General features: G+C 45.1%; 3 protein-coding genes across 3 annotated transcripts in view; all 3 read left to right on the top strand.

Annotated features, from left to right (window-relative positions):
* Positions 1–11,500: 11,500 nt before the first annotated feature.
* LOC123491571 (histone H4 transcription factor-like) lies at positions 11,501–18,882 on the top strand. The gene is made up of 2 exons (XM_045222682.1): positions 11,501–11,996; positions 18,632–18,882. The coding sequence occupies exons 1-2, from the start codon at positions 11,831–11,833 to the stop codon at positions 18,868–18,870; spliced, it is 405 nt and encodes a 134-aa protein (XP_045078617.1). The 5' UTR covers positions 11,501–11,830; the 3' UTR covers positions 18,871–18,882.
* Positions 18,883–20,878: 1,996 nt separating this feature from the next.
* LOC121574127 (histone H4 transcription factor-like) lies at positions 20,879–29,130 on the top strand. The gene is made up of 10 exons (XM_045222698.1): positions 20,879–20,882; positions 24,016–24,045; positions 24,363–24,586; positions 26,082–26,193; positions 26,444–26,596; positions 26,724–26,801; positions 26,932–27,052; positions 27,289–27,427; positions 27,654–27,778; positions 28,022–29,130. The coding sequence occupies exons 1-10, from the start codon at positions 20,879–20,881 to the stop codon at positions 28,392–28,394; spliced, it is 1,359 nt and encodes a 452-aa protein (XP_045078633.1). The 3' UTR covers positions 28,395–29,130.
* A 30,251-nt stretch (positions 29,131–59,381) lies between these two features.
* Positions 59,382–61,480, top strand: part of LOC121574126 (ATP synthase subunit g, mitochondrial) — a 14,381-nt gene continuing 12,282 nt past the window's right edge. Inside the window, exon 1 of the mRNA XM_041886733.2 lies at positions 59,382–59,514. Coding sequence (XP_041742667.1) covers positions 59,463–59,514 — 52 coding nt within the window. The 5' untranslated portion in view covers positions 59,382–59,462. The remainder of the gene's footprint in view (positions 59,515–61,480) is intronic.

Here is a 61,480-nt window from a genome sequence, read left to right as displayed (position 1 = left end):
AACACATTTAGCATCTCCTGGCTTCCACACATAACCTACAAGCCACAGATGCAGACCTTCGGAACATCTACATTTAAAAAAGTTGAATAAATTTATGTAATATAGCCTACACCTTCGCAATAAATCCATTATTTATTTTAGACAGGTCTAAAGAATCATGATATGAAGAAAATGTAGTCTATTTCAGAAGAACAGAATAGCATGCTCTGAGTTGTCCTTATGTTAGGTCCTGATCTGGCCATGCCAAGTGGCAGTGGGCTACACTAGTTCATTTAGCAGACAAGATTTGCTTAGAATTCCATGGCATTATGTTATATTATTTGATAGTATAAAGAATACAATTGAACAAAGCTGAATAAAATAGAAAGTATATGTTCTCAATGATTTGAGGGAGTGCGCACTTTCTTTGAGCGGTTACCAAAGAAATAGGTACTCCTATTTAATATGCTTAATGTAGAGTTATTAATGTAACTTTAGTTGTTCTACAAACGTTGGGCTATATGTTTTGATTTTTAATACATTGTAAGGCTGCATGATGCGACTCTACTTGATGATTTGAAAAAAGTTGCTTGAAAGGCATGAGCTCTGCTTTGTTTTTTGTGCAGGCTGTACACGCTTCATTAGTCTCTCATTCACAATTTGACAAGCACTTGATAATGCCTTGAATTTCCCGGCGGCATCCCCTTTGTGTGGCCGTAATGCACCCTAAATAAAATCCATGCCTTTTGCGGCCAGTGGCCGTTGTGCCCTTGGTCAGGAGTGCTGCGTTGTGCCCTTCTCCCTGAGTACTCCGTGCTCCGAAGCACCTCTCACTCACATAGCTCTCCATCACGTGAAGACAGACACATCGGGGACGCAACTGCCCGCATCCTTATCCAATTCCGAGGTGCATGTTGAAGATATTGGAAGAACTGTCCACATTTACCTTTCGTCAGCCAAGAAGAGGAGTAGGCCTAACAAACAGCAAAAGCACTAGCCTAGGTCAATCTATTATCCCCCATAGTACAAAAATTGACTTATTTTATTCTGTGCCAGAAATAAATATTCCAAACATAGTCTGGGACAGTTGTTGGATGAGATAGATCCCAAATTAATACAACCACTAGCATAAAAAAAAATCAATGTTTAGTTTGAAATGTTGATAGGCTATTAGGCTATTTCTTCACATTATAAGCGCAGCAATGTGCATTTTTTTATTTTTATTTATTTCACCTTTATTTAACCAGGTAAGCCAGTTGAGAACAGGTTCTCATTTACAACTGCGACCTGGCCAAGATAAAGCAAAGTAGTGCAATAAAAACAACACAGAGTTACATATGGGGTAAAAAAAACATAAAGTCAGAAATACAACAGAAAATATATTTACATTTACATTTTAGTCATTTAGCAGACGCTCTTATCCAGAGCGACTTACAGGACTTATATATACAGTGTGTGCAAATGTAGCAAGTTATGGAGGTAAGGCAATAAATAGGCTATAGTGCAGAATAATTACAATAGTATTAACACTGGAATGCTAGATGTGCAAGAGATGATGTGCAAATAGAGATACTGGGGTGCAAAAGAGCAAAATAAATAACAATATAGGGATGAGGTAGTTGGGTGGGCTAATTTCAGATGGGCTGTGTACAGGTGCAGTGATCGGTAAGGTGCTCTGACAACTGATGCTTAAAGTTATTGAGGGAGATAAGAGTCTCCAGCTTCAGAGATTTTTGCAATTCGTTCCAGTCATTGGCAGCAGAGAACTGGAAGGAATGGCGGCCAAAGGAGGTGTTGGCTTTGGGAATGACCAGTGAGATATACCTGCTGGAGCGCAGACTACGGGTGGGTGCTGCTATGGTGACCAATGAGCTAAGATAAGGCGGGATTTGCCTAGCAGTGATTTATAGATGGCCTGGAGCCAGTGGGTTTGACGACGAACATGTAGTGAGGACCAGCCAACAAGAGCGTACAGGTCACAGTGGTGGGTAGTGTATGGGGCTTTGGAGACAAAACGGATGGCACTGTGATAGACTACATCCAATTTGCTGAGTAGAGTGTTGGAGGCTATTTTGTAAATGACATCGCCGAAGTCAAGAATCGGTAGGATAGTCAGTTTTACGAGGGCATGTTTGGCAGCATGAGTGAAGGAGGCTTTGTTGCGAAATAGGAAACCGATTCTAGATTTAACTTTGGATTGGAGATTCTTTATGTGAGTCTGGAAGGAGAGTTTACAGTCTAACCAGACACCTAGATATTTGTAGTTGTCCACATACTCTAGGTCAGACCCGTCGAGAGTGGTGATTCTAGTCGGGTGGGCGGGTGCTAGCAGCGTTCGATTGAAAAGCATGCATTTAGTTTTACTAGTGTTTAAGAGCAGTTGAAGGCTACTGAAGGATTGTTGTATGGCATTGAAGCTCGTTTGGAGGTTTGTTAACACAGTGTCCAATGAAGGGCCAGATGTATACAAAATGGTGTCGTCTGCGTAGAGGTGGATCTGAGAGTCACCAGCAGCAAGAGCGACATCATTGATATACACGGAGAAAAGTGTCGGCCCAAGAATTGAACCCTGTGGCACCCCCATAGAGACTGCCATAGGTCCAGACAACAGGCCCTCCGATTTGACACACTGAACTCTATCTGAGAAGTAGTTGGTGAACCAGGCGAGGCAGTCATTTGAGAAACCAAGGCTATTTAGTCTGCCAATAAGAATGTGTCACGATCGTCCAATGAGGGAGACCAAAGCGCAGCGCGTTGAGCGAACATGACTTTATTATATTAAAGTATAGAACACCAAAACAACAAACAATGACGATACGTGAAGTCCACAGTGACAAAGACTGATACGGAACAAAAACCCACAACCACAAGGTGAACACAGACAGTTTAAATATGGCTCCCAATCAGAGATAACGAGCCGACAGCTGACACTCGTTACCTCCGATTGGGAGTCACTGACCAAACATAGAACGAGAACACCTAGACACTAAACACAGTACAAACACACGGAAATCTACACACCCTGACTCAACATACAAAGTCCCAGAGCCAGAGTGTGACAGAATGCGGTGGTTGACAGAGTCGAAAGCCTTGGCCAGGTCGATGAAGACGGCTGCACAGTACTGTCTATTATCAATCGTGGTTATAATATCGTTTAGGACCTTGAGCGTGGCTGAAGTGCACCCGTGACCAGCTCGGAAACCGGATTGCATAGCGGAGAAGGTACGGTGGTATTCGAAATGGTCGGTGATCTGTTTGTTAACTTGGCTTTCGAATACTTTCGAAAGGCAGGGCAGGATGGATATAGGTCTGTAGCAGTTTGGATCTAGAGTGTCACCCCTTTGAAGAGGGGGATGACCGCGGCAGCTTTCCAATCTCTGGGGATCTCAGACGTTATGAAAGAGAGGTTGAACAGACTAGTAATAGGGGTTGCGACAATTTCGGCGGCTAGTTTTAGAAAGAAAGGGTCCAGATTGTCTAGCCCAGCTGATTTGTAGGGGTCCAGATTTTGCAGCGCTTTCAAAACATCAGCTGTCTGAATTTGTGTGAAGGAGAAACGGGGGGCATGGGCAAGTTGCAGCAGAGGGTGCAGAGTTGGTGGCCGGGTTAGTGGTAGCCAGATGGAAAGCATGGCCAGCTGTAGCAAAATGCTTGTTGAAATTCTCGATTATTGTAGATTTATCGGTGGTGATAGTGTTTCCTAGCCTCAGTGCAGTGGGCAGCTGGGAGGAAGTGCTCTTATTCTCCATGGACTTTACAGTGTCCCAAAACTTTTTGGAGTTAGTGCTACAGGATGCAAATTTCTGTTTGAAAAAGTTAGCCTTTGCTTTCCTGACTGCTTGTGTATATTGGTTCCTAACTTCCCTGAAAAGTTGCATATCGCGGGGGCTATTTGATGCTAATGCTGTACGCCACAGGATGTTTTTGTGCTGGTCAAGGGCAGTCAAGTCTGAGGAGAACCAGGGGCTATATCGGTTCTTAGTTCTGTATTTTTTGAATGGGGCATGTTTATTTAAGATTGAGAGGAAATTACTTTTAAGGAACAACCAGGCATCCTCTACTGACGGAATGAGATCTATATCCATCCAGGATACCTGGGCCAGGTCAATTAGGAAGGCCTCCTCGCTAAAGTGTTTTAGGGAGTGTTTGACATTGATGAGGGGTGGTCGTTTGACCGCAGACCCGTTACGGACGCAGGCAATAAGGCAGTGATCGCTGAGATCCTGGTTGAAGACAGCTGAGGTGTATTTAGAGGGTATGTTAGTCAGGATGATATCTATGAGGGTACCCATGTTTAAGGATTTAGGGTTGTACCTGGTAGGTTCGTTGATAATTTGCGTGAGGTTGAGGGCATCTAGCTTGGATTGTAGGATGGCTGGGGTATTAAGCATATCCCAATTTAGGTCACCAAGCAGTACAAACTCAGAGGATAAATGGGGGGCAATCAATTCACATATGGTGTCCAGGGCACAGCTGGGGGCTGAGGGGGGTCTGTAGCAAGCGGCAACAGTGAGAGACTTATTTCTGGAAAGGTGGATTTTTTAGAAGTAGAAGCTCAAACTGTTTGGGCACAGACCTGGATAGTATGATAGAGCTCTGCAGGCTATCTCTACAGTAGATTGCAACTCCACCCCCTTTGGCAGTTCTATCTAGACGGAAAATGTTATAGTTGGGGATGGAAATTTCTGAATTTTTGGTGGCCTTCCTGAGCCAGGATTCAGACACTGCTAGAACATCAGGGTTGGCAGAGTGTGCTAACGCAGTGAATAACTCAAACTTAGGAAGTAGACTTCTGATATTTATGTGCAAGAAACCAAGACTTTTGCGATTACAGAAGTCATCAAATGATAGCTCCTGGGGAGTAGGAGTGATACTGGAGGCTACAGGCCCTGGGTTAGCCTCTACATCACCAGAGGAACAGAGGAGGACTAGAATAAGGATACGGCTAAAGGCTTTAAGAACTGGTCTTCTAGTGCGTTGGGTACATAGAATAAAGGGGGCAGATTTCCGGGTGTTATAGAAAAGATTCAGGGCATTATGTACAGACAAGGATATGGAAGGATATGAGTAAAGTGGAGGTAAACCTAAGCGTTGGGTAACAATGAAAGAGATAGTATCTCTAGAGGCATCAATTGAGTCGGTCTCTGAGTGTATGGGCGGAGGGACAAAGGAGCTAACTAAGGCAGGTTTAGCTAGGCTGGGGGTCTACAGTGATATAGTACAATTAGAAATAACCGAAACAACAATAAACTAACCATGTTTGGGCTGAGGCTAAACATAAACAGGATGTAGTACCGTAAAAGGAACAGTCCAGCAGATATCAGCTGTATAGCTGAGTTATCATAAGGTCCGGTGGTGAAGCGCTAGTGAGTAAGAGACCACGGCTAGCGTGTGCTACGTCCGTTTTGTTGTAGCCAGCTGGTAGCGATGAATCCGGAGTTAAAGGTCCAGTGAATTCAGTGATTCCGGCGGAAAAACTGATATGTTCTGGGTCGATAACGCGCTGTGCAGACTGGCCGAAAATCCGGTGATCAATGTCCAGTGATTTAAAAATTAATCCCGCGGAAAAAAATCCAATATTCTGGGTGCAACACCGCTAGCTGTGGCTAATAGCAAGTAGCTAGTTCAGTAGCTAGTTCAGTTTAGTGAGTAAGAGGCCATGGATAACGTGTGCTAACGGGCCAGGGCTAGCAGATGGATGGAATCTTCGTGGTTAACGTCGTAACCACATCAGACGATTTCGTCGGCAGACCAGTCGTGTAGGATCGGCGGGGCTCCGTGTCAACACTAGGTGGTCCCGTCCGGTTGATAGAGAGGTAGATAGCCGGGAGATGGGCCTAGCTCGGGATGATTAGCCAGACCACAGCGTCCGTTTTGTTGTTGTTGTAGCCAGCTGGTAGCGATGAATCCGGAGTTAAAGGTCCAGAGAATCAGTGATTCCGGCAGAAAAACTGATATGTTCTGGGTCGATAACGCGCTGTGCAGACTGGCCGAATATCCGGTGATCAATGTCCAGTGATTAAGGCAGTAGGCTATAGGCGCGAATGTTCCATTATCAAAAGTGACGCAAATGCTACTATGCATGTAATGCTTTTATTAAAGAGGTGCATTTTTATGGTGAAAATGATCTTCCCCAAACTTGAAACTCACGTGCTGCTTATGTATACCAGTTAGGCTCTACACCCCTTGTAAATCGGATGAATGTGCTTAATTTTAAGAAGTTATTTGGCCACTTTAGTTGTGATCAAACCTTATGAAAACATATAGGCATATGGGCTAGGCTACATGAGGTGTGTGACTATGATTAGAAAAAGTCGCAAAGAAAAGGCATTGTTTCTTGCCTTATGCTGGGCATCATTCACAAGTGATAATATATCATTCACAAGTGATAGGCTAATATTGTCACCCATCAGACTATTCTTGATTTAATCTTGAATTTACATATACTAAATAATATGTGTGAAATTTGTTTTGATTTAGAATTAACTATTATCTTGCACCTGTCTCGAAACAGGGGGAAGAAATACATGTAATCTATGCACTTAAATTGTGAACGGAGGATGCTTTTCCCGTGTTTCATTTTCATGCCAGCCAGGTAGGCTACACTCCTGTTGTAAAGAGAAGCAATGTGTTTAATATTAGGAAAGTTGAGAAACAACTATAGTAGGCCTAGCCTATATAAAGCTGATGGGATCCTCCTCTTTTTAATAGAGGTCATCACTCTTTCTTGCGCAAATACATAGCCTATAGAAATGTTGCGCAACATGAGCTCATGGGCTCTCATGAAGTGCTTGATTAGATTTTCGATCACATTTGCATTGATGTCAGAGTGATTAGAGGGACAATAGAGTGCTGAGTACCAGGCAGCTAGCAAGTTTGGTAGGCTACCAATGACCATCAGCAGCATCAGAGCTTGGAGAAGCCTACAGTGCATTCGGAAAGTATTCAGTCCCCTTGGCTTTTTCCACATTTTGTTACGTTACAGGCTTATTCTAAAATTGATTAAATAAAAAAATGTCCTCATCAATCTACACACAATACCCCATAATGACAAAGTGAAGCGGTTTTTAGATTTCTTTGCAAATGTATTGAAAATATAATACAGAAATACCTAATTTACATACGTATTCAGACCCTTTGCTATGAGACTCGAAATTGAGCTCAGGTGCATCCTGTTTCCATTGATCATCCTTGATATGTTTCTACAACTTGATTGGAGTCCACCTGTGGTAAATTCAATTGATTGGACATGATTTGGAAAGGCACACACCTGTCTATATAAGGTCCCACAGTTGACAGTGCACGTCAGAGCAGAAACTGAGCCCTGAGGTCAAAGGAATTGTCCATAGAGCTCCGAGACAGGATTGTGTTGAGGCACAGATCTGGGGAAGGGTACCTGTCACGAACGTTGAGAGACGGGTCGGACCAAGGTGCAGCGTGAAAAGCATACATGTTTATTAACTCAAATAAACATACACGAAAACAACCAAAGGGTTATACACATACCAGCCTAACAGGAACAAGATCCCACAATACACAGTAGGCAATGGGCTACCTAAGTATGATCCCCAATCAGAGACAACGAGCGACAGCTGCCTCTGATTGGGAATCATACCCGGCCAGACATAGAAACAGAAAACTAGAACCTAAACATAGAATTTCTAGCATAGATTTCCACACCCTGACTCAACAAACTAGAGTTCTATAGGTCAGGGCGTGACAGTACCAAAAAATGTCTGCAGCATTGAAGGTCCCCAAGAACATAGAATGGAAGAAGTTTGGAACCACCAAGACTCTTCCTAGAGATGGCCACCGGCCAAACTCAGCAATCGGGGGAGAAGGGCCTTGGTCAGGGAGGTGACCAAGAACCTGAGCTCCAGAGTTCCTCTGTGGAGATGGGAGAATCTTCCAGAAGGACAACCATCTCTGCAGCACTCCACCAATCAAGCCTTTATGGTAGAGTGGCCAGACAGAAGCCACTCCTCAGTAACAGGCACATGACAGCCCGCTTGGAGTTTGCCAAAAGACACCTAAAGGACTCTCAGACCATGAGAAATAAGATTCTCTGGTCTGATGAAACAAAGACTGAACACTTTACAGAGATCCTTGATGAAAACCTGCTCCAGAGCACTCAGGACGTAAGACTGGGGCGAAGGTTCACCTTCCAACAGGACAATGACCCTAAGCACACAGCTAAGACAACGCAGGAGTGGCTTCGGGACAAATCTCTGAATGTCCTTAAGTGGCCCAGCCAGAGCCCGGACTTGAACCCTGTCGAACATCTCTGGAGAGACCTGAAAATAGCTGTTCTGCGACGCTCCCCATCCAACCTGACAAAGCTTTAGAGGATATGCAGAGAAGAATGAGAGAAACTCCCCAAATACAGGTGTGCCAAGCTTGTAGCGTAATACCCAAGAAGACTCAAGGCTGTAATCGCTGCCAAAGGTGCTTCAACAAAGTACTGAGTAAAGGGTCTCAATACTTATGTAAATGTGTGTTTTTTTTTTTAAATATGTTTTTATACATTTGCAACATTTTAATAAAAACAGTTTTTGCTTTGTCATTATTGAGATTTTTGTGTAGATTGATGAGGGGAAAAAAACTATTTAATCAATTTTAGAATAAGGCTGTAACGTAACAAAATGGGGAAAAAGTAAAGGGGTCTGAATACTTTCCGAATGCACTGTAATTACTGTGACTAAACGGTGACATGGAATTTGACTGCCTTCATGACTCGTGACCACCGTTGTGGCGGTAATACTGTCACTGCAACAGCCCTACGTGCGACAAACGCCTAGTCACAAATGAACATCCTGACGGTGTGAAGCAGGGTGCTCTGGAATCATCCTACTCCAACTATTGACATGGATAATGTGGCATTTCTTATTTGTTAGTATGAATGAAATTAGTGGGTTCTGCCTTGATGACTGTATTAGATTTACACTACTTGTCCTATAGATTTTTTTAGTCTGAAATTATTACTTGGAACAAACTGAAAGCTAAAACACTCCTTGTCCTGGAATGACATGCTAGCTAGTGATAAAGCTATCTGCTCCTGCTAGCTACTAACAACATATATACTTGTTGTAACTAGTAAGTTAGCTACATTACTAAGGTTACTGTGTTCTAAGTAGGGAGTAATTTTACCGTTTGCATTGATGGTATCACGTTTCTATACCTAAATAGTTAGATTGCAAATACATTTAAAAAGCCTTTACCTGATAGCAGGTTTGTCGGACGGAGATCTCTCTCGAGATGTCACCAGCTGTGTCTACTACCTTAGATACGGATAATGTGATTGGCAGATGTGATCAACAGAGATAGTACCATGGATAGTGTACACATTTTGATTGGTTTACAGTTTAGTACTTGGCGGAGTTTGCCTGTCAAACTAGTGAACATAAGTAAGTATTTTGGAAAAAATATCATGAATTGACATTTCCAACAAACTAAAATGTGTTCAGAAGAAATAAATATACACCATATGTAAAAACCAGCTCCTCCCTCGACAGAGATAAATCAATCTCGAAAGCTAAAGCAGATAGCTTGCTATGGCCCAACACCTAATAGTAAAACCTGCAAAAGGGCAAATGTAAACAAGGGAAAAAACGCACTACCCTCCCCTGTGCCCAATAAAAAACCACACAACCCTCTCCAAAGCAAAAAAAAAAGTTACACAACCCTCCCCTATTTTGGACCCCCCCTACCCCCCATTAAATGTCCCTTACTCCTCTCTAACTGGGCGAGGTGTCAGTGGGTCACAGGTCAGCAAACATGTAGAACCGGCTCGCTCTCAATCAGATTCCTTGATTATTGCTTCACCTCTCCCTTTTTGCTTTAAAATGGGTCTGTATACAAGTCTGACAGCTGAGGATGACTTCAGTTCTTCAAAGAAAAAGGGACGGTGAGAAATCATGCCCCTTTAAAGCATCGCAATTAATTCATAGAATCCAGATTCTCAACTTGGTCTCAGAGCATTTTGTATTATTCTGTATGTAAATCCGAGACACTCCATTTAGTATGATATGTTACGTTTGGTATGGTTACATACGATATATGCTTACTGCAGGGTGGTTGGTTGGGGTGGATGGGTGGGCGTGTACAAATCTCATCACACACAACTTTAGCATTTTAGCTAATTAGCAACTTTTCAAATGCTTACTACTTTTTAGCTACTTTTCACCTACTTAGCATGTTAGCTAACCCTTCCCCTAACCTTAACCCTTTTATCTAACGCTTCACCTAACCCCAACCTTAACCCTTTTTTTGCTAACTCCTAACCTTGTGCAGATTCGTAACACATTGAAGTTATTCTCTGAGGGGTTTAAAGCCTTACTTCAATTCTAGAGCAGTTGAGGGTGGAGAGAACTCAGAGTAATAGCGGTGTGATTACAAGAGCTCAGTGGTGGAAAAAGTACCCAATTGTCATACTACCTTAATAGACAGTTACTCAAGTAAAAAGAAAGTCACCCAGTAAAATACTACATGAGTAAAAGTCTACAAGTATTTGGTTTTAAATATACTTAAGTATCAAAAGTAAATGTATAAATCATTTCAAATTTCTTATATTAAGGAAAGCCAGGGGCACACTCCAGCACTCTATTTATTTACAAAAGATGCATTTGTGTTTAGTGAGTCTGCCAGACCGTAGGCAGTAGGGATGACCTCGTGTTCTCCCTACTGTTATTTTATTTTACTGCTGCTCTTTAATTATTTGCTTTTCTTTTTTATTAAACTGCATTGTTGGTTATGGGCTTGTAAGTAAGCATTTCACTGTAATGTCTACAGCTGTTGTATTTGGCGTATGTGGCAAATAAAATTTGATTTGATAAGTGTGTGAATTTCAGAATTTTCCTGTCCTGCTAAGCATTCAAAATGTAACAAGTACTTTGGGTTGTCAGGGAAAATGTATGGAGTAAAAAGTACAATATTTTCTTTAGGAATGTAGTGAAGTGAAAGTAAAAGTAGTCACAAATATTAATAGTAAAGTAAAAGTACAGATACCCCAAAAAACGACTTAAGTAGTACTTTAAAGTATATTTATTTAAGTACTTTACACCACTGCAAGAGCTAGATGAAGATACCAAGACTTTTCTTATTATCGGTTAGGAGGTGTATTTTTATGAACTTACTATAGAAGGACATGGAATGTGTGAACTGTTTTTTCTCAATCCATAATGTATTTGTATGTTTTGCCTTCCTAATGTTAGGCTCATTTGACACTGGGCAATTCTGCTGGTTGTACGAATGTAAATACAAGTGTACAATAATTTATGATGTGTTTTACACTCGTAATGGAATGCTCAAACCAGGAAATAAATAAGTGCTCAGAACAAATAATTTCCTTTATGAAATTGTTATTTCATTATTTTGAGTCTAATGCCGAATACAGGCACTACTAATATTTCTAAATGGAACGGTTTCTAATCGTTCCTGTTTTCTGAGGACAATATTCCAGTCGTACCCATCTCGCCCATGGAACCGCCTTACGTGATTGGCCAAGACGGACTTTAAGTGAAAGCCCATTGGACATTGACTATGAAGTGATTTCTGATTGGAGCTCATAAAGTCATCAGGAAACGTTTGGCTAACAACATTAAGGTAGCGAACTTGTGTATTTGTTTATTCTTACTCTAAATAACTGAGCAATTGTGTTTTGGACTTTTCAACATGATCACATTCGTTGTAACGATATCAGAACGTTGTTGTCAGACGTGGATATTAACGTTACTGCCGTTAGCTAATGGCAGCTGTCCAGTTTAGCTAGTTAGCAAGACAATTTTCGTTTACATATAACGACGTTAGCTTTTCCCCATTACACACGACCATGCATGTGAACGCATAGTGAGAGATGCCTCCTGGAAACAAACGGGCAAGAAAAGAGGACACACCGCTGGAGTTGGCGTGTGAGTGGGGGTCCTGCCAAGAGTCATTCGATCAGATGCAGGAGTTCTGCGAGCATGTGGAGGGTCACCTCAAGGCGCTGGACATAGAGGAAGGGGACAATTACTCATTTGGTGAGCGGGTAGGGAAGAATGTAGTCGTCTCTTTTCACAGCTTGTGCCTCCGACGTGGAGTGGCCCTCTGTGTGAGAGACATTACATGAGAGAGGAAAAGCCAGTGAATGCTCAACTTTAACTTTTCATCAAAACACAGGACAAAGAAACATTTAATTTGATTTGAGATAAAGTACCTAAGCCTATTGTCAATGGGATAATAATGAACCCTGTGAGTTTGTATTTTGAATTTCGTTGTCGCACGTTGATATTTGTGGCTGCAAGTACGATTTGCAAATGTGTAATTATATTTAGCAAGCTTGTATAATGTGTAACTTGACATTTGAATACATTGAATAAGATTTGCAAGCATAATTTCTTTTCAGAATTATTACAAGTCCATTTGCGAGTATGAATATTCTGCTGTGAATCAAAAATACACTTGTAAATTTTAATCTGCGTGCTCTTTTTGAACGTTTGTAGAAAGAGATTCAGAAGTAAAATGTTTAATTTGAGCGGCTGTGGGGCCAGTACCTTTTACTTCTGACCAATCCGCTGCCTATTGCGCAACCATCAATCAAATCTCAGAAAGTAGTAAAATAGAAATGGGGCGTCGAAGAAGATTGGTGTCAAGTGCAAACAGAGTGCCAGACCTAGTTCTGGAGGTGAAATGGAAGTGAATGAGGGCGAGTTAAGTTAGGTGGAAGGTGTGGTAAAGAGCTTGGGAGCCTGAGCCTGGCATTGATGGACATGATGAAGAAGAATATGGTCCAGGAGGAGAGACATTTTTGGAGAAAGTGGATTCTTGCCTTTTGGCGGATCCATTTGTGGGTCAGGGTGGTTGGGAAAGGAGTTGGGTGCAGTTGAATCAGTGAAAATAACCTGTAGTGGACTTGTGATATTTGTTTGTGTTTCTTTGGACCAGAGGGAGTGAGTGCTCCGTGTCACGCAACATGGGTCAAGATCTGTTTCTTGCTTTGTGATTAGGAATAGGGCACCATTGAAAGGAGTGATTTCTGGAGTAGCGTTAAGTGTGCAGGTGTGTGTACAGGTTGAGGATTCCTGGTGTTTGTGGCTCCTGCTGTTTGGTGTGACACAGACCCAATGGTGAGTGGTGAAACAGAGGAGTCACTGTCAGTCCTTTTTGAGTTTTGAGTCTGAGTTTTTACCGGAAAAGGTGATGTTAGCAAACAGTGCATTCGGAAAGTATTCCGACCCCTTGCCTTTTTCCACATTTTGTTATGTTACAGCCTTATTCTAAAATTGATTGAATAGTTTTTTCCCCTCATCAATCTACACACAATACCCCACAAAAACCAGGTTTTTTGACATTTTTGCAAATGTACAAACTTGGCACACCTGTATTTTGGGAGTTTCTCCCATTCTTCTCTGCAGATCCTCTCAAGCTCTGTCAGGTTGGAAGGGAAGCGTCGCTGCACAGCTATTTTCAGGTCTCTCCAGAGATGTTCGATCAGGTTCAAGAACGGGCTCTGGCTGGGCCACTCAAGGACATTCAGAGACTCTTCCCCGAAGCCACTCCTGTGTTGTCTTGGCTGTGTGCTTAGGGTCGTTGTGTTGTTGGAAGGTGAACCTTTCTCCCCAGTCTGAGGTCCTGAGCGCTCTGGAGCAGGTTTTCATCAAGTATCTCTCTGTACTTTGCTCTGTTCATCTTTCCCTCGATCCTGACAAGTCTCCCAGTCCCTGCCGCTAAAAAACATCCCCACAGCATGATGCTGCCACCATGCTACACCGTAGGGATGGTGCCATGTTTCCTCCAGACGTGACGCTTGGCATTCAGGCCAAAGTGTTCAATCTTGGTTTCATCAGACCAGAGAATCTAGTTGCTCATGGTCTGAGAGTACTTTAGGTGCCTTTTGGCAAACTCCAAGCGTGCTGTCGTGCTTTTTTAATGAGGAGGGGTTTCCATCTGGCCACACTACCATAAAGGCCTGATTGGTGGAGTGCTGCAGAGATGGATGTCCTTCTGGAAGGTTCTGCCATCTCCACAGAGGAACTCTAGAGCTCTGTCAGTGACCTGCAGGGTTCTTGGTCACCTCCCTGAACAAGGCCCTTCTCCCCCGCTTGCTCAGTTTTGCTGGGCGGCCACTTCTAGGAAGAGTCTTGGTGGTTCCAAACTTCTTCCATTTGCAAAAAATTTCTAAAAACCTGTTTTCACTTTGTCATTTTGGGCTATTGTGTGTAAATTGATGAGAAAAAACATTTATTTAATCCATTTTAGAATAAGTTTGTAACGTAACAAAATGTGGAAAAGGGACGGGGTCTGAATACTTTACGAATGCACTTTATATCAGTTATCCTGTTAGAGCTTTTGTGCAGAATCCACTGCATTGTTTCAGGTACAACATTTATGGTCATGTAGCTGCAGTGTGTAGGAGGGAGATTCCAAGATGTGGGAAGTGTGCTGGAGGGCATGGGACAGAGGAATGTGTACTTTCGGTAGATAAAGTTGTGTGTGTCAACTGTAGGGGTGTTCATGTTGCTGGGGATCGGAAGTGTCCGGTGCGAGAAAGGCAAGTGGAGGTGGCCAGTGTCAGAGTAGTGCAGAAGGTGTCGTATGCTGAGGTAGTGAAGAAAGTAGAGGAGGATGGGTCGAGGGTGAGGGATCCTGTGAGGATCCCTGTGAGTATTGGATCTGTGCCAGCACAGAGGGATTGGCCAACGAGTGATATATGCTCAGTGGTGTAAAGTACTTCAGTAATACTTTGAAGTATTACTTAAGTCGTTTTTGGGGGGGATCTGTACTATACTATTTGTATTTTTGAAAATGTTTACTTTTATGTTACTACATTCCTAAAGAAAAGAATGTAAATTTATTCCATACATTTTCCCTGACACCCAAAAGTACTTGTTCCATTTTGAATGCTTTGCAGAACTAGGGCTGTTACGGTGACCGTATTACTGCCACACCAGCGGTCACGAGTCATGACGGCGGTCAAATTCCATGTCACCGTTTAGTCACGATAATTAGGCTTCTCCATGCTCTGATGCTGCTGCTGGTCATTAGTAGCCTACTAAACTTGCTAACTGCCTGGTACTCAGCACTTTCGATTGTCGCTCTAATCACTCTGACATCAATGGAAATGTAATTGAAAATCTAATCAAACACTTCATGAGAGCCCATGAGCTCATGTTGCACAACATTTGTATAGGCTATGCGTGAGAAAACAGAGCCATGGCCTCTATTAAAAAGAAGAGGATCCCATTATCCCCTTATTGTTCTGTTTGCTTCCGTTTTAAGAAACGTTTTTCAAAATAATCGGCAGAATGAATACACCCCTGATCACGCGTAAACACAGTTCACTTTTATAGCAGCCACATGGTATTCCTTCTCATATCTATGCGCTCTCCTCCTCTCACCTCTTCCCTTCGCTTGTGGACTTCAATGCACAACACTGTATGTGACCAGGTGAAAAACATTTCCAAGCCAAACCGCTACACACAGCCTACATCGTTGTCACCATATTAGCTAAAGTAACGTCATAGTCAGCATAGGTAATATAACTAACACGTTAGTAAACCCGCTAAAATCATGCAGTAACATTACACTGTACAGTCAGTAAGCAGTTACACCGGCGGGCCCCGGTGGCATTAAATTAGTAATACCAAAAGCTTACCTTGACTTGGAAGAAATCCAGTGTTGTGTTGGAAAGTCATAGCCAGCTAGCTAACATAGCATCCCTCTGTTTGAGCAGAGTGTTTCAGTAGGCTAAACTAGCTAGCTGCATTTAATAACTAAGTAAGTGAAACTGAGAGTCCTCTCTTGCTTCTCCTTCATTTTTGAAGAAATGAATTTGTTCAAAACTGTTCAACTATTGTCTTTCGGTCTCTTTGAGTCAACTACTCACCACATTCTATACACTGCAGTAGTAGCTAGCTGTAGCTTATGCTTTCAGTACTAAATTCATTATCTGATCCTTTGATTGGGTGGACAACATGTCAGTTCATGCTGCAAGAGCTCTGATAGGCTGGAGGACGTCCTCCGGAAGTTGTCATAATTACTGTGTAAGTCTATGGAAGGGGGTGAGAACCATGAGCCTCCAAGGTTTTGTATTGAAGTCATTGTACCCAGAGGAGGATGGAAGCTAGCTGTCCTCCAGCTACACCATGGTACTACCCTACAGAGTGCTTTGAGGCTATTGTAGACCTTCTTTGCAAAATAGTGTTTTAATAAATTATTTGTTGACGTGATTATATTTAGTGTAGTTTTATCTAAAAATGATTATTTTTTAATGTTTTAAAATGTTAATTTGTATGAAATTCACTGAGGAGGATGGTCCACCCTTTCCTCCTCTGAGGAGCCTCCACTGATCTATACACAATACCTCATAATGATGAAGCAAAAACAGGTTTTTACACATTTTAGCAAATTTTTGTACATACATTATCGTTCAAAAATTTGGGGTCACTTAGAAATGTCCTTGTTTTCTAAAGAAAAGCAATTTTTTTGTCCATTTTAAAATAACATCAAATTGATCAGAAATACAGTGTAGACATTGTTAATGTTGTAAATGGCTATTGTAGCTGGAAATGGCTGATTTTTAATGGAATATCTACATAGGTGTACAGAGGCCCATTATCAGCAACCATCAGTCCTGTGTTCCAATGGCACGTTGTTTGCTAATCCAAGTTTATCATTTTAAAAGGCTAATTGATCATTAGAAAACCCTTTTGCAATTATGTTAGCACAGCTGAAAACAGTTGTGCTGATTTTAAAGAAGCAATACAACTGGTCTTCTTGAGACTAGTTGAGTATCTGGAGCATCAGCAATTGTGGGTTCGATTACAGGCTCACAATGGCCAGAAAAAAAAGAACTTTCTTCTGAAACTCGTCAGTCTATTCTTGTTCTGAGAAATGAAGGCTATTCCATGCGAGAAATTGCCAAGAAACTGAAGATCTCGTACAACACTGTGGACTACTCCCTTCACAGAACAGCTAAAACTGTCTCTAACCAGAATAGAAAGAGGAGTGGGAGGCCCCGGTGCACAACTGAGCAAGAGGACAAATACATTAGTGTCTAGTTTGAGAAACAGGCGCCTCACAGGTCCTCAACTGGCAGCTTCATTAAATAGTACCCGCAAAACACCAGTCTCAACAGTGAAGAGGTGACTCGGGGATGCTGACCTTCTAGGCAGAGTTACAAAGAAAAAGCCATATGTCAGACTGCCCATCTTAATCTTTTTTTTAATTTATTGGCCAAGTGACCCCAAGCCTTTGAACGGTAGTGTAAGTATTCAGACCCTTTGCTATGAGACTCAAAATTGAGCTCTGGTGCATCCTGTTTCCATTGATAATCCTTGAGATGTTTCTACAACTTGATTGGAGTCCACCTGTGGTAAATTCAATTGATTGGACATGATTTGGAAAGGCACACACCTGTCTATAAGGTCCCACAGTTGAGGGTGCATTCAGAGCAAAAACCAAGCCATGAGGTTGAAGGAATTGTCTGTAGAGCTCCGAGACAGGATCGTGTCGAGGCAAAGATCTGGGGAAGGGTACCAAAAAATGTCTGCAGCATTGAAGGTCCCCAAGAACACAGTGGCCTCCATCATTCTTAAGTGGAAGAAGCTTGGAACCACCAAGACTCTTCCTAGAACTGGCCGCCCGGCCAAACTGAGCAATCGGGGTAGAAGGACCTTGTTCGGGGAGGTGACCAAGAACCCGATGATCATTGACAGAGCTCCAGAGTTCCTCTGTGAAGATGGTTGTCCTTCTGGAAGTTTCTCCCATCTCTGCAGCACTCCACCAATCAGGCCTTTATGGTAGAGTGGGCAGACGGAGGCCACTCCTCAGTAAAAGGCACATGACAGCCCACTTGGAGTTTGTTAAAATGCACCTAAAGACTCTCAGACCATGAGAAACAAGATTGAACACTTTGGCCTGAATGCCAAGTGTCACGTCTGGAGGAAACCTGGCACCATCCCTACGGTAAAGCATGGTGGTGGCAGCATCATGCTGTGGGGAGATTTTTCAGCGGCAGGGACTGGGAGACTAGTCAGGATCGAGGGAAAGATGAACGGTGCAAAGTACAGAGAGATCCTTGATGAAAACCTGCTCCAGAGCGCTCAGGACCTCAGACTGGGGTGAAGGTTCACCTTCCAACAGGACAACGACCCTAAGTATACAGCCAAGACAACGCAGGAGTGGCTTCGGGACAAGTCTCTGAATGTCTTTGAGTGGCCCAGCCAGAGCTCAGACTTGAACCCAATCGAACATCTCTGGAGAGATATGAAAATAGCTGTGCAGCAACGCTCTCCAACCAACCTGACAGAGCTTGAGAGGATCTGCAGAGAAGAATGGGAGAAATTCCCCAAATACAGGTGAGCAAAACTTGTAGCGTTATACCCGAGAAGACTTGAGGCTGTATTCGCTGCCAAAGGTGCTTCAACAAAGTACTGAGTAAAGTGTCTGAACACTTATGTAAATGTTATATTTCCGTTTTAATTTTAATTTTTTATATATCTACATTTGCAAACATTTCCAAAAACCTGTTTTGGGAGTATTGTGTGTAGATTGATGAGGGGGAAAAACAATTGAACCAATTTTAGAGTAAGGCTGTAACGTAACAAAATGGGGAAAGGGTCTGAATACTTTCCGACTGCACTGTACATGTCTCTCGTTTGTTTTCTGTCACTAGATGAGCAGAGTTGTATATGGAAAGACTGTGGGTTCTGCTCTGTGGAGAGTGCTGAGTTGAAGCGCCACGTGTATTTCCACTGTTACCACACCAAGCTGAAGCAGTGGGGCCAGGGGGTACTCAAGGCCCAGCCCAGCCTCGGCACCTGCACCATTGGCCTCCACAACCGCAACATCGTGCCTGACATAACAGAAAACTTCATCTGCCAGTGGGAGCAATGTGAGGTGAGACACTGTTAGTGTGGGTCATATCTAGCTTAGATGTGAAGCTTGTGGACAGACAGACATAGCATTAAGCCAGGCATAGACCATTTTGTTATGTTACAGCCTTATTCTAAAATTGATTGAATAGTTTTTTCCCCTCATCAATCTACACACAATACCCCCACAAAAACCAGGTTTTTTGACATTTTTGCAAATGTACAAACTTGGCACACCTGTATTTTGGGAGTTTCTCCCATTCTTCTCTGCAGATCCTCTCAAGCTCTGTCAGGTTGGAAGGGAAGCGTCGCTGCACAGCTATTTTCAGGTCTCTCCAGAGATGTTCGATCAGGTTCAAGAACGGGCTCTGGCTGGGCCACTCAAGGACATTCAGAGACTCTTCCCGAAGCCACTCCTGTGTTGTCTTGGCTGTGTGCTTAGGGTCGTTGTGTTGTTGGAAGGTGAACCTTTCTCCCCAGTCTGAGGTCCTGAGCGCTCTGGAGCAGGTTTTCATCAAGTATCTCTCTGTACTTTGCTCTGTTCATCTTTCCCTCGATCCTGACAAGTCTCCCAGTCCCTGCCGCTAAAAAACATCCCCACAGCATGATGCTGCCACCATGCTACACCGTAGGGATGGTGCCATGTTTCCTCCAGACGTGACGCTTGGCATTCAGGCCAAAGTGTTCAATCTTGGTTTCATCAGACCAGAGAATCTAGTTGCTCATGGTCTGAGAGTACTTCTAGGTGCCTTTTGGCAAACTCCAAGCGTGCTGTCGTGCTTTTTTAATGAGGAGGGGTTTCCATCTGGCCACACTACCATAAAGGCCTGATTGGTGGAGTGCTGCAGAGATGGATGTCCTTCTGGAAGGTTCTGCCATCTCCACAGAGGAACTCTAGAGCTCTGTCAGTGACCTGCAGGGTTCTTGGTCACCTCCCTGAACAAGGCCCTTCTCCCCCGCTTGCTCAGTTTTGCTGGGCGGCCACTTCTAGGAAGAGTCTTGGTGGTTCCAAACTTCTTCCATTTGCAAAAATTTCTAAAAACCTGTTTTCACTTTGTCATTTTGGGCTATTGTGTGTAAATTGATGAGAAAAAACATTTATTTAATCCATTTTAGAATAAGTTTGTAACGTAACAAAATGTGGAAAAGGGACGGGGTCTGAATACTTTACGAATGCACTTTATATCAGTTATCCTGTTAGAGCTTTTGTGCAGAATCCACTGCATTGTTTCAGGTACAACATTTATGGTCATGTAGCTGCAGTGTGTAGGAGGGAGATTCCAAGATGTGGGAAGTGTGCTGGAGGGCATGGGACAGAGGAATGTGTACTTTCGGTAGATAAAGTTGTGTGTGTCAACTGTAGGGGTGTTCATGTTGCTGGGGATCGGAAGTGTCCGGTGCGAGAAAGGCAAGTGGAGGTGGCCAGTGTCAGAGTAGTGCAGAAGGTGTCGTATGCTGAGGTAGTGAAGAAAGTAGAGGAGGATGGGTCAAGGGTGAGGGATCCTGTGAGGATCCCTGTGAGTATTGGATCTGTGCCAGCACAGAGGGATTGGCCAACGAGTGATATATGCTCAGTGGTGTAAAGTACTTCAGTAATACTTTGAAGTATTACTTAAGTCGTTTTTGGGGGGGATCTGTACTATACTATTTGTATTTTTGAAAATGTTTACTTTTATGTTACTACATTCCTAAAGAAAAGAATGTAAATTTATTCCATACATTTTCCCTGACACCCAAAAGTACTTGTTCCATTTTGAATGCTTTGCAGAACTAGGGCTGTTACGGTGACCGTATTACTGCCACACCAGCGGTCACGAGTCATGACGGCGGTCAAATTCCATGTCACCGTTTAGTCACGATAATTAGGCTTCTCCATGCTCTGATGCTGCTGCTGGTCATTAGTAGCCTACTAAACTTGCTAACTGCCTGGTACTCAGCACTCGATTGTCGCTCTAATCACTCTGACATCAATGGAAATGTAATTGAAAATCTAATCAAACACTTCATGAGAGCCCATGAGCTCATGTTGCACAACATTTGTATAGGCTATGCGTGAGAAAACAGAGCCATGGCCTCTATTAAAAAGAAGAGGATCCCATTATCCCCTTATTGTTCTGTTTGCTTCCGTTTTAAGAAACGTTTTTCAAAATAATCGGCAGAATGAATACACCCCTGATCACGCGTAAACACAGTTCACTTTTATAGCAGCCACATGGTATTCCTTCTCATATCTATGCGCTCTCCTCCTCTCACCTCTTCCCTTCGCTTGTGGACTTCAATGCACAACACTGTATGTGACCAGGTGAAAAACATTTCCAAGCCAAACCGCTACACACAGCCTACATCGTTGTCACCATATTAGCTAAAGTAACGTCATAGTCAGCATAGGTAATATAACTAACACGTTAGTAAACCCGCTAAAATCATGCAGTAACATTACACTGTACAGTCAGTAAGCAGTTACACCGGCGGGCCCCGGTGGCATTAAATTAGTAATACCAAAAGCTTACCTTGACTTGGAAGAAATCCAGTGTTGTGTTGGAAAGTCATAGCCAGCTAGCTAACATAGCATCCCTCTGTTTGAGCAGAGTGTTTCAGTAGGCTAAACTAGCTAGCTGCATTTAATAACTAAGTAAGTGAAACTGAGAGTCCTCTCTTGCTTCTCCTTCATTTTTGAAGAAATGAATTTGTTCAAAACTGTTCAACTATTGTCTTTCGGTCTCTTTGAGTCAACTACTCACCACATTCTATACACTGCAGTAGTAGCTAGCTGTAGCTTATGCTTTCAGTACTAAATTCATTATCTGATCCTTTGATTGGGTGGACAACATGTCAGTTCATGCTGCAAGAGCTCTGATAGGCTGGAGGACGTCCTCCGGAAGTTGTCATAATTACTGTGTAAGTCTATGGAAGGGGGTGAGAACCATGAGCCTCCAAGGTTTTGTATTGAAGTCATTGTACCCAGAGGAGGATGGAAGCTAGCTGTCCTCCAGCTACACCATGGTACTACCCTACAGAGTGCTTTGAGGCTATTGTAGACCTTCTTTGCAAAATAGTGTTTTAATAAATTATTTGTTGACGTGATTATATTTAGTGTAGTTTTATCTAAAAATGATTATTTTTTAATGTTTTAAAATGTTAATTTGTATGAAATTCACTGAGGAGGATGGTCCACCCTTTCCTCCTCTGAGGAGCCTCCACTGATCTATACACAATACCTCATAATGATGAAGCAAAAACAGGTTTTTACACATTTTAGCAAATTTTTGTACATACATTATCGTTCAAAAATTTGGGGTCACTTAGAAATGTCCTTGTTTTCTAAAGAAAAGCAATTTTTTTGTCCATTTTAAAATAACATCAAATTGATCAGAAATACAGTGTAGACATTGTTAATGTTGTAAATGGCTATTGTAGCTGGAAATGGCTGATTTTTAATGGAATATCTACATAGGTGTACAGAGGCCCATTATCAGCAACCATCAGTCCTGTGTTCCAATGGCACGTTGTTTGCTAATCCAAGTTTATCATTTTAAAAGGCTAATTGATCATTAGAAAACCCTTTTTGCAATTATGTTAGCACAGCTGAAAACAGTTGTGCTGATTTTAAAGAAGCAATACAACTGGTCTTCTTGAGACTAGTTGAGTATCTGGAGCATCAGCAATTGTGGGTTCGATTACAGGCTCACAATGGCCAGAAAAAAAAGAACTTTCTTCTGAAACTCGTCAGTCTATTCTTGTTCTGAGAAATGAAGGCTATTCCATGCGAGAAATTGCCAAGAAACTGAAGATCTCGTACAACACTGTGGACTACTCCCTTCACAGAACAGCTAAAACTGTCTCTAACCAGAATAGAAAGAGGAGTGGGAGGCCCCGGTGCACAACTGAGCAAGAGGACAAATACATTAGTGTCTAGTTTGAGAAACAGGCGCCTCACAGGTCCTCAACTGGCAGCTTCATTAAATAGTACCCGCAAAACACCAGTCTCAACAGTGAAGAGGTGACTCGGGGATGCTGACCTTCTAGGCAGAGTTACAAAGAAAAAGCCATATGTCAGACTGCCCATCTTAATCTTTTTTTTAATTTATTGGCCAAGTGACCCCAAGCCTTTGAACGGTAGTGTAAGTATTCAGACCCTTTGCTATGAGACTCAAAATTGAGCTCTGGTGCATCCTGTTTCCATTGATAATCCTTGAGATGTTTCTACAACTTGATTGGAGTCCACCTGTGGTAAATTCAATTGATTGGACATGATTTGGAAAGGCACACACCTGTCTATAAGGTCCCACAGTTGAGGGTGCATTCAGAGCAAAAACCAAGCCATGAGGTTGAAGGAATTGTCTGTAGAGCTCCGAGACAGGATCGTGTCGAGGCAAAGATCTGGGGAAGGGTACCAAAAAATGTCTGCAGCATTGAAGGTCCCCAAGAACACAGTGGCCTCCATCATTCTTAAGTGGAAGAAGCTTGGAACCACCAAGACTCTTCCTAGAACTGGCCGCCCGGCCAAACTGAGCAATCGGGGTAGAAGGACCTTGTTCGGGGAGGTGACCAAGAACCCGATGATCATTGACAGAGCTCCAGAGTTCCTCTGTGAAGATGGTTGTCCTTCTGGAAGTTTCTCCCATCTCTGCAGCACTCCACCAATCAGGCCTTTATGGTAGAGTGGGCAGACGGAGGCCACTCCTCAGTAAAAGGCACATGACAGCCCACTTGGAGTTTGTTAAAATGCACCTAAAGACTCTCAGACCATGAGAAACAAGATTGAACACTTTGGCCTGAATGCCAAGTGTCACGTCTGGAGGAAACCTGGCACCATCCCTACGGTAAAGCATGGTGGTGGCAGCATCATGCTGTGGGGAGATTTTTCAGCGGCAGGGACTGGGAGACTAGTCAGGATCGAGGGAAAGATGAACGGTGCAAAGTACAGAGAGATCCTTGATGAAAACCTGCTCCAGAGCGCTCAGGACCTCAGACTGGGGTGAAGGTTCACCTTCCAACAGGACAACGACCCTAAGTATACAGCCAAGACAACGCAGGAGTGGCTTCGGGACAAGTCTCTGAATGTCTTTGAGTGGCCCAGCCAGAGCTCAGACTTGAACCCAATCGAACATCTCTGGAGAGATATGAAAATAGCTGTGCAGCAACGCTCTCCAACCAACCTGACAGAGCTTGAGAGGATCTGCAGAGAAGAATGGGAGAAATTCCCCAAATACAGGTGAGCAAAACTTGTAGCGTTATACCCGAGAAGACTTGAGGCTGTATTCGCTGCCAAAGGTGCTTCAACAAAGTACTGAGTAAAGTGTCTGAACACTTATGTAAATGTTATATTTCCGTTTTAATTTTAATTTTTTATATATCTACATTTGCAAACATTTCCAAAAACCTGTTTTGGGAGTATTGTGTGTAGATTGATGAGGGGGAAAAACAATTGAACCAATTTTAGAGTAAGGCTGTAACGTAACAAAATGGGGAAAGGGTCTGAATACTTTCCGACTGCACTGTACATGTCTCTCGTTTGTTTTCTGTCACTAGATGAGCAGAGTTGTATATGGAAAGACTGTGGGTTCTGCTCTGTGGAGAGTGCTGAGTTGAAGCGCCACGTGTATTTCCACTGTTACCACACCAAGCTGAAGCAGTGGGGCCAGGGGGTACTCAAGGCCCAGCCCAGCCTCGGCACCTGCACCATTGGCCTCCACAACCGCAACATCGTGCCTGACATAACAGAAAACTTCATCTGCCAGTGGGAGCAATGTGAGGTGAGACACTGTTAGTGTGGGTCATATCTAGCTTAGATGTGAAGCTTGTGGACAGACAGACATAGCATTAAGCCAGGCATAGACCAGGGACGTGCACAGTCCGTCACGGGACACACACGGGGGGGTATACAGAAGATAGCCCTATTTGGTAAAAGACCAAGTCCGTATTATGGCAAGAACAGCTCAAGAATAGAGAAATGACAGTCCTTTGGTCTGGAGTCCAAATTGGAAATGTTTGGTTCAAACTGCTGTGTCTTTGTGAGACGTGGTGTCGGTGAACGGATGATCTCTGCATGTGTAGTTCCCACCGTGAAGCATGGAGGAGGAGGTGTTATGGTGTGCGGGGGCTTTGCTGGTGACATTTTACATTTTAGTCATTTAGCAGACGCTCTTATCCAGAGCGACTTACAGTTAGTGAGTGCATACATTATTTATTTTATTTTTCATACTGGCCCCCCGTTGCAAACGCCATGCTCTACCAACTGTTTATTTCCATCCCTGCCGGCCATTCCCTCCCCTACCATGGACGACGCTGGGCCAATTGTGCGCCACCTCATGGGTCTCCCTTGTCACGGGCAGCTATGACAGAGCCTGGATTCGAACCAGGATCTCTAGTGGCACAGCTAGCACTGCGATGCAGTGCCTTAGACCACTGCGCCACTCGGGATGACACAGTCTGTGTTCAAGGCACACTTAACCAGCATGGCTACCACAGCATTCTGCAGCGATACGCCATCCCATCTGGCTTGGGCTTAGTGGGACTATCAATTGTTTTTCAACAGGACAATTTTCTTGTTTTTTTACATTTTTTTGTTTAAACACATTTTTTAGTCATTTAGCAGACGCTTTTATCCAGAGCGACTTAAAGTTAGTGAGTGCATACATTTTCATACTGGCCCCCTGTGGGAAACGAACCCACAGCCCTGGCGTTGCAAGCGCCATGCTCTACCAACTGAGCTACAGGTGACTGACCCAACACACCTCCGGGGTGTGTAAGGGCTATTTGACCAAGAAGGAGAGTGATGGAGTGCCGTATCAGATGACCTGGCCTCCACATTCCCCCGACCTCAACCCAATTGAGATGGTTTGGGATGAGTCGGGCTGCAGTGTGAAGGAAAAGCAGCCAACAAGTGCTCAGCTTATATGGGAACTCCTTCAAGACTGTTGGAAAAGCATTCCAGGTGAAGCTGGTTGAGAGAATGCCAAGAGTGTGCAAAGCTGTCATCAAGGCAAAGGGTGGCTATTTGAAGAATCTCAAATATAAAATATATATCGATTTGTTTAACACTTTTTTGGTTACTACATGATTCCATATGTGTTATTCCATAGTTTTGATGTCTTCACTATTATTCTACAATGTAGAAAATAGTAAAAATAAAGAAAAACCCTTGAATGAGTAGGTGTGTCCAAACGTTTGACTGGTAGTGTTGGTATTATTGTCGAAGACCGTTACTACTTGAGTAACACGTCTATTTGTGTGTATTTGTGTTTGCAGCAACCCTCTCTGGCCAACTCAGAGTGGTTCTACCGCCATGTGGAGATGCACAGCATGTGTATGGACCTACCCTCTGCTGATAAGGAGACATTGGTGTGTTGTGGCTGGAAGGGTGAGTCCACTGACCCCTGTAAAGATGGTAGTATAGAAGGTGGAAGCTTACAACTATTCAGGAGAAACCAAGAGGTGACTGAATGTTTCAGTTGGAAGGTGTGTAGGTTTTTATTGTCTCGGAAGTTGCAGTGGATAAAATAGGTAAGAGCAGGGTTGGCCTATTACCGGTTGTAATGTGACCTGGAACCAGAGTGAATACCACAACTGAGAATATCAACTGTACTTATTTTCCCCTGACTTTTCTCCAGACTGTGAGGCCAAGTTTAAAGGGCGTTTTAAGTTGCGGGAGCACCTGCGGAGCCACACTGGGGAGAAGGTGGTGGCCTGCCCAATCTGTGGAGGGATGTTTGCCAACAACACCAAGTTCTTTGACCACATTAGACGGCAGACCACCATCGAGGGTGAGATGGGATGTTCAGGGGTGGATTGGATTTAGGGCTTTGTTAACATTGTGGAGTATAACCCAATAACACATTTACTTAATGACTGACTCATGACTGTGTGTCTGTGTTCCCTTGTCTGTCCTAGGTCAGAGGTTCCAGTGCTCCCACTGCTCCAAACGCTTTGCAACGGAGAGACTACTGAGGGACCACATGAGGAATCATGGTCAGTCCCTTGAACTCCCTTCTTTGTATTTATATCACACGATGATCAATCTCTACTATCGTTTGCTACCGAGTAGTACGGTGTTCTGATCTGTTCCTTTCTCTTCTTCTCTCTCCCCATCTGCTGTTAGTGAACCACTACAAGTGTCCATTGTGTGACATGACCTGCCCGTCCCCCTCATCGCTGCGGAACCACATCAAGTTCCGCCATAGCAACGAGAAGCCTTACAGCTGTGAATACTGCGAGTACAGGTAGGTTCATAGATTAGGTAGATACTAAAGTAATACCTGGGACTCCCGGTCTATAGTATAAGCCAACACCATCCGTCTTTGACAGAGATGACGTCCATACTTTATTATGAAAGGAAATTAATTATATTTAAGAAGTAAATATAGTTAGTGTGTGCAAGTGTTAACAATTGCCTGAATGTTAGTTAATTTGTAAAGGGAGAACCCATCCTTACCCATCTTTCGTGTGTGTGTATCAGCTGTAAGAACCTTATCGACCTTCGTAAACACCTGGACACCCACAGCACTGAGCCGGCCTACCGCTGTGACTTCACCAACTGTGACTACACCACACGCTCACTGCACTCCATCAAGAACCACTACAAGAAAGTACATGAGGTGAGAGAGGGAGATGTATACATTTTTACACTTTTCACTCTGCTGAGCCAAGCTTATCTGTACTGGGCAGGCCTAGTTATGCATCCACCATAGTTGCTGGAACCGTGCTGAAAATAACTATTTGAAGCCCTGTTGTGCAAGTCAGCCATGTAAAGACAACTCTAATGAATGTGCTCAATGCCTAAACTATATTTGAAGATGTTTACCTTTTGTGTTGACAACTCAGGGAGATTTTGTGGCTCGCTACAAGTGTCATGTCTGTGAGCAGTGCTTCACTAGGGGAAACAACCTCACTGCCCACCTCCGCAAGAAGCACCAGTTCAAATGGCCCTCCGGACACCCTCGTTTCAGGTACCAACTACTGAGCCTTTCAACATGGCAAACAGAACATTTATAGCCAGCATACTAGGACAACCAATTCTAAAGTGCATGTGGTTGAGATTGTATCTAACAGCATCGGTAAGACCTCATTCAATGTAAGTAGTTTGACTCCATAATCATTAGTAGGTGAATGAGAAAGTCTGAGCCTATTTGGATCATCATTTTGACTTGTGGCTAACTATTCTTTCTTTTTTTCCCCTCTCTCTCTCCCAGGTATAAGGAACACGATGACGGCTTTATGCGTCTGCAGCTGATCCGCTATGAGAGCGTGGAGCTGACTGAGCAACTGATGAGAGAGAGACCGGAGGGCCAGGAGGGAGAGGGAGAGGGGGAGGAGGGAGAGGACGCTGCCCAGACAGACAGCCTGGGGCCTGGGGAGGATGAGGAGGAGGCCGGGGCGTTAGCACACTCCACGGACGTACAGTCGGAGCTGAGAGGGGTGCTGTTGGAGGAGGGTGGGGCGGTGGATCAGGGGGAGGGGGTGTTCTTTGTTCTGACTGGTGGTGACCCGTCTCAGGCAGGGGAGGACACTGTGATGCTGCAGCTACAGGACACTGCTCAGCAGCTGGGCATGCAGGTGGTATAACCACTTAAACCCCTCACACATACTGCTCCTCTCATGGCTCTCGCATCTGGGCAGTGACACAGCACAGAGGCACCAGGACTTAAGGAATGTTGAGACGGGAGAGCTGCACCTGTCACCGGGCACACCTGTCTGGCAGTATGCTGAGTGTGAGGAGGAGGAAGGCTTCAAGGATTCACAGAGTATGGAGAGAAATGAACAGTGGCTCCTAAATATTGAGATTCAACCAGCAGGACTGGCCTTATCTGCCCTCAGTGCAGGGCCCACTCATCACAGAACAAATTTCAGAAGATGTGGAGTTGATATTGTTGAACTGAAGAGGTGTTTTCCAACCTCTGATCCGACATTGGTTGAGACCCAGACAGTTGCTATGTTTTGCATTATAAACTATTTTCAGCTAAGCTGAAGGGACTCGATAGGGGTAGCCTATATTATGATGCAGGATTAATGAATTATCCAGCTAACTTGTCTAAATGTGATCCGTTTCAGGAAATCACTGCTTCACAGGAGGCATTTGAAAGTAAACTTTTTTATATTTTTGATCAAAATGCTTTTTTTTTGCAGAAATGCGTTCAGGAACATGTGAACTTTCATGTGCCTTAATAACAAACTTGTATGCCATCTGTAAATATGAATAAAATATGAGCCTAGTTGTTTAGCCATAGAAAAAGACAGGAACCTTCCCGCTAGCCATGATTGGCTGGACATGCCGAGAGATGAGTTCGGATTGGTCTGCCATGTAGCACACTTCTGTCTATAACATGAGCTGCTCAGTACAGTATGTGTAGGTAATCCTTTCTAACGTGTATTTTTTGAAAGATATCACGAATAACTGCAAAAGTGTTGCTAATGCTCTCCACTTTCTGGAGGAACAAGTTTTGAAATGAGTGAAAGCAGAGTATGATAGCTAAGGAGATGGAGAAAATTCAGGCTTTTTATTGCAAATATGCGGAGGGAGTGGAAAAGAGAACACACAGATGGCTGTTGTATAAAACACCTGTCTCCGTATTACATCTTCAAACTAAGGGCAACCATGGCATCCGTGACATGTATACGGGTAAGGGAGTCTAGCTACATTTTCAGATATTATATGTTTCAAGTTTTGTCAAAGTTGTTCTCATTACAAGTAAAGCATACTGTTAGCTAGTTCAACTAGGTTCAATGTTAGCTGGCTGGCTCGCTAGCTACATTTTTGTGTATGATCTGTGTAGTAATATTATCCATATCTCAGAGCCATATGCATTGCTAGTTATAGCCTAATTTTTGCTAGCTAACATTGAACCTAGTTGGTTAGCGTTAGCTACCTGCAGATTCATGCAGAGTAGTAACGTTATGAGTTGGGATTATGGTAGCTAGCTACATGTCTAAACAAGACTCCATTATGCAAGTAACCATTTCACTGTACTGTTTATACCTTCTGTATCCTGTGCATGTAACAAATAAACGTTGATATAGTGTGTGTTTAGCAGAGACAGTAATGTGAAGAATAACATGATCTGCACCAAAGTCAAATTAGGATATTTTTTTTATTTTTTTTTATTTTTTTTATATCAGCTTTATTTAACCAGGTAAACCAGTTGAGAACAAGTTCTCATTTACAACTGCGACCTGGCCAAGATAAAGCAAAGCAGTGCGATAAAAACAACAACACAGAGTTACATATGGGGTAAAACAAAACAAAGTCAAAAATACAACAGAAATACATATATATACAGTGTGTGCAAATTTAGCAAGTTATGGAGGTAAGGCAATAAAATAGGCTATAGTGCAAAATAATTACAATTAGTATTAACACTGGAATGATAGATGTGCAAGAGATGATGTGCAAATAGAGATACTGGGGTACAAATGAGCAAAATAAATAACAATATAGGGATTAGGTAGTTGGGCGGGCTAATTTCAGATGGGCTGTGTACAGGTGCAGTGATCGGTAAGGTGCTCTGACAACTGATGCTTAAAGTTAGTGAGGGAGATAAGTGTCTCCAGCTTCAGAGATTTTTGCAATTTGTTCCAGTCATTGGCAGCAGAGAACTGGAAGGAATTGCGGCCAAAGGAGGTGTTGGCTTTGGGGATGACCAGTGAGATATACCCGCTGGAGCGCAGACTACGGGTGGGTGTTGCTATGGTGACCAATGAGCTAAGATAAGGCGGGGATTTGCCTAGCAGTGATTTATAGATGGCCTGGAGCCAGTGGGTTTGGCGACGAATATGTAGTGAGGACCAGCCAACAAGAGCGTACAGGTCACAGTGGTGGGTATTATATGGGGCTTTGGAGACAAAACGGATGGCACTGTGATAGACTACATCCAATTTGCTGAGTAGAGTGTTGGAGGCTATTTTGTAAATGACATCGCCGAAGTCAAGGATCGGTAGGATAGTCAGTTTTACGAGGGCATGTTTGGCAGCATGAGTGAAGGAGGCTTTGTTGCGAAATAGGAAACCGATTCTAGATTTAACTTTGGATTGGAGATTCTTAATGTGAGTCTGGAAGGAGAGTTTACAGTCTAACCAGACACCTAGATATTTGTAGTTGTCCACATACTCTAGGTCAGACCCGTCGAGAGTAGTGATTCTAGTCGGGTGGGCGGGTGCAAGCAGCGTTCGGTTGAAGAGCATGCATTTAGTTTTACTAGTGTTTAAGAGCAGTTGGAGGCTACTGAAGGAGTGTTGTATGGCATTGAAGCTCGTTTGGAGGTTTGTTAACACAGTGTCCAATGAAGGGCCAGATGTATACAAAATGGTGTCGTCTGCGTAGAGGTGGATCTGAGAGTCACCAGCAGCAAGAGCGACGTCATTGATATACACAGAGAAAAGAGTCGGCCCAAGAATTGAACCCTGTGGCACCCCCATAGAGACTGCCATAGGTCCAGACAACAGGCCCTCCGATTTGACACATTGAACTCTATCTGAGAAGTAGTTGGTGAACCAGGCGAGGCAGTCATTTGAGAAACCAAGGCTATTTAGTCTGCCAATAAGAATGCGGTGGTTGACAGAGTCGAAAGCCTTGGCCAGGTCAATGAAAACGGCTGCACAGTACTGTCTATTATCGATCGCGGTTATAATATCGTTTAGGACCTTGAGCGTGGCTGAAGTGCACCCATGACCAGCTCGGAAACCGGATTGCATAGCGGAGAAGGTACGGTGGGATTCGAAATGGTCGGTGATCTGTTTGTTGACTTGGCTTTCAAAAACTTTTGAAAGGCAGGGCAGGATGGATATGGGTCTGTAACAGTTTGGATCTAGAGTGTCACCCCCTTTGAAGAGGGGGGATGACCGCGGCAGCTTTCCAATCTCTGGGGATCTCAGACGTTACGAAAGAGAGGTTGAACAGGCTAGTAATAGGGGTTGCGACAATTTCGGCGGCTAGTTTTAGAAAGAAAGGGTCCAGATTGTCTAGCCCAGATGATTTGTAGGGGGTCCAGATTTTGCAGCTCTTTTAGAACATCAGCTGTCTGGATTTGTGTGAAGGAGAAGCGGGGGGGTCATGGGCAAGTTGCAGCGGAGGGTGCAGAGCTGGTGGCCGGGGTAGTGGTAGCCAGGTGGAAAGCATGGCCAGCCGTAGCAAAATGCTTGTTGAAATTCTCGATTATTGTAGATTTATCGGTGGTGATAGTGTTTCCTAGCCTCAGTGCAGTGGGCAGCTGGGAGGAAGTGCTCTTATTTTCCATGGACTTTTCAGTGTCCCAAAACTTTTTGGAGTTAGTGCTACAGGATGCAAATTTCTGTTTGAAAAAGTTAGCCTTTGCTTTCCTAACTGCTTGTGAATATTGGTTCCTAACTTCCCTGAAAAGTTGCATATCGCGGGGGCTATTTGATGCTAATGCAGTACGCCACAGGATGTTTTTGTGCTGGTCAAGGGCAGTCAAGTCTGAGGAGAACCAGGGGCTATATCTGTTCTTAGTTCTGTATTTTTTGAATGGGGCATGTCTATTTAAGATTAAGAGGAAATTACTTTTAAAGAACAACCAGGCATCCTCTACTGACGGAATGAGATCTATATCCATCCAGGATACCTGGGCCAGGTCAATTAGGGAAGGCCTGCTCGCTGAAGTGTTTTTGGGAGCGTTTGACAGTGATGGGGGTGGTCGTTTGACCGCGGACCCGTTACGGACGCAGGCAATAAGGCAGTGATCGCTGAGATCCTGGTTGAAGACAGCGGAGGTGTATTTAGAGGGTAAGTTAGTCAGGATGATATCTATGAGGGTACCCATGTTTACGGATTTAGGGTTGTACCTGGTAGGTTCGTTGATAATTTGTGTGAGATTGAGGGCATCTAGTTTAGATTGTAGGATGGCCGGGGTGTTAAGCATATCCCAATTTAGGTCACCAAGCAGTACGAACTCTGAGGATAGATGGGGGGCAATCAATTCACATATGGTGTCCAGGGCACAGCTGGGGGCTGAGGGGGGTCTGTAGCAAGCGGCAACAGTGAGAGATTTATTTCTGGAAAGGTGGATTTTTAGAAGTAGAAGCTCAAACTGTTTGGGCACAGACCTGGATAGTATGATAGAGCTCTGCAGGCTATCTCTACAGTAGATTGCAACTCCACCCCCTTTGGCAGTTCTATCTAGACGGAAAATGTTATAGTTGGGGATGGAAATTTCAGAATTTTTGGTGGCCTTCCTAAGCCAGGATTCAGACACTGCTAGAACATCAGGGTTGGCGGAGTGTGCTAATGCAGTGAATAACTCAAACTTAGGAAGGAGGCTTCTGATATTTATGTGCAGAAAACCAAGACTTTTACGGTTACAGAAGTCAACAAATGATAGCTCCTGGGGAGTAGGAGTGATACTGGGGGCTGCAGGGCCTGGGTTAGCCTCTACATCACCAGAGGAACAGAGGAGGACTAGAATAAGGATACGACTAAAGGCTTTAAGAACTGGTCTTCTAGTGCGTTGGGTACATAGAATAAAGGGGGCAGTTCTCCGGGCGTTGTAGAAAAGATTCAGGGCATTATGTACAGAAAATGATATGGAAGGATATGAGTACAGTTCAGGTAACCCTAAGCGTTGGGTAACAATGAAAGAGATAGCGTCATTGGAGGCACCCGATTGAGCCGGTCTCGGCGTGTATGGGGGTGGAACAAAGGAACTATATGAGGCAGTTTGAGAGGGACTAGGGGTTCTACAGTGAAATTGTATAATAAGAACTAACCCAAACAGCAATAGGCAAGGCATAATTGACATGGGAGAGAGGCATAAAGCAGTCACAGGTGTTATTAGAGAGAGCTAAGACAACAACTGGAAATAGCGATAACGTTTGGGCTAAGACTAAACAGAATAAACAGGACAGGGTACCGTGTAAAGGAACAGTCCAGCAGGCATCAGCTGTGCAGCTGAGTGATCATAAGGTCCAGTGAACAGCAATATGTGAGTCCGAGAGCAGTTCAAATTGGTGCTTCAGCACAGCTAGCAGGGAGCACAGTTTTAGTTTGCGTGTGCTAGCGGGCCGGGGCTGGCAGATGGATCTTCGTGGTCGTCGCAACTGGAAGCCTGATGAAACCACATCAGACTATTTCGTCGGCAAACCAGTCGTGTTGGATCGGCGGGGCTCAGTGTCAACACTAGGAGGTCCCGTCCGGTTGACAGAGAGGTAGATTGCCGGGAGATGGGCCTGAGGCTAGCTCAAGGCTAACTGGTGCTTGCTATAGGGCAATGGTAATCAGCCAACAACAGGTTGCAGCTAGCTAGCTGGTTGTGATGATCCGGCGCTAGGGTCCAGTGATTCCGGCAGAAAGTCCAATAAGCTCTGGGTCGATAGCACGCTGGGTCGATAGCACGCTGTGCAGACTGGCCGACGAATTGTCCAGGCTAGAGCTAGAGCTGGCTGGTGGATAGGGGTAGGCCACGGACAGTGGTGAAGACGCTAACGGTGACTAATAGCAGGTAGCCATTCAGTTGCGGCTACACTAGTATCAGCTTACGGTTCTTGATGAAAGTTATAAAGAAATAATAGAATCCTTTCCACGTTGGGTGAGGCAGGTTGCAGGAAAGTATATTTAGTTAAAGAATGAAAAGTAAAAATTGAGAGATATATACAAAATAGACAAAAAAAACAAGAAACGGGATATTTACACAAGGATGATGAAATAAAAGCGACCGCACTGCTACGCCATCTTGGATCAGATATAATGTTAGGCCAACGAGACTGTGTCCAAGTTCTAAAATTCTCCGGTTGTAACGATCCCGGCAGTCTGAGTCGGGTCCTGTCTGTGGACTGGTTTTTCTGTTCGTGATCTCCAGTTTCCCGAGGGTTCTGGAACGCTCCGGGGAGCTCTCTTGATTTCCGCACCTGCATCCCATCAGCAATCTGCACACCTGGTCCTGATCATCACCCTTCTTAGGCTCTGGCCTAACATCCATTCCCTGCCGGATCGTTAGCCATGAACAGTAGGTTTACCAGAGTATCAGTCTTAGAGCTTCTAGCGTTAGTTTTGTTGTTTTGCACCTTGTTGGTTTATTGTTTACTTACCTCCGTTTTGTTCCATCTGCAGTCACTGTTCCGGAACCTTCATCCAACCTCTGCCTGGTGGTCGGCGGCTGCCGAGCCATGATCGGATCAACCACTGCACCCCCAACAACTAATCAACGCCGGCCGCTCTGTTCCCTGGATTATTCAGCATCACTCTTGAATTTGTAAATAAACACTCACCTTCGTTTCAACTTACCTTGTCCTGGTCTGCTTCTGGGTTCTGGCTTTGTAACTCGTGACAGAACGATCCGGCCAGTAATGAACCCAGCGGACCTGGACTCTGTTCGCCATGCCATTACCCATCAGGAGAAGATGTTGGGCCATCATAGCACGGAGCTACAGGAGATCGCGTTGGCAGTTCGGAACCTTTCTACCGGTCTGACGGAGGTCCAGAACCAGCGCAAGTTTCCGGTGGAGGATCCACTACCGGTTTCACCCATCTCGCCTGCCGCGTCTGGAGCGGTGACCTTCCGTGAGCCCAAGGTCCCGACGCCGGATAAATATGAGGGGGAGCTGGGAAGATGCCGTTCTTTCCTTATGCAGTGTGGGTTAGTGTTCGATCTACAGCCCTACTCTTATGCCACAGACAAGGCTAGGATAGCCTTTGTGATTGAGTTGCTGCGTGGTCGAGCGCTGGAGTGGGCTTCAGCCGTTTGGGAACGACAAGACCCCTGCATGGCTTCATACCAGGGGTTCACGGCCGAGATGAGGAAGCTTTTCGACCATTCCGTCCGAGGGAGGGACGCAGCTAGGCGCCTGTTTTCGCTTCACCAAGGAACTCGCAGCGTGGCCGACTTCGTGATCGAGTTCAAGACGTTGGCTGTGGAGAGTGGGTGGAATGAGGAGTCTCTGCAAGCGGCCTTTTACCAGGGTCTGTCGGAGCAGCTCAAGGATGAGTTGATCTCCTATCCGGAGCCTAGTGACCTGGACAGCTTGGTAGCCTTGTCTATTCGGGTGGATAATCGAGTCCGAGAGCGAAGGAGGGAGAAGCAATGGGGTCCGTCCAATCGATCAGCTTCTCAGGTTCCAGTCGGGTCGGGGATTGGACCAGAATACGTCGATCATCGTCCACCACACAGGATTAGTGGAGAGGTCCGGTCTCCCGATTCGGAACCAATGCAAGTAGGGCGGCACGGGTTAACCAAGGAGGAACGCCAACTCAGACGTAGGACTAACTGTTGCCTCTACTGTGGTGGTTCGGGACATTACCTCGCCACCTGTTCCCGGCGGTCGTCAAACTGCGCGGCTCGCTAAAGTTGGGAGGACTTTTAGCGAGCCAGTTTCGACTCCTCTCAATACCTCTGTCAGACCCCGTTTCCCGGCTACCCTTGTGAACAGGAATCAGAGCTTAGCGATTAACGCTTTTATCGATTCAGGTGCCGATGGAAGCTTTCTTGATGCCGAGTTGGTGGAACAGCTGGGGCTTTCCAAGGAGCAATTGCCGGAAGCCATTGAAGCGACCACTCTGAACGGCAGTAGTCTGGCACGTATCACGATGAGGACTGAACCGGTTAAGATGCTGTTGTCGGGGAATCATTCGGAGATGATTTCATTCTTCATTCTGCCGTCTTCCCATGTTCCTCTGGTCCTTGGATACCCCTGGCTGAAGGAACACAATCCCACGTTCGATTGGGTGACGGGCAAGGTAACGAGTTGGAGCCTTGATTGTCATGCTAACTGTCTCAAGACTGCCTGTCCCCATTCGGTTCCCAGTCAGGTGATTGAGGCTAAACCCCCAGATTTGTCCCTGGTTCCCGAGACATATCACGATTTGGGGGAAGTGTTCAGTAAGCAGAAGGCTCTGTCACTCCCTCCCCACCGACCATATGATTGTGCCATCAACCTGTTCCCTGGAGCTGTCTACCCCAAGGGAAGGTTATACAGTATCTCCCGCCCTGAACGTGAGGCTTTGGAGACCTACATCAAGGAGTCCCTAGCTGCTGGTCTCGTTCGGTCCCTCGTCATCACCCCTGGGGGCAGGATTCTTCTTTGTGGGTAAGAAGGATGGCTCTCTTCGACCGTGTATTGATTATCGGGGGTTGAATGACATCACGGTCAAGAACAAGTATCCCCTGCCCTTGATGAGTTCTGCCTTCGACTCCTTACAGGGTGCTACGGTGTTCACCAAGCTAGACCTACGCAATGCGTATCACATGGTCCGGATCAGAGAGGGAGACGAGTGGTTGACGGGTTTCAATACACCGATGGGTCACTTGAGTATCAGGTGATGCCGTTTGGATTGACCAATGCTCCAGCGGTATTCCAGAGTATGGTGAACGACGTCCTGAGAGATATGATCGGTCTCTTTGTGTTTGTTTATCTGGATGACATTCTGATCTTCTCGAAGGAACCTTCCGACCACGTCCAGCATGTCCGGCAGGTTCTGCAGCGATTGTTGGAGAATCGCCTGTTCGTGAAGGCCGAGAAGTGCGAGTTTCACGCCCACACAACATCCTTTCTCGGGTACATCATCTCCAGGGGAGAGATTAGGATGGACCAGGAGAAGGTTAGAGCGGTTCTGGAATGGGCCCAGCCCGGTACGAGATTGCAGCTCCAGAGATTTTTGGGGTTTGCGAATTTCTACCGCAGATTCATCCGGGATTACAGCCGTGTGGCCGCTCCGTTAACTGCCTTGACTTCCAGTATCAGGAGCTTCAAGTGGAATCCGGAGGCGGATCGAGCGTTTCTGGATTTGAAGAGGCGATTCACCAACGCACCGATTCTCTCTCAACCGGACACGGCTCGTCAGTTCGTCGTTGAAGTGGACGCGTCTGATGTGGGAGTTGGCGCCATCCTGTCGCAGCGATGCTCCACGGACAGTAAACTCCATCCCTGCGCCTACTACTCTCGTCGCCTTTCGCCTGAGGAGAGGAATTACGATGTGGGTAACCGGGAGCTTCTCGCGGTGAAACTTGCCTTGGAGGAGTGGCGCCACTGGTTGGAGGGGGCGGAGCAACCGTTTATTGTCTGGACTGACCACAAGAATCTTGCTTACGTGCAATCGGCTAGACGCTCTCAACTCCCGTCAGGCCAGGTGGTCGTTGTTTTTCGGACGATTCAATTTTTCCCTGACGTTCCGACCTGGATCTAAGAACGGCAAGGCGGACGCCTTGTCTCGGATGTTCTCCAAGACGGAGGAGAGTGGGTCCAAGACCGAGACAATTCTCCCCCGGAACTGCGTCGTGGGAGCTGTTAGGTGGAAGATTGAGGAGGAGGTGATGGCGGCTCTGCGGGACGCAGCCCGGTCCCGGTAACGGTCCACCCGGTCGGTTGTTTGTGCCTGAGTCGGTTCGTCCTGCGGTCCTCAAATGGTCCCACGCCAGCAAGATGGCTTGTCACCCTGGCGTGGCTCGGACGATGGCGTTTCTTCGCAGACGCTTTTTGGTGGCCTGCCATGGCCGAGGATACTCGGGGTTATGTTGCTGCCTGTCCAGTGTGTGCGCAGAATAAGAGTACCAATCGGCCCAGCTCTGGACTACTTCACCCCCTTCCTATTCCCCGGCGACCATGGTCGCATCTGGCCCTGGACTTTGTCACTGGGTTGCCCGCTTCTGAGGGGAACACGGTCGTTCTGACTATCGTGGACAGATTCAGCAAGTTCGCCCACTTTGTGCCAATTGCCAAGCTTCCCTCTGCCTCGGAGACGTCCGAGATCCTGGTTAGGGGAGGTTTTCAGGGTCCACGGTTTGCCCAGTGATATCGTTTCCGACCGTGGCCCTCAGTTTACCTCTGCTGTCTGGAAGTCCTTCTGTTTGGCCATTGGAGCTACAGTCAGTCTCACATCTGGTTTTCACCCCCAATCTAATGGTCAGGCGGAGAGAGCCAACCAGAAGATGGAATCCACGCTACGCTGCCTGCCTCTTCCAACCCCACCTCCTGGGTCTCTCAGTTGCCTTGGGTTGAGTATGCCCACAATACTCTCCCTACATCTGCCACTGGGATGTCTCCCTTCCAGTGCCTGTATGGCTACCAACCTCCCTTGTTCCCTTCTCAGGAGAAGGAGCTCTCAGTGCCTTCTGTTCAGGCCCATATTCGTCGTTGCCACCGGACCTGGCATCGGGCCAGAAAGGCACTCCTTAGAGTTTCGGACCGGTATCAGCTCCAGGCGAATCGTCGCCGGATCCCCGCTCCCACCTATACCATCGGAGATAGGGTCTGGTTGGCCACACGGGATCTTCCTTTACGGACTGAGTCTAGGAAGTTGTTACCGAAGTTCATTGGTCCGTTTGTGGTGGAGAAGGTGATCAATCCGGTGGCAGTTCGACTCAAACTCCCGAGGACGCTCAGAGTCCATCCCACCTTTCATGTCTCCTGCCTCAAGCCTGTTTTCCTCAGTCCTCTGTTGCCTCCTCCGCCTCCTCCTCCTCCTCCTCGGATGATCGGAGGTGGTCCTGCCTACACGGTGCGACGCATCATGGATTCCAGACGGCGGGGCCGGGGTTTCCAGTATCTCGTGGACTGGGAGGGGTATGGTCCTGAAGAGAGGAGTTGGATTCCGCGGCGACAGATCCTAGATGCTGACCTCATCCGTGACTTCTACCGCCTCCATCCTGGCGCTCCGGGGAGTCCGCCCGGTGGCGTTCGTCGGAGGGGGGGTACTGTAACGATCCCGGCAGTCTGAGTCGGGTCCTGTCTGTGGACTGGTTTTTCTGTTCGTGATCTCCAGTTTCCCGAGGGTTCTGGAACGCTCCGGGGAGCTCTCTTGATTTCCGCACCTGCATCCCATCAGCAATCTGCACACCTGGTCCTGATCATCACCCTTCTTAGGCTCTGGCCTAACATCCATTCCCTGCCGGATCGTTAGCCATGAACAGTAGGTTTACCAGAGTATCAGTCTTAGAGCTTCTAGCGTTAGTTTTGTTGTTTTGCACCTTGTTGGTTTATTGTTTACTTACCTCCGTTTTGTTCCATCTGCAGTCACTGTTCCGGAACCTTCATCCAACCTCTGCCTGGTGGTCGGCGGCTGCCGAGCCATGATCGGATCAACCACTGCACCCCCAACAACTAATCAACGCCGCCCGCTCTGTTCCCTGGATTATTCAGCATCACTCTTGAATTTGTAAATAAACACTCACCTTCGTTTCAACTTACCTTGTCCTGGTCTGCTTCTGGGTTCTGGCTTTGTAACTCGTGACACCGGTAGAATGGCCTGCTTTCATTTAGTCACACTCACAACCGTAAGATATTTTTTGTAATTAGCTCGCTATTAACTTGCAAATAATTATCTTGTTGTGAGTTTGTTTTCCTGTAATAATGAATACAACTTAGCTAAAGTTAAGATGTTGTAAGCTATATGATATGGTCGCTATTTTAACTGGCTAGCCAACTAATTTAGCATTAGCTAGCCAGCTAACAAGCTAGAAACGAACCAAAACATTGTTTATAAAGTTGCTTTTAGTTGCCTGGTTTGCTATATTGATATACAGTACCAGTCAAAAGTTTGGACACACTTACTCATTCCAGGGTTTTTCTTTATTTGTACTATTTTCTACATTGTAGAATAATAGTGAAGACATCAAAACTATGAAATAAAACATATGGAATCATGTAGTAACCAGAAAAGTGTTAAACAAATGAAAATATATTTTAGATTCTTCAAAGAAGCCACCCTTTGCCTTGATGACAGCTTTGCACACTCTTGGAATTCTCTCAACCAGCTTCATGAGGAATGTTTTTCCAACTGTCTTGAAGGAGTTCCCACATATGCTGAGCACTTGTTGGCTGCTTTTCCTTCACTCTGCGGTTCAACTCATCCCAAACCATCTCAATTGGGTTGAGGTCGGGTGATTGTGGAGGCCAGGTCATCTGATGCAGCACTCCATCACTCTCCTTGGTCAAATAGTCCTTACACAGCCTGGAGATGTGTTTTGGGTCATTGTCCTGTTGAAAAACAAATGATAGTCCCACTAAGCGCAAACTAGATGGGATGGCGTATTGCTGCAGAATGCTGTGGTAGCCATGCTGGTTAAGTGTGCCTTGAATTCTAAATAAATCACTGACAGTGTCCCCAGCAAAGCACCCCTACACCATCACACTTCCTCCTCTATGCTTCACGGTGGGAAACACACATGCAGAGATCATCCGTTCACCTACTCTGCGTCTCACAAAGACAATGCGGTTGGAACCAAACATTTCAAATTTGGACTCATCAGACTAAAGGGCAGATTTCCACCGGTCTAATATCCATTGCTCGTGTTTCTTGGCCCAAGCAAGTCTCTTCTTATTATTGGTGTCCTTTAGTAGTGGTTTCATTGCAGCAATTCGACCATGAAGGCCTGATTCATGCAGTCTCCTCTGAACAGTTGATGTTGAGATGTGTCTTTTACTCGAACTCTGTGAAGCATTTATTTGGGCTGCAATTTCTGAGGCTGGTAACTCCAATGAACTTATCCTCTGCAGTAGAGGTAAATCTGGGTCTTCCATTCCTGTAGCTGTCCTCATGAGAGACAGTTTCATTATAGCGCTTGGTTTTTTGCGACTTTACTTAAAGAAACTTTCAAAGTTCTTGAAATGTTCAATATTGACTGTCGTTTCTCTTTGCTTATTTGAGCTGTTCTTGCCGTAATATGGATTTGATCTTTTACCAAATAGGGCTATCTTCTGTATACCCACCCCTACCTTGTCACAACACAACTGATTGGCTGAAACGCATTAAGAAGGAAATAAATTCCACAAATTAACTTTTAACAAGGCACACCTGTTAATTGAAATGCATTCCAGGTGACTACCTCATGAAGCTGGTTGAGAGAATGCCAAGGGTGTGCAAAACTGTCATCAAGGCAAAAGGTGGCTATTTGAAGAATCTCAAATATAAAATATATTTTGATTTGTTTAAAACTTTTTTGGTTACTACAGTCGTGGTCAAAAGTTTTGAGAATGACACAAGTATTGGTCTTCACAAAGTTTGCTGCTTCAGTGTTTTTAGATATTTTTGTCAGATGTTACTATGGTATACTGAAGTATAATTACAAGCATTCCATAAGTGTCAAAGGCTTTTATTGACAATTACATTACGTTTATGCAAAGAGTCAATATTTGCAGTGTTGACCCTTCTTTTTCAAGACCTCTGCAATCCACCCTGGCATGCTGTCAAATAACTTCTGGCCCACATCCTGACTGATGGCAGCCCATTCTTGCATAATCAATGCTTGGAGTTTGTCAGAATATGTGGGTTTTTGTTTGTCCACCTGTCTCTTGAGGATTGACCACAAGTTCTCAATGGACCCAAAATGTCGATGTTTTGTTCCCCGAGCCACTTAGTTATCACTTTTGCCTTATGGCAAGGTGCTCCATCATGCTGGAAAAAGCATTGTTAGTCACCAAACTGTTCTTGGATGGTTGGGAGAAGTTGCTCTCGGAGGATGTGTTGGTACCATTCTTTATTCATGGCTGTGTTCTTAGGCAAAATTGTGAGTGAGCCCACTCCCTTGGCTGAGAAGCAACCCCACACATGAATGGTCTCAGAATGCTTTACTGTTGGCATGACACAGGACTGATGGTAGCGCTCACCTTGTCTTCTCCGGACAAGCTTTTTTCTGGATGCCTCAAACAATCGGAAAGGGGATTCATCAGAGAAAATGACTTTACCCCAGTCCTCAGCAGTCCAATCCCTGTACCTTTTGCAGGATATCAGTCTGGATAAAGTCTTCGCCTCACTGTGCGTGCAGATGCACTCACACCTGTCTGCTGCCATTCCTGAGCAAGCTCTGCACTGGTGGTGCCCCGATCCCGCAGCTGAATTAACTTTAGGAGACGGTCCTGGCGCTTGCTGGACTTTCCTGGGCGCCCTGAAGCCTTCTTCACAACAATTGAACCTCTATCCTTGAAGTTCTTGATGATCCGATAAATGGTTGATTTAGGTGCAATCTTACTAGCAGCAATATCCTTGCCTGTGAAGCCCTTTTTGTGCAAATCAATGATGATGGCACGTTTTTACATGAAGGTAACCATGGTTAACAGAGGAAGAACAATGATTTCAAGCACCACCCTCCAGTCTGTTATTCTAACTCAATCAGCATGACAGAGTGATCTCCAGCCTTGTCCTCGTCAACACTCTCACCTGTGTTAATGAGAAAATCACTGACATGATGTCAGCTGGTCCTTTTGTGGCAGGGCTGAAATGCAGTGGAAATGTTTTTGGGGGATTAAGTTCATTTTCATGGCAAAGAGGGACTTTGCAATTAATTGCAATTCATCTGATCACTCTTCATAACATTCTGGAGTATATGCAAATTGCCATCATAAAAACTGAGGCAGCAGACTTTGTGAAAATTTATATTTGTCTTTCTCAAAACGTTTGACCACGACTACATGATTCCATACAGTGGGGAGAACAAGTATTTGATACACTGCCGATTTTGCAGGTTTTCCTACTTACAAAGCATGTAGAGGTCTGTAATTTTTATCATATGTACACTTCAACTGTGAGAGATGGAATCTAAAACAAAAATCCAGAAAATCACATTGTATGATTTTTAAGTAATTAATTTGCATTTTATTGCATGACATAAGTATTTGATCACCTACCAACCAGTAAGAATTCCGGCTCTCACAGACCTGTTAATGTTTTTTTAAAGAAGCCCTCCTGTTCTCCACTCATTACCTGTATTAACTGCACCTGTTTGAACTCGTTACCTGTATAAAAGACACCTGTCCACACACTCAATCAAACAGACTCCAACCTCTCCACAATGGCCAAGACCAGAGAGCTGTGTAAGGACATCAGGGATAAAATTGTAGACCTGCACAAGGCTGGGATGGGCTACAGGACAATAGGCAAGCAGCTTGGTGAGAAGGCAACAACTGTCGGCGCAATTATTAGAAAATGGAAGAAGTTCAAGATGACGGTCAATCACCCCCGGTCTGGGGCTCCATGCAAGATCTCACCTCATGGGGCATCAATGATCATGAGGAAGGTGAGGGATCAGCCCAGAACTACACGGCAGGACCTGGTCAATGACCTGAAGAGAGCTGGGACCACAGTCTCAAAGAAAACCATTAGTAACACACTACGCCGTCATGGATTAAAATCCTGCAGTGCACGCAAGGTCCCCCTGCTCAAGCCAGTGCACGTCCAGGCCCGTCTGAAGTTTGCCAATGACCATCTGGATGATCCAGAGGAGGAATGGGAGAAGGTCATGTGGTCTGATAAGACAAAAATATAGCTTTTTGGTCTAAACTCCACTCGCTGTGTTTGGAGGAAGAAGAAGGATGAGTACAACCCCAAGAACACCATCCCAACCGTGAAGCATGGAGGTGGAAACATCATTCTTTGGGGATGCTTTTCTGCAAAGGGGACAGGACATCTGCACCGTATTGAGGGGAGGATGGATGGGGCCATGTATCGCGAGATCTTGGCCAACAACCTCCTTCCCTCAGTAAGAGCATTGAAGATGGGTCGTGGCTGGGTCTTCCAGCATGACAACGACCCGAAACACACAGCCAGGGCAACTAAGGAGTGGCTCCGTAAGAAGTATCTCAAGGTCCTGGAGTGGCCTAGCCAGTCTCCAGACCTGAACCCAATAGAAAATATTTGGAGGGAGCTGAAAGTCCGTATTGCCCAGCGACAGCCCCGAAACCTGAAGGATCTGGAGAAGGTCTGTATGGAGGAGTGGGCCAAAATCCCTGCTGCAGTGTGTGCAAACCTGGTCAAGACCTACAGGAAACGTATGATCTCTGTAATTGCAAACAAAGGTTTCTGTACCAAATATTAAGTTCTGCTTTTCTGATGTATCAAATACTTATGTCATGCAATAAAATACAAATTAATTACTTAAAAATCATACAATGTGATTTTCTGGATTTTTGTTTTAGATTCCATCTCTCACAGTTGAAGTGTACCTATGATAAAAATTACAGACCTCTACATGCTTTGCAAGTAGGAAAACCTGCAAAATCAGCAGTGTATCAAATACTTGTTCTCCCCACTGTATATCATGCAGCATATATACAATTTAACATTTTAGGTTTTATCTGGGGGGGAAAGCCTGCACACACTGTGGGTCTCTCCAGGAACAGGGTTGGTGAGCAATGCTCTACATGCCATGACAGGTCAGGAAAGCCTGCTCCCTCTAACCATAGTATAGGCAGGCCTACTATACTTTATAGCAGAGCTAGTCTCTTGTTATTGAGGTGTTGGCAGTCTTGATCTGGGCCTGGGCTCATAGCCCAGAGTCTTGGTCCATTGGCACTAATCCCTGAAACCCAAAACAGCCCCTGGTAACTTGTGTGAATCTGGAAGTATTGGATAGGTGTAAGCAATATGCTGGTAGATCCATCTTGACCTCTGATAGGCCAGGTGGGATTAAGGAAATGTCCTGGTGTGATGTGTTGTTTTTGTACTTTTACATTGCTTGTACACTGGATTTTATTTGGTTTAGCTAGCTAGATACAGTATGTCTCAAAATGCTTGCTGGAACTCTGATCTTGACTCTGCAAGACACTGCTTCTCTCTGCTATACAGATACATGCAGGTAAATATAATATAAAACCACTAACTCTCTTTCCCTTGTCAAACATCTTAAATCTGCATTAACGTTACCCATCTAGCTAGTTATTTGTAGCTAGCTAACGTTATTTGTTAGCCAACCAAGCCCCATGTTAGCTGACCGTTTTGTAAATGGTTAAACTCGTGAGCATCACATTCAGCTTTGCTTGTTTGACTTTGCAAAACTCGAAATATGGTTTGTTGCAAACTGAATAACTAGGATGGTACATACAACTGATCGTCCATTCTCATCGATGATGTCTTGCTGTGGGTGTCGCATCGAACATAAACTTAAACAAATCGTTAGGACCAAATATACAATGGGTGGGTCTAATCCTGAATGCTGATTGGTTAAAACCGTATTCCAGCCTGTGTCTATTCCACAAATTACCACCAGCTAAATCTATGATGTTAAAATGCCTATTTACTCTGTTCCAATTGACTGCGCAATCCACTGTCTCATCAGCCCAGCCAGGCAATTTATAAACTTGATCTCCACTATAAAAAGCATCGAGACATTATCTCACATTTCTTTTTGACTAACATTTAGTTTTAAACAGTGGAGATTTGTAAAAACCTTGCTGTCTGCCTCTCCGACGTTTGCAACATTGTTTCAATATTCAAATTCGATCTCCAGCTATCCCATAGAAATGAACGTGTCGGGAGTTGGAACGAGACAGACAGGCAGGCAGCGTTTCTCAGCCAATCGAAATCATGAATCAGCTGGCATTCTTTTTATGGATATATACAAAGAAATGTCAATTTTAAAAAGTGCAGCTAGATTGCAGTCCAGCTTCAGTTTGAAGTGATTGTGTTGGCTGTGTGTCACGAATTCCGCCGAGACTGCTCCTCCTCCTTGTTCGGGCAGGCTTCGGCGTTCGTCGTCCCCGGAGTACTAGCTGCTACCGTTTGATGTTCTCTATGTTTGTTTGGTTTTGTCTGGTTGGTGCACCTGTTTCATATCATGTATTGATTATGTCACCTATAAGTTTCCTTTGGTTTTGTTTGTAGTTGTGTGTTGTTGTATGCCTGTCCGTTGGTGTAGGTTTATTGTTTTCTTGTTGTTCGTGCTTTACGCACTTTACGCACTGTTTGCGTAATCGCTCGCCTCCTGTGTGTGGAGGCCCGTTGTTTTGTATATTGCCTCTGTGACTATTAAAGTCGGATCGACTAAGCTTCTGTGTCCTGCGCCTGACTCCAACACCGCATCCACATCAGCCCTTGACAGAACAACACACCACTCAATGGAGTCAGCAGGAGCAGCGGCGGCGACCGAGTCGCTGGAGGATCGGGTCAGCTGCCAGGACGCCAGGATCCAGCAACTCGGCTCCGCCATGCAGGAGGTGATGAACACCCTGCGCCGATGGGAAAGGGGAGGCGTGCCCACACCTCCTCCTACATTACCACCACCATCGGCCAGTCCCACCAGACCAGCTCCGGAATCCAGTGGGATTCGGCTCTCGCTCCCGAGGGCGTATGATGGCACAGCAGCCGGGTGTCAGGGGTTCCTCCTTCAGGTGGAACTCTACCTGTCCACCATACACCCGGCGCCCTCGGGTTACGAGAGCGTTTCCGCCCTCATCTCCTGTCTCTCCGGCAAGGCGTTGGAGTGGGCCAATGCCGAATGGAGGGGAATAGACGCCGCCACCATCAGCTACGCGGAGTTCTCCCGCCGCTTCAGGGCTGTTTTCGATCACCCTCCTGAGGGTAAAGCGGCGGGGGAGCGTCTGTTCCACCTCCGACAGGGGAAGAGGAGCGCACAGGAGTTCGCCCTGGATTTCCGGACTCTAGTGGCGGATGCGGGGTGGAATGAGAGGGCCCTCATCGACCACTATCGGTGTAGCCTGCGTGAGGACGTTCGTCGAGAGCTGGCCTGCAGGGACACCAATCTGTCCTTCGACCAGCTAGTGGACATGTCCATCCGTCTGGATACCCTGCTGGCCACCCGCGGACGTCCCGAGATGGGGCCGTCCATTCCATCCCCCAGCACCTCCGAGCCGAGCCCAATGGAGCTCGGGGGTGCTGGCGCTAGAGAGAGAAGGAGAGAGAGCCCGAGGGGGGCCGTCCCCTGCACCAGCTGTGGCCGTGGAGGACACACTGCGGCTAGGTGCTGGGGAGGGTCTCCAGGGAATCGGGGCAACAGGTTGCGCACTGGGGGAGTCATTTCAGGTGAGTAGGCGCCCCACACCCAGAACTCTCTGTTGTTCACTTGTGTATACCTGTGGTATTTCCTCAGGTTGCATCTCATTCCCAGCATAAAGCGCTAGTCGATTCAGGCGCAGCTGGGAATTTTATTGATCGGAAATTTTGTTCTAAGTTAGGGATTCCCCTCCTGCCCGTTGATGCACCCTTTCCTGTCCATGCCCTAGATAGCCGCCCGTTGGGATCTGGGTTGATTAGGGAGGTCACAGCGCCACTAAAGATGAAGACGCAGGGGGGTCATGAGGAGATTATTCAGTTGTACCTAATTGACTCTCCTGCGTATCCCGTGGTGCTGGGGCTTCCTTGGTTAATCACCCATGACCCCACCATTTCGTGGCAACAGAGGGCTCTCAAGGAATGGTCTGGCCAGTGTGTTGGCCGATGTTTAGGTGTTTCCGTTGGGGCGACCACGGTGGAGAGTCCGAACCAAGTGCCCGCAATGCACATTCCCCCTGAGTATGAGGATTTGGCACTCGTGTTCAGCAAGACGAGGGCGACGCGATTGCCACCTAATAGGCAGGGAGATTGTGCGATAAACCTCCAGACAGGTGCGGCACTTCCGCGGAGCCATGTGTATCCTCTGTCTCAAGAGGAGACGGCGGCTATGGAGACATACATAGCTGAGTCCCTGAGACAGGGTTACATACGGCCCTCCACTTCCCCTGCGTCCTCAAGTTTCTTTTTTGTGAAGAAGAAGGATGGAGGTTTGCGCCCGTGTATTGATTACCGTAGTCTCAATCAGATCACTGTGAAATACAGTTACCCTCTTCCTCTGATTCTGGTTCTTCACAAAACTGGATCTCAGGAGCGCTTATAACTTGGTGCGCATTAGGGAGGGAGATGAATGGAAGACGGCATTTAGTACCACCTCAGGTCATTATGAGTATCTTGTCATGCAATACGGGTTAATGAGTGCTCCTTCAGTCTTCCAATCATTTGTGGACGAGATCTTCCGGGACCTGCATGGGCAGGGAGTGGTAGTGTACATTGACAACATCCTAGTGTACTCTGCTACACGAGCCGAGCATGTAGCCCTGGTGCGCCGAGTGTTGGGTAGGCTGTTGGAGCATGACTTGTATGTCAAGGCAGAGAAATGTCTGTTTTTCCAGGAGTCCATCTCCTTCTTGGGTCATCGGTTGTCCGCGTCAGGGGTGAAGATGGAGATTGACCGGGTGTCAGCCGTGCGTAACTGGCAAACCCCAACCACTGTTAAAGAGGTGCAGCAGTTTTTGGGTTTTGCCAATTACTACCGGAAGTTTATCCGGGGTTTTGGACAGGTAGCAGCTCCCATTACTTCCCTGCTGAAGGGGGGCCCGGTGCGTTTGCAGTGGTCGGCTGAAGCGGACAGGGCGTTTTGTAAACTGAAGGACCTGTTCACTTCGGCTCCGGTGCTGGCGCACCCGGACCCCGCTTTAGCGTTCCAGGTAGAGGTGGACGCGTCAGAGGCCGGTATTGGGGCAGTACTGTCGCAACGCTCCGGCACGCCTCCTAAGCTCCGTCCCTGCGCTTTTTATTCTAAAAAGCTCAGCCCGGCGGAGCGTAATTATGACGTAGGGGACAGGGAGCTGTTAGCCGTGGTTCAAGGAATAAAGGTGTGGAGGCATTGGCTTGAGGGGGCTCAACACCCTTTTCTCATTCTGACTGACCATCGTAACCTGGAGTACATCCGGGCAGCTAGGAGATTGAACCCTCATCAGGCTAGGTGGAACATGTTCCTGACCCGGTTCGTTTTTAAGATCACTTACATCCCAGGGTCCCAGAACGGTAAGGCAGACGCCCTGTCCCGGCGGAATGACACAGAGGAGAGGTCCATTGAGCCCACTCCAATACTGCCGGAGTCTTGTCTGGTGGCACCGGTGGTATGGGAGGTCGATGCGGAAATTGAGCGGGCGTTACGCACCGACCCTACTCCCCCAGAGTGTCCAGTGGGTCAGACGTACGTGCCGCTCGAGGTCCGTGATCGTCTCATTTATTGGGCTCATACGTCACCCTCCTCTGGACATCCAGGTATTGGCCGGACAGTGCACTGCCTTAGTGTTAAGTACTGGTGGCCAACATTGGCTAGGGACGTGAGGGTTTATGTCTCCTCCTGCTCGGTGTGCGCTCAGTGTAAGGCGCCTAGACACCTGCCCAGGGGGAAGTTACAACCCCTGCTGTTCCACAACGGCAGTGGTCTCACCTCTCGGTGGACTTTGTCACGGACCTTCCCCCCTCTCAGGGGAATACCACTATTCTGGTCATTGTGGATCGGTTCTCTAAGGCCTGTCGTCTCATTCCAATGCCGGGTCTCCCTACTGCCCTACAGACCGCTGAGGCTTTGTTCACCCACGTCTTCCGGCACTACGGGGTTCCCGAGGATATAGTGTCTGATCAGGGTCCCCAATTCACCTCTAGAGTCTGGAGGGCGTTCATGGAACGCTTGGGGGTCTCGGTTAGCCTTACCTCGGGTTACCACCCTGAGAGTAATGGGCAGGTGGAGAGAGTGAACCAGGATGTGGGTAGGTTTCTGAGATCCTATTGCCAGGGCCGGCCGGAGGAGTGGTCGGGGCATATCCCCTAGGCAGAGATGGCTCAGAACTCTCTCCGCCACTCCTCTACTAACCTGACCACTTTTCAGTGCATGTTAGGTTATCAGCCGGTTCTGGCACCATGGCATCAGAGCCAGATCGAGGCTCCTGCAGTGGATGAGTGGTTTCGGTGCTCGGAGGAGACGTGGAACGCTGCACACGTACATCTGCAGCGGGCCATCCGCAGGCAAAAGGCGAGCGCCGATCTCCACCGCAGTGAGGGTCCAGTCTACGCCCCTGGAGATCGAGTCTGGCTCTCGACTCGAAACCTGCCCCTTCGCCTGTCCTGCCGGAAGCTTGGCCGGCGGTTTGTGTGGCCATTTAAAGTCCTGAGGAGATTGAATGAGGTGTGTTACAAGTTGCAACTGCCTAATGACTATCACATTAACCCCTCGTTCCATGTGTCTCTCCTCAGGCCGGTGGTAGCTGGTCTACTCCAGGAGAGTGAGATAAGAGAGACCCCTCCGCCCCCACTGGACATCGAGGGGGCTCCGGCGTACTCAGTCCGGTCCATCGTGGATTCGAGACGTCGGATGGGGGGTCTACAATATCTCGTGGAGTGGGAGGGGTACGGTCCGGAGGAACGGTGCTGGGTGCCTAGGAGGGACATTTTAGATCCATCCCTCCTGACTGAGTTCCACCGTAGTCATCCTACGCGCCCTGCTCCACGTCCTTCTGGCCGTCCCCGAGGCCGGGGTTGGCGCACGGCTGGAGCCGCGCGTCAAGGGGGGGGTACTGTCACGAATTCCGCCGAGACTGCTCCTCCTCCTTGTTCGGGCAGGCTTCGGCGTTCGTCGTCCCCGGAGTACTAGCTGCTACCGTTTGATGTTCTCTATGTTTGTTTGGTTTTGTCTGGTTGGTGCACCTGTTTCATATCATGTATTGATTATGTCACCTATAAGTTTCCTTTGGTTTTGTTTGTAGTTGTGTGTTGTTGTACGCCTGTCCGTTGGTGTAGGTTTATTGTTTTCTTGTTGTTCGTGCTTTACGCACTTTACACACTGTTTGCGTAATCGCTCGCTTCCTGTGTGTGGAGGCCCGTTGTTTTGTATATTGCCTCTGTGACTATTAAAGTCGGATCAACTAAGCTTCTGTGTCCTGCGCCTGACTCCAACACCGCATCCACATCAGCCCTTGACACTGTGTTGTTGGCTAGCTCCTCTGAACAACAGTGTCCTGACGACAGAGCACATTTTCGATGTCAGGCGAAATAGTGCCTCATTAGCTCACTGTTATGGATGTATCCAAATAAATGTCACTAGAAAACAGCGTAAACAAACGCAAATGCAGCTACTTTGTTGTTATTCTGGCTGCACTGTTTGACGTGACTGTAAGTTAGCCATAGTTGGCTGGCTAGCAAGCAAGGGATAAGAATGTTGCCAGCCAGTATGGCAATGGAACATGTAGTATGCCAATGGAACATTTAGAACTAATGTCCATAGATACAGAACAAAACGACTGAATGACTGGGCCTCTGGCAATCGAACCGATAAAACGAACGACCAGCCGGCTTGGGTAGCAACCCTAGATTTGTGTCAGGACTATATTTTGTGGAAGGATGAAATAGTATGAATAAATTCATAAACATAAAGTTAATGAAAATATGTTATTTGAATATGTTGGTAACCCGTTATATAAAAGTGATAATACCCTAGAAGCCTGTGTTTGGAGGATAGCCTTGCAAAAGTATTCATCCCCCTTGGCGTTTTTCCTATTTTGTTGCATTACAAACTGTACTTTAAATTGATTTTTATTTGGATTTCATGTAATGGACATACACAAAATTGTCAAAATTGGTGAAGTGAAATGAAAAAAATAACTTGTTTCAAAAAATTATTTACAAATAATAATGGAAAAGTGGTATGTGCATATGTATTCACCCCCTTTGCTATGAAGCCCCTAAATAAGATCTGGTGCAACCAATTACCTTCAGAAGTCACATAACTTGTTAAATAAAGTCCACCTGTGTGCAATCTAAGTGTCACATGATCTGTCACATGATCTCAGTATATATACACTTGTTCTGAAAGGCCCCAGTCTGCAACACCACTAAGCAAGGGGCACCACCAAGCAAGCAGCACCATGAAGACCAAGGAGCTCTCCAAACAGGTCAGGGACAAAGTTGTGGAGAAGTACAGATCAGGGTTGGGTTATAGAAAAATATCAGAAACTTTGAACATCCCACGGAGCAACATTAAATCCATTATTTAAAAATGGAAATAATATGGAACCACAACAAACCTGCCAAGAGAGAGAGCCGCCCACCAAAACTCACAGACCAGGCAAGGAGGGCATTAATCAGAGAGGCAACAAAGAGACCAAAGATAACCCTGAAGGACAGATAGGAAGTGGTCCTCTCTGTCCATAGGACCACTTTTTAAGCCGTACACTCCACAGAGCTGGGCTTTATGGAAGAGTGGCCAGAAAAAAGCAGTTTGGTGTTCGTCAAATGGCATGTGGTAGACTCCCCAAACATATGGAAGAAGGTACTCTGGTCAGATGAGACTAAAATTGAGCTTTTTGGCCATCAAGGAAAACACTATGTCTGGCGCAAACCCAACAACTCTCATCACCCCGAGAACACCATCCCCACAGTGAAGCATGGTGGTGGCAGCATCATGCTGTGGGGATGTTTTTCATCTGCAGGGACTGGGAAACTGGTCAGAATTGAAGGAATGCCTTATTTCTTGTTTGTTTCACAATAAAAAAAACTTTTGCATCTTCAAAGTGGTAGGCATGTTGTGTAAATCAAATTATACAAACCCCCCAAAAATCCATGTTAATTCCAGGTTGTAAGGCAACAAAATAGGAAAAATGCCAAGGGGGGTGGATACTTTCGCAAGCCACTGTATTGGCACAGGCCTCAGGCATAACAACACCCATGCCAATATTTCCTTCAAACACTGGCTTCTTGGGAATTATCAGTTAATGAGAGTAGAGTTACTGACTTCGGATGTCAACATGACCGGATATTCTTCTTCTTCTTCTATGCAAGGTTGTCAGTTCCATAAAGAATGGTCACGGCTAGAAGGGATCCAGCTTTTGCCAAATTAACGTCAAAAGTTGTTTTTTTGTGCATTTTAGCTAACCCCTTTCCTAACCTTAACCTAATTCTCCTAACCTGCTATGCACATAAACGCACATAAAGGCTTCATAATTCATAAAGGTCATGTTAACTGACTGATATTATCCCATAGAACAAAACATATTAGATCTCCTAAGCCTGTGTTAACCTCAGACCTTATTTTCAATGTTTATCCCAAAACCCCATTCTTTCTCCAGACATTTTTAACATAGGAATGGCTGAACAATCCAGAGGTAACTAATTTCCGGGTTTTAGGACTACAAGCTGGCGAGCTCCACTGTAGGCCGCATTTAAATACACGGGGTGAAAAATGTGTGTGGGTGGATTTGATGGGGGAAATATGTCTATGAGGATGGGTGATTAATTTACTTAAAATATAATACATTTGCATATGACATACTTTATGCTACATGAACATTATGTAGGTGTAAAAAGTAATTAGACTATTGCAGGAATGAGTGTGTTCTTCCACACCAGTGGAGGCTCCTCAGAGGAGGAAGGGGAGGACCATCCTCCTCAGTGAATTTCATAAAGATTAAAATGGTTAAACATTAAAGTTATCATTTTTAGATAAACCTATACTAAATATTATCACATCACCAAATAACTGATTAAAAAAACACTATTTTGCAAAGAAGGTCTACAGTAGCCTCAACAGCATTCTGTAAGGTAGCACCATGCTGTAGCCGGAGGACAGCTAGCTTCCTTCCTCCTCTGGGTACATTGACTTCAATACAAAACTTGGGAGGCTCATGGTTCTCACACCCGTCCATAGACTTACACAGTAATTGTGACAACTTCCAGAGGATGTCCTCCAGCTTATCAGAGCTCTTGCAGCATGAACTGACATGTTGTCCACCCAATCAAAGGATCAGAGAATTCATCTAGTACTGAAAGCATACACTACAGCTAGCTAGTACTGCAGTGTATAAAATGTGGTGAGTAGTTGACTCAAAGAGAGAAAAAGACAATAGTTGAACAGTTTTGAACAAATTAATTTCTTCTTAAATGAAGAAGAGAAAGAGAGAAATATATATATAGAGAGAGATTTTCGTAATTGTTTTTCAGTTTCACTTACTTACAGTGGGGGGAAAAAGTATTTAGTCAGCCACCAATTGTGCAAGTTCTCCCACTTAAAAAGATGAGAGAGGCCTGTAATTTTCATCATAGGTACACGTCAACTATGACAGACAAATTGAGAAAGAAATATCCAGAAAATCACATTGTAGGATTTTTTATGAATTTATTTGCAAATTATGGTGGAAAATAAGTATTTGGTCACCTACAAACAAGCAAGATTTCTGGCTCTCATAGACCTGTAACTTCTTCTTTAAGAGGCTCCTCTGTCTTCCACTCGTTACCCGTATTAATGGCGCCTGTTTGAACTTGTTATCAGTACAAAAGACACCTGTCCACAACCTCAAACAGTCACACGCCAAACTCCACTATGGCCAAGACCAACGAGCTGTCAAAGGACACCAGAAACAAAATTGTAGACCTGCACCAGGCAGGGAAGACTGAATCTGCAATAGGTAAGCAGCTTGGTTTGATGAAATCAACTGTGGGAGCAATTATTAGGAAATGGAAGACATACAAGACCACTGATAATCTCCCTCGATCTGGGGCTCCACGCAAGATCTCACCCCGTGGGGTCAAAATGATCACAAGAACGGTGAGCAAAAATCCCAGAACCACACAGGGGGACCTAATGAATGACCTGCAGAGAGCTGGGACCAAAGTAACAAAGCCTACCATCAGTAACACACTACGCCGCCAGGGACTCAAATCCTGCAGTGACAGATGTGTCCCCCTGCTTAAGCCAGTACATGTCCAGGCCCGTCTGAAGTTTGCTAGAGTGCATTTGGATGATCCAGAAGAGGATTGGGAGAATGTCATATGGTCAGATGAAACCAAAATATAACTTTTTGGTAAAAACTCAACTCGTCGTGTTTGGAGGACAAATAATGCTGAGTTGCATCCAAAGAACACCATACCTACTGTGAAGCATGGGGGTGGAAACATCATGCTTTGGGGCTGTTTTTCTGCAAAGGGACCAGGACGACTGATCCGTGTAAAAGAAAGAATGAATGGGGCCATGTATCGTGAGATTTTGAGTGAAAACCTCCTTCCATCAGCAAGGGCATTGAAGATGAAACGTGGCTGGGTCTTTCAGCATGACAATGACCCCAAACACACCGCCCGGGCAACGAAGGAGTGGCTTCGTAAGAAGCATTTCAAGGTCCTGGAGTGGCCTAGCCAGTCTCCAGATCTCAACCCCATAGAACATCTTTGGAGGGAGTTGAAAGTCTGTGTTGCCCAGCGACAGCCCCAAAACATCACTGCTCTAGAGGAGATCTGCATGGAGGAATGGGCCAAAATACCAGCAACAGTGTGTGAAAACCTTGTGAAGACTTACAGAAAACGTTTGACCTGTGTCATTGCCAACAAATGGTATATAACAAAGTATTGAGAAACTTTTGTTATTGACCAAATACTTATTTTCCACCATAATTTGCAAATAAATTCATTAAAAATCCTACAATGTGATTTTCTGGATTTATTTTCCTCATTTTGTCTGTCATAGTTGACGTGTACCTATGATGAAAATTACAGGCCTCTCTCATCTTTTTAAGTGGGAGAACTTGCACAATTGGTGGCTGACTTAATACTTTTTCCCCCACTGTAGCTAGCAAATGCAGCTAGCTAGTTTAGCCTACTGAAACACCCTGATCAAACAGAGGGATGCTATGTTAGCTAGCTGGCTATGACTTTCCAACACAACACTAGAACTCTTCCAAGTCAAGGTAAGCTTTTGGTATTACTAATTTATTGCCTCCGGGGCCTGCCGGTGTAACTGCTTACTGACTGTACGCGAACGTTACTGCATGATTGTAGCAGGTTTCCTAACACATTAGTTCTATTAGCTATGCTGACTATGACGTTACTTTAGCTAATATGGTGACAATGATGTAGGCTGTGTGTAGCGGTTTGGCTTGGAAAGGTTTTTTCGCCTGGTCACATACAGCTGATGTGTTGTGCGTTGAAGTCCACAAGGGAAGAGAAGGAATACAACGTGGCTGCTATGAAAGTTAACTCTGTTTACGCATGATCAGGGGTGTATTCATTCCGCCGATTCTGTTGAAAAATGTTCTTAAACGGAACAAAACAATTATAAACATTCGGAAAGTATTCAGACTATTTTTTTTACGTTACAGCATTATTCTAAAATGTATTAAATAAATAAATAAATCTACATACAATACCCCATAATGACAAAGAAAAAACAGTTTTTTTGAAATTTTTGCAATTGTATTACAAATAAAAATGGAAATATCACATCTACATAAGTATTCAGACCCTTTACTTAGTACTTTGTTGAAGCACCTTTGGCAGCGATTACAGCCTCGAGTCATCTTAGGTAAGCTAGGCACACCTGCAAACACTTAGAAAGAAATCGATATATTCTGAGCAATAAATTATCAACATTTGATCAAATCTGGCAACCTCTCCTCTCTTATTTGGACCATTCGGCCATTGTCCTTGTTCTGTATATCTTATTTTGTATTATTTATTTTGTACCTATAACTCTGGGTCTTTTTGTATCTGTCTGCTCTTTTACAGTTGAAGTCGGAAATTTACATACACTTAGGTTGGAGTCATTACAACTTGTTTTTCAACCACTCCACAAATTTCTTGTTAACAAACTATAGTTTTGGCAAGTCGGTTAGGACATCTACTTTGTGCATGACACAAGTAATTTTTCCAACAATTGTTTACAGACAGATTATTTCACTTATAATTCACTGTATCACAATTCCAGTGGGTCAGAAGTTTACATTCACTAGGTTGACTGTGCCTTTAAACAGCTTGGAAAATTCCAGAAAATGATGTCATGGCTTTAGAAGCTTCTGATAGGTTAATTGACATCATTTGAGTCAATTGGAGGTGTACCTGTGGATGTATTTCAAGGACTACCTTCAAACTCAGTGCATTTTTGCTTGAAATCATGGGGAAATCATAAGAAATCAGCCAAGACCTCAGAAGAAAAGTTGTAGACCTCCACAAGTCTGGTTCATCCTTTGGAGCAATTTCCCTAACGCCTGAAGGTACCACGTTCATCTGTACAAACAATAGTACGCAAGTATAAACACCATGGGACCACGCAGCCGTCATACCGCTCAGGAAGGAGACGCGTTCTGTCTCCTAGAGATGAAAGTACTTTGGTGCGAAAAGTGCAAATCAATCCCAGAACAACAGCAAATTACCTTGTGAAGATGCTGGAGGAAACAGGTACAAAAGTATCTATATCCACAATAGAACAAGTCCTATATCAAAATAACCTGAAAGGCCGCTCAGCAAGGAAGAAGCCTCTGCTCCAAAACTGCCAACAAAAAGCCAGACTACGGTTTGCAACTGCACATGGGGACAAAGATCGTACTTTTTGGAGAAATGTCCTCTGGTCTGATTAAATAAAAATAGAACTGTTTGGCCATAATGACCATCGTTATGATTGGAGGAAAAAGGGGGTTGCTTGCAAGCCGAGGAACACCATCCCAACCGTGAAGCACGGGAGTGGCAGCATCATGCTGTGGGGGTGCTTTGCTGCAGGAGGGACTGGTGCACTTCACAAAATAGATGGCATCATGAGGAAGGAAAATTATGTGGATATATTGTAGCAACATCTCAGGAAGTTAAAGCTTGGTCGCAAATGGGTCTTCCAAATGGACAATGACCCCAAGCATACTTCCAAAGTTGTGGCAAAATGGCTTAAGGACAACAAAGTCAAGGTATTGGAGTGACCATCACAAAGCCCTGACCTCAATCCTATAGAACATTTGTGGGCAGAACTGAAAAAGCGTGTGCGAGCAAGGAGGCCTACAAACCTGACTCAGTTACACCAGCTCTGTCAGGAGGAATGGTCCAATATTCACCCAACTTATTGTGGGAAGCTTGTGGAAGGCTACCCGAAACATTTGACCCAAGTTAAACTATTTATAGGCAATGCTACCAAATACTAATTGAGTGTATGTAAACTTCTGACCCACTGGGAATGTGATGAAAGAAATAAAAGCTGAAATAAATCATTCTCTCTACTATTTTTCTGACATTTCACATTCTTAAAATAAAGTGGCGATCCTAACTGACCTAAGACCCTCAACCTTCTAGCCCGAAGTCCAGCGCGCCATCGACTGTGCCCCAAAAGCATGCTCGCATGGCAGAGTCGATATCCGCGCTTATAAACCCAGGGTCGTTACAATACAGTAGTTTATGATTCATGAGGCAGCTCTGCCAGTGATGCCAACTTAGCAATTTTGTTGCTAGATTTAGCAACTTTTCAGACAACCATGGCAAGTTTTTTTTCAAACAGCCCCTAGCAACAAATGTAGCTACTTTTTTAAATGTATTTGGAACTTTTAGCAACTTTTGAAAGGTGATTCAAACGCTAAAATGCACGCATTTCCCCTCTAAATGACACAAAAAAACGATTTTCTCTGTCACACACTCAGTCACAACACACGTGCATGGCTGCAAAAGTGCAGTGAGTGATGTCAGCAGCAGGCGCTCAGCTCGTGCACAGGCAGCAGCAGGCCAGCCAAGGAGCTGGAGAGAGATGCCTAGCGCACACATCATTATTTGAGTTAAGTTACTTGTTCAATAAGATAGCATATATACCTTGTTATTAGCTTGTACCTATAATTGTTGATCAGTTAGGTAGCATGTTAACTACCAATACACTGCTTAAAACTATAATTGTTCAGAATGTGTAGGTTTACTAGTTAATAAGAAAATACAAAAAATGTAAATGTTCAATAATGTGTAATTGTTCAATAATTCAATGTGTTGTGTTTAAAAATAAAAATATCTGATCATATAAAATGTTTTGTGTTTATATTACTTTTACAAATAAAAATGTGATAAACAAACAAATCTAAACTAACAAATGTTAAATCATATTTGTCACTGAGATGGCAGTCGATTTGACTAACATTAATGTGTATTCTACGTAATGACGCAGGTTTTCGTTATTACGTAATGGCGTCATCGAGCAATGACATCACAACGTCATTTAGCAACTTTTAGCAACAAATCGACCTGCCTCTAGCAACTTCCCCTGAAAATTAGTTGGCAACACTGAGCTCTGCAGCTATTTCAGTTCAGGCAAATCATAAGGCAGCCACACTTGAGGGGTCCTTTTAGCTGGAGGTGACTTTCAGTTGCAGCAAATAGCCGATAGAGTCGTGAAAATTACTCAAACCATCATGGCACAGGCAGTCCAGAAACTGGTGGCCAAAGTACCTACTTTGATCGGAGGTAAGTTAAATTATTGTATTTAGACATAAGCTACGTTTAACGCCGACTCTATTAAAACATGCATGTTATTGTATTCAAGTTTACAGTCAAGCTGGCATGGGTGGCTATGCTAACAGTTAGCTAGCTACGTTACAGCTAGCTACGTTACAGCTTAGCGCATCTTGCCGGCTGCAGCTAGCTACCTAACTACTTAGTGTACAAAACATTAAGAACACCTTCCTAATATTGAGTTGCAGCCCCACCTGTTGCCCTCAGACTCAATTCGTCGGGGCATGGACTCAACAAGGTGTCGAAAGCGTTCCAAAGGGATGTTGTCCCATGTTGACGCCAATGCTTCCCACAGCTGTGTCAAGTTGGCTGGATGTCCTTTGGGTGGTGGACCATTCGTGATCCACACGGGAAACTGTTGAGCTTGAAAAACCCAGTAGTGTTGCAATTCTTGACACAAACCGGTGCACCTGACACCATACCCCGTTAAAAGGCACTTAAATAGGATGGACACATGACATTTTTAACAACGCTTTTTTCTGATAACTAGTATATTGCATCCGTCGTGGAGCCCAGTTTCATAATATTACCAGATGTCCCAGCTGGTTATAATAATAATATATAAATAATAATATGCCATTTAGCAGACGCTTTTATCCAAAGCGACTTAGTAATGCGTGCATACATTTTTGTGTATGGGGTGGTCCCGGGGATCGAACCCACTACCTTGCCATTACAAGCGCCGTGCTCTACCAGCTGAGCTACAGAGGACCACAATTGTGAAGTAACAGGCCTTGTTTTAGGGCATTTTTCACCCTGCCAGCTCCTATTAGTTATATTGAGCACCGTGGCACCAACTCGCAGTGTTGCCAACTCCTCAGTAAGGAAAGTAGCTATTGGCTGTCCTAGAAGTCGCTAAATGACGTCATCGCCTAATTTGCATAATTGCCCATGTGCATGTAATTGTGATGGACGCTGTAGGAGAGAGGAATAATGTCATGGGAGAGACAAAAAGCTGCGCGAGGACTGTGAGTGCTTTGGGACAGGGGTTGGGCCCCCACCCACTGCTCATTGAGAAGAGTAAGAACGATACCTGCTTTCACGTCAGAGTCTCCAGTAACACTAGAAAAAGTCGCTAGATTTGTCGCTAGTCGCTTTTTTGAAAATGTGTTGCTAGAGGGGTCTGAATACTAGCTAAATTCTGCCAACTCGCCTTCGGAACGTTCTATTCCCAGCCCATTGTCTACGTCACAATGCCTGCTTCGCTATTGTTGGCAATGAGACCTGCCCACGTTGAACTCGGAGGCTTTCCTCAGGTAACTTATTATTAACAAGGTTACGGCTACTTGGTAAGCAAGTATGGAACGCCGTTTGGGTCTTTGAGTGTCAAAAAAGATCACACTGGATATATTAGACTAGAATTGCGTTGGGGGCATATTTATTTCACTGTAAAGCCGTACCTATGGATCAATGACATATGGTATCAGTCTACTCAGTGACACCCAGAGAACATTAGCGTCGTAGCTCTTATTGCGGCCACATTTATTGTACCAGTCACCCTACTATGTGTATTGAACCCTATTACAGAGGAAAAACAATACAATCTGGATGTTTTGGAGTTTGATAACTCTGAGAAGGACGTTGGGAAAAAAGCTCTTGACTGACACCACATTTCATTGATCCCCAATCCTTTGGTAAGGCTGTACAGTGCAATATGAATGTCAATACGCACAGTAGGTTGACTGGGGAGGTTATTTCACATGCGATAAGAGCTAAAACACTAATATTTGCGTAAACTCTTCACAGTTCTGTTCTGTGGGTGTCAACGAGTAGACTGATACCCCATTTCATTGCTCCACATTCCAACTTTGTTTAACATTATCTAGTGTAAATATTGCATGATTTCACCAATTTGTAACCTTCTGCGTCACTTTCAAAGAGGTACTTTTATTTTGATGGCAAACTGCAAATGCCACTA

The sequence above is a fragment of the Coregonus clupeaformis genome, chromosome 9 (genome assembly GCF_020615455.1).
Source record: "Coregonus clupeaformis isolate EN_2021a chromosome 9, ASM2061545v1, whole genome shotgun sequence".
NCBI lineage: Eukaryota > Metazoa > Chordata > Actinopteri > Salmoniformes > Salmonidae > Coregonus > Coregonus clupeaformis.
Note: the sequence above shows the minus strand (reverse complement) of the source record. Positions and strands in the feature narration are given on the sequence as shown.

Excerpts from the sequence above, each read along its gene's own strand:
- LOC123491571 (XM_045222682.1), top strand. The coding sequence starts at position 11,831 with ATGCCTCCTGGAAACAAACGGGCAAGAAAAGAGGACACACCGCTGGAG. Across the intron at positions 11,997-18,631 it reads AGGGGACAATTACTCATTTG|ATGAGCAGAGTTGTATATGG; the intron begins GTGAGCGGGTAG and ends TTCTGTCACTAG.
- LOC121574127 (XM_045222698.1), top strand. Across the intron at positions 24,587-26,081 it reads GCCAGTGGGAGCAATGTGAG|CAACCCTCTCTGGCCAACTC; the intron begins GTGAGACACTGT and ends TTGTGTTTGCAG. Across the intron at positions 27,053-27,288 it reads TGTGAATACTGCGAGTACAG|CTGTAAGAACCTTATCGACC; the intron begins GTAGGTTCATAG and ends TGTGTGTATCAG.